The sequence below is a fragment of the Hyperolius riggenbachi genome, chromosome 6 (genome assembly GCF_040937935.1).
Source record: "Hyperolius riggenbachi isolate aHypRig1 chromosome 6, aHypRig1.pri, whole genome shotgun sequence".
NCBI lineage: Eukaryota > Metazoa > Chordata > Amphibia > Anura > Hyperoliidae > Hyperolius > Hyperolius riggenbachi.
Window position 1 is genome coordinate 3,486,988 of NC_090651.1, and position 72,089 is coordinate 3,559,076.

Sequence of the window (72,089 nt, forward strand, 5' to 3'; positions counted from 1 at the left end):
TGGTACAAAGCATGCTATCCGCACGCTTCTTGTCCTCATGCAAGGCCTGGGTTGTTGTGTCTCAAAGCGTGGCCTTCTCCTCCTGCGCCACCCTCCTCCTGTTCCATCACGTGTGCTGCTGCTGGGTTAGCATTACCGGTCCCTTTTCCTGGAACCTCTTATATGTATTACATTTATGACTGCATGCCGACAAAAAGCATGTTACCTGTGCAAAGAAAACAGACATTTCCCGCATTTAAAAGACAGTTTTCCCTTTGAAACTTTAAAATCGATTTTCTCAAAAACTATAAGCTCTTTTTGCTAAATTTTTTTTTCCTCTTGTACCCACTCCCAAGGTGCACATACCCTGTAAATTTGGGGTATGTAGCATGTAAGGAGGCTTTACAAACCACAAAAGTTCGGGTCCCCATTGACTTCCATTATGTTCGGAGTTCGGGTCGAACACCCGAACATCGCGGCCATGTTCGGCCTGTTCGGCCCGAACCCGAACATCTAGATGTTCGCCCAACACTAACTAGGGGACACTCACTCAGTCACCTCACCAACCAACCCACTCCATTAAAGTACCCCACTTTTCACCCGCCCTTTAAAAAAACTTTTGTCTATACGCCCAAAACATTGAAGATGTCTGGAAGTGGCAGCCAGCGCGGTTTGGGCAAGGGGAAGGGCAGCAAGGGAATCAGGAGGAGAGGGAGCAGCATTGTGGCAAGCCGCGGCCGCGGGCGCGCCACCATGCACAGTTCCGCAGCAGCAGCAGCAGCGTCAGTGGCTAACATTCCTCCCATAGCCACTGGCCGTGGACGCCTTGGGCGCCGCCCAGCAGGAGCATCTGCAACTCACGCTGCAGAGACACAGCAGCAGCAGCGTGTAGCACCTGCTCCCATTTTCCTCCAGCCGGGTCGGAAACGTCCCATTGAGGAAAAGCATGCAGACACTGTGGTGCAACTCATGACGGAGGATGAGCAGCCCGCCATCAGCTCTGCATCTGAGGCCTCCACCCTCACCACCACCACCACCACCCCTGTTCGCAGCAGCCGCCCAGCAGGGTCTGGGGAGGAGGCCAGTTCACCGTCACTCGCCGACCTGTCATTCAGCAGTCTTTTGACCCCAGGCATCATGAGTAAATTGTCTGCTGTTGTTGGCGATCTTGAGGAGGAGATGCTGATGGGCACTTTGGGGGATGAGGGATTGGACAGCAAGACTGTGGCGACAGTCAAGCAGCCCATCCATGCATCAGGAGAGGAGTTTGGGGGGTCCTCATCCCAGCAGGACATGTTTCAGGAGGGGGAGGATGTTGATGACCCGGTGACAGACAGAGACTGGGTGCCACCACCTCCAGGGGATGTCGTCCTCAGCAGCTCTGAGGAGGAGGAGGAGGATGCTCTTGTGGGCCTTGCAAGGAGGCGCATCATTGCAAGCATTGGCAGCAGCAGTAGGCAGGTCCCACAGCCTGCTGGTGTCTCAGGCTCAGCAGCAGCAGCAGCAGCATCTGCCAGTACCACCACCAGCCGCACCCAAGCCCCCCAAGCCCCACCCCCAACCACCACAGGGAGACAGGCAGCAGCGCTTCCATGCCGTAGGGGGATGTTTCTGTCTCCAATCTGGCGCTTTTTCACCATGCCCACAGTGTACAGCAAGTACGCCACTTGCAACCACTGTCAGCGGAAGTTGAGCAGAGGTGCAGACCCCTTAAAGTTCTGCACCAGCTCGCTCATCAACCACCTTGCTGCGAAACATTTCCACCAGCATCAGGAGTTCCAGAGGCTGAAGGCATCTGGTGCTGGCAGTGGCACCACACCCACCACTGCACAGCCTTCAGCAGCAGCAGCAACAGCAGCCACCCGCCCTCCTGCTCCTCCAGCAGCACCAGCAGGAGTGCGGAAACGCACTGCTCCTACCCCCTCTGCAACTCCTGCCGCCGACACTGAGGCCTGTTCTGGCAGCCAGTCCTCAGTGGCCTCCTCCGCTGTGTCTGCTGATTCCCGTGCCAGCAAAAGGCCACGCCAGAGCCTTTTGAGCGAGTCCTTCCAGGGGGTGGTTAGGGCTCTGCCTCCCAGCAGCCGTCGCGTGCGGCAGCTGAACGGCTTGCTGGCACGGGCCATGTGCTCCCAACTCCTGCCGTACACGCTCGTGCAGGAGGGGAGCGACATTCGTGCGCTGCTTGCTTGCGCAGCCCCAGACTGGCAGCTCCCCAGCAGACACTTTTTCTCACGCAAGGCCATTCCTGCACTGCACCGCTTTGTGATGGCCAATGTGGAGCGAGGGCTGGAGCACGCGGTTGGTGAAAGGGTCCACGTCACCATGGACTCCTGGAGCAGCCGCTTCGGGACAGGCCGCTACCTGTCCTTCACTGTCCACTGGGTCAGCTTGGTGGAAGGGGGTGAGGATGGGAGAGCAGCAGCGGGCACAGCAGCAGCAGCAACACAGTGGGTGGTGCCACCCCGCAGGGTCAGGGGAACTGCAGCAGGTTCCTCCGATCCTCTGCCATCCTCCGGCACACCTGGCCAAACCCCCCGCCTCAGCAGCAGCGTGAAGGCCCGCCACTGCCAAGCGCTGCTGCACTTGGTCAGCCTTGGGAAGACCAAGCTGACGGCAACCCATGTGTTGGCCAAACTCCAGGAGCAGGAGAGGATTTGGCTGACCCCCAGAGGCCTCAGAGTCGGAGAGGTGGTGGCCGACAATGGGGCCAATCTGGTTGCCGCAATAGACAGGGGAAACCTGACCCACATCCCCTGTCTTGCCCACGTGCTGAACCTAGTGGTGCAGAAGTTCCTGCGCACCTACCAGGGGATGGGCGAACTGCTGGAAACGGCAAGGAATGTTGTGCGTCACTTCCGGCGCTCGGCTGCAGCCTGTGCGAGCCTGGAAGACGTGCAAAAGGAGCTGGATCTGCCACGCCATCGGCTGATCCTTGACGTTCCGACTCGCTGGAACTCCACCCTGGCGATGTTGGAGCGTCTGGTTGAACAGAGGCACGCTGTCAAACAGTACCTTGCCCTGGCCACTGTTTCCGCAGCTCAGAGAAGGGACAAGACCAGCAACATCCCGTCCATCGTCCCCGATGATGACTGGAGGCACATGCAGCAGGTGTGCTTTGTGCTGGCTTACTTCCTGCAGGCCACAAACATGGTGAGCAGGGACCATGCTATGGTCTGCGAGTGGGTGCCCCTGGTTTCTCTGCTGAACAGGGCCCTCGATGCTTTGCTGGAACAGGGAGCGGCAGCCTTGGACCAGCAGGAGCGGCAACCAGCTGCGCAGTCCACCTCTGAGGGGGAGGAGGAGGAGGACTTGGTGGAGGTCCCTGACCTGGCTGCTGATGAGGGGGATCAGCACAGCGCAGCTGAGTTGGTGCGGGGGTGGAGAGAGGATGAGGCGGCAGAGGAGGAGGATGAGGACAGCACTGACGTCGATGTGCCAGCAGACGTGGCCCGCCTCTTCCCAATGGCAGCGCACATGCTGACGTGCCTGCGCAGGGACCCCAGGGTGATCCAGATGAAGCAGAGGGAGGACATCTGGATCAGCATGATGTTGGACCCACGCCTCAAGGGGAAGTTGAGCCAGTTCCTGCTGCCTGCAGGAGGAGACCCAGCGCAACAAATAAGGAGCTTGCAGCAGGCCCTTGTTGAGCGCTTGGAGGAAGCTTTCCCCCAGCCTTCCACCCCCACTGTCCAGCAGCCAGCACAGAGGCAGCAGCAGGTGCCTGCATCCAGCAGCAAGCGCCCCACAGACCTGCTGTCTCTCAGCCACGAGCTCTACAGGACTGTAGAGGCTCCGGCAGCAGTGACTAGAGAGGAGATGCATGCAGCAGCATCCTCCTCCGGTCACAGCCAGCGCCTGACCCGCATGGTGGCTGACTACATGGGGTCGTACAGCGGGCTTGACAGCGATGCCCCTGTTGATCCCATGGAGTATTGGGTCAAGCGCATGGAGATCTGGAGCGAGCTGGCGCAGTACGCCCTGGAAGTGCTGTCCTGCCCCCCTTCCAGCGTGCTGTCCGAGCGCTGCTTCAGTGCAGCTGGTGGCGTGGTCACCGAGAAACGCTCACGTCTGTCTCACAAGTCTGTGGACAGACTGACGTTTCTCAAGATGAACCAGGCGTGGGTGGAAGGCGAGTTCCTGGCCCCTGTTGTCGGCGAGAGGGGGACATGAACTGGCTGCCGGAACCATCGTTAATGTGCCTTACCACCCTTTACCACCTCCTGGCTCCTGCTCACTAAGCCAGCCTGGTTCACTTTGACTATTACGTCGCCTGCAGCCACACATTTTACACCTACAGTGGGCTGCTGTGTACTGCCCTTCTGCTGTCTGTCTGTGTTTCCCACTGCCAGGGTACACAGAATTACCTTCTTCTGCTGCCACTCTGCCACCAGCTATTACGTCAAACAATAGCTATATTGGTTGTAAAACCAAAAACCAAAAAACCATTAAAAAAAAAAAAAGGGTTTAATTTTTCTGAGGTGCCCGGGTTGAAAACTGTGTTGTCCCAGTTGTGTATTGGACACAATGTGGGCTGCACGACCGCTGTCTGGGACCTCCTGTTGTGTTTATTTACAGACCTGGTATCACCGCTAGGTACCAGGGCTATTATGTCACGCTGCCTACCTGCTGCCACACTCACACTGCTCCTCCATACCTCCTCCTGCTGCTGCTGCTGCTGTCTGTCTGTGTTTCCCACTGCCAGGGTACACAGATGATTTACCTTCTGCTGCCACTCTGCCACCAGCTATTACGTCAAACAATAGCTGCTCGCCTACTCCTCCATTCCTCCTCCTGCTGCTGCTGTCTGTCTGTGTTTCCCACTGCCAGGGTACACAGAATTACCTTCTTCTGCTGCCACTCTGCCACCAGCTATTACGTCAAACAATAGCTATATTGGTTGCAAAACCAAAACCAAACAAACCATTAAAAAAAAAAAAAGGTTTAATTTTTCTGAGGTGCCCGGGTTGAAAACTGTGTTGTCCCAGTTGTGTATTGGACACAATGTGGGCTGCACGACCGCTGTCTGGGACCTCCTGTTGTGTTTATTTACAGCCCTGGTATCACCGCTAGGTACCAGGGCTATTATGTCACGCTGCCTACCTGCTGCCACACTCACACTGCTCCTCCATACCTCCTCCTGCTGCTGCTGCTGTCTGTCTGTGTTTCCCACTGCCAGGGTACACAGATGATTTACCTTCTGCTGCCACTCTGCCACCAGCTATTACGTCAAACAATAGCTGCTCGCCTACTCCTCCATTCCTCCTCCTGCTGCTGCTGTCTGTCTGTGTTTCCCACTGCCAGGGTACACAGAATTACCTTCTTCTGCTGCCACTCTGCCACCAGCTATTACGTCAAACAATAGCTATATTGGTTGCAAAACCAAAACCAAACAAACCATTAAAAAAAAAAAAAGGTTTAATTTTTCTGAGGTGCCCGGGTTGAAAACTGTGTTGTCCCAGTTGTGTATTGGACACAATGTGGGCTGCACGACCCCTGTCTGGGACCTCCTGTTGTGTTTATTTACAGACCTGGTATCACCGCTAGGTACCAGGGCTATTATGTCACGCTGCCTACCTGCTGCCACACTCACACTGCTCCTCCACACCTCCTCCTGCTGCTGCTGCTGCTGTCTGTCTGTGTTTCCCACTGCCAGGGTACACTACACAGATGATTTACCTTCTGCTGCCACTCTGCCACCAGCTATTACGTCAAACAATAGCTGCTCGCCTACTCCTCCATTCCTCCTCCTGCTGCTGCTGTCTGTCTGTGTTTCCCACTGCCAGGGTACACAGAATTACCTTCTGCTGCCACTCTGCCACCAGCTATTACGTCAAACAATAGCTATATTGGTTGCAAAACCAAAACCAAACAAACCATTAAAAAAAAAAAAAAGGTTTAATTTTTCTGAGGTGCCCGGGTTGAAAACTGTGTTGTCCCAGTTGTGTATTGGACACAATGTGGGCTGCACGACCGCTGTCTGGGACCTCCTGTTGTGTTTATTTACAGCCCTGGTATCACCGCTAGGTACCAGGGCTATTATGTCACGGCGAGCTGCCTGCCTCATTGACTGCCTGCTGCCACACACTCATCCTCCTCCTCCTGCTGCTGAATTTACCTCCTGCTGTCTTTGTGTTTCCACTGCCAGGGAGCACATACAATGGCGCTTCCAACATGCGTGCGCCCACCAGCTATTTGTTACGCTCAAAAATAGCTGCATTTCTTTAAAAAAAAAATTGAAAAGAGAAATACGTGAAGAAGAAGAAGACGATATTGAAAAAGAAGGAGAAGGAGAAGATGAAGATGAAGAAGAAGATGAAGAAGAAGATGAAGAAGATGATGAAGAAGAAGATGAAAAAGAAGAAGAAGATGAAGAAGAAGAAGATGAAGAAGAAGAAGAAGAAGATGAAGAAGAAGAAGAAGAAGATGAAGAAGATGATGAAGAAGAAGAAGAAGAAGAAGAAGAAGAAGAAGAAGAAGAAGAAGAAGAAGAAGAAGAAGAAGAAGAAGAAGAAGAAGAAGAAGAAGAAGAAGAAGAAGAAGAAGAAGAAGAAGATGAAGAAGAAGAAGAAGAAGATGAAGAAGAAGAAGAAGAAGATGAAGAAGAAGAAGAAGATGAAGAAGAAGAAGATGAAGAAGATGAAGATGAAGAAGAAGAAGAAGATGAAGATGAAGAAGAAGAAGAAGATGAAGAAGATGAAGAAGAAGATGATGAAGAAGAAGAAGAAGAAGAAGAAGAAGATGATGAAGAAGAAGAAGAAGATGATGATGAAGAAGAAGAAGAAGATGATGAAGAAGAAGAAGAAGAAGATGAAGAAGAAGAAGAAGACAATATAGAAGAAGAAGAAGAAGATATAGAAGAAGAAGATCTAGAAGAAGAAGAAGAAAGATAAAGAAGAAGAAGAACAAGTATATACAGTAACACTACTGAACAAAATTAAGGACACAACTTCTCTTTCCACATTTTTTTTTAAAGGAACATCCCCACATAATCACTTGCTGTTGTTACTTGGAAAAAAAGATGTTTCTTGCATCATTCACCCTCAAAACAAGTGTTGGAAGCTATTTAAGGCCAATTCGAATAGTCAGCTCGAATAGTGAGCTCGAATACCGACTCGAATAGTGAGCTCGAAGTCCGAGGTCGAATCAAATAGTAAAAATTATTCGACTCGAATATTCGACTGACCTCGAATAATTTACTATTCGAATTCGACCAAACTCGAATTTTAAAAAGGGGTATTTGAGCATCACTAGTGCCAGGCAGGGACAGGTTGAGGGTCAGCTAGTGGTGTGCCAGGCAGGGACAGGTTGAGGGCCAGCTAGTGGCGTGCCAGGCAGGGACAGGTTGAGGGTCAGCTAGTGGCGTGCCAGGCAGGGACAGGTTGAGGGTCAGCTAGTGGTGTGCCAGGCAGGGACAGGTTGAGGGCCAGCTAGTGGTGTGCCAGGCAGGGACAGGTTGAGGGTCAGCTAGTGGTGTGCCAGGCAGGGACAGGTTGAGGGCCAGCTAGTGGCGTGCCAGGCAGGGACAGGTTGAGGGCCAGCTAGTGGCGTGCCAGGCAAGGACAGGTTGAGGGTCAGCTAGTGGTGTGCCAGGCAGGGACAGGTTGAGGGCCAGCTAGTGGTGTGCCAGGCAGGGACAGGTTGAGGGCCAGCTAGTGGTGTGCCAGGCAGGGACAGGTTGAGGGTCAGCTAGTGGTGTGCCAGGCAGGGAGAGGTTGAGGGTCAGCTAGTGGCGTGCCAGGCAGGGACAGGTTGAGGGTCAGCTAGTGGTGTGCCAGGCAGGGACAGGTTGAGGGTCAGCTAGTGGTGTGCCAGGCAGGGACAGGTTGAGGGTCAGCTAGTGGTGTGCCAGGCAGGGACAGGTTGAGGGCCAGCTAGTGGTGTGCCAGGCAGGGACAGGTTGAGGGTCAGCTAGTGGTGTGCCAGGCAAGGACAGGTTGAGGGTCAGCTAGTGGTGTGCCAGGCAGGGACAGGTTGAGGGCCAGCTAGTGGTGTGCCAGGCAGGGACAGGTTGAGGGCCAGCTAGGGTGTGCCAGGCAGGGACAGGTTGAGGGTCAGCTAGTGGTGTGCCAGGCAGGGACAGGTTGAGGGTCAGCTAGTGGTGTGCCAGGCAGGGACAGGTTGAGGGTCAGCTAGTGGTGTGCCAGGCAGGGACAGGTTGAGGGCCAGCTAGTGGTGTGCCAGGCAGGGACAGGTTGAGGGCCAGCTAGTGGTGTGCCAGGCAGGGACAGGTTGAGGGCCAGCTAGTGGTGTGCCAGGCAGGGACAGGTTGAGGGTCAGCTAGTGGCGTGCCAGGCAGGGACATGTTGAGGGTCAGCTAGTGGCATGCCAGGCAGGGACAGGTTGAGGGTCAGCTAGTAGCGTGCCAGGCAGGGACAGGTTGAGGGTCAGCTAGTGGCGTGCCAGGCAGGGACAGGTTGAGGGCCAGCTAGTGGTGTGCCAGGCAGGGACAGGTTGAGGGCCAGCTAGTGGTGTGCCAGGCAGGGACAGGTTGAGGGTCAGCTAGTGGCGTGCCAGGCAGGGACAGGTTGAGGGTCAGCTAGTGGTGTGCCAGGCAGGGACAGGTTGAGGGTCAGCTAGTGGTGTGCCAGGCAGGGACAGGTTGAGGGCCAGCTAGTGGTGTGCCAGGCAGGGACAGGTTGAGGGTCAGCTAGTGGTGTGCCAGGCAAGGACAGGTTGAGGGCCAGCTAGTGGTGTGCCAGGCAGGGACAGGTTGAGGGTCAGCTAGTGGTGTGCCAGGCAGGGACAGGTTGAGGGCCAGCTAGTGGCGTGCCAGGCAGGGACAGGTTGAGGGTCAGCTAGTGGTGTGCCAGGCAGGGACAGGTTGAGGGTCAGCTAGTGGTGTGCCAGGCAGGGACAGGTTGAGGGCCAGCTAGTGGTGTGCCAGGCAGGGACAGGTTGAGGGTCAGCTAGTGGCGTGCCAGGCAGGGACAGGTTGAGGGTCAGCTAGTGGCGTGCCAGGCAGGGACATGTTGAGGGTCAGCTAGTGGTGTGCCAGGCAGGGAGAGGTTGAGGGTCAGCTAGTGGCGTGCCAGGCAGGGACAGGTTGAGGGTCAGCTAGTGGTGTGCCAGGCAGGGACAGGTTGAGGGTCAGCTAGTGGCGTGCCAGGCAGGGACAGATTGAGGGTCAGCTAGTGGCGTGCCAGGCAGGGAGAGGTTGAGGGTCAGCTAGTGGTGTGCCAGGCAGGGACAGGTTGAGGGTCAGCTAGTGGCGTGCCAGGCAGGGACAGGTTGAGGGTCAGCTAGTGGCGTGCCAGGCAGGGACAGGTTGAGGGTCAGCTAGTGGTGTGCCAGGCAGGGACAGGTTGAGGGCCAGCTAGTGGCGTGCCAGGCAGGGACAGGTTAATGGTCAGCTAGTGGCGTGCCAGGCAGGGACAGGTTGAGGGTCAGCTAGTGGCGTGCCAGGCAGGGACATGTTGAGGGTCAGCTAGTGGTGTGCCAGGCAGGGAGAGGTTGAGGGTCAGCTAGTGGTGTGCCAGGCAGGGAGAGGTTGAGGGTCAGCTAGTGGCGTGCCAGGCAGGGACAGGTTGAGGGTCAGCTAGTGGCGTGCCAGGCAGGGTCAGCAGGTGAAGAGCGTGCCCTCCAGTCTTAAACATGCATGCTGACTCAAAGTATACCCCCCAAGCATTACAGCAGCCTTCTTTATCTTGATTGAAGAGATGCAACTACCAGTATCTTCTGAATTAAGCTTTGTATACATGCTTGACTAAATTCAGCTGAGGTGGACGATAACGAATGGCTCAGAGGATAATTATGTGTGTGTATAGAGGCGCCAGATCTCTGACCCGTGACACGCCAGCGATCCGCCCGACAATTTAACTCACCCCCAGCTACGGCCTATTCGTTTGTGCTCACCGTTCCCCCACCCACCGCACGACGTCAAGCACAAGTCACTCCACATAGCAACAGTACGCGTCGTCAACTACACAGCTGACTCACATCTGTGCAGCCCGGCCATGTCACCCAGGGGGACTGGTTCCTGATCGCCGGCGAGTGACTTCAACCAAAGGTGTGTATGCACCTTTACAGGCCCTCTTCAGTTAAGTGGCAAAGCCCAAAGTGAAGAAACGCCCAGGATCTGCTATTGCCAGCAAGATAAGAAGATCCTTCAAGCAAAATGGCAGAGGATGTTACATGTTATCCAAGTTCAAGAGACCAAAGACCAGTGTTCTGTAACTGAGAAGAGCCTTCAGTCAAGCACCTGGCAGATCAAGATGGGGCCTCAGAAGAAAAACCTTCAAGACGTCTATCAACATTAACCCTTTCATTACCCCTTAAGGACAATAGCCCTTTTTTTCCGGTTCTTGCTGTGATCAGCTCATAGGGATCGCAGGGTCAGGAGCCAATGAAATCGGAGCTTACGGAGCTCATCTATCATTAGACAAAGCAGGCCCGGATTTACATCACAGGAGATTATAGGCACAGGTGTCCTGGCACCCTAGACTCCACCCTCCATGCATGCAGGCCCGGATTTACACCACAGGAGCCTATAGGCACAGATGTCCTGGCACCCTAGACTCCACCCTCCATGCATGCAGGCCCGGATTTACACCACAGGAGCCTATAGGCACAGATGTCCTGACACCCTAGACTCCGCCCACCATGCATGCAGGCCCGGATTTACATCACAGGAGCCTATAGGCACAGATGTCCTGGCACCCTAGACTTCACCCTCCATGCATGCAGGCCTGGATTTACATCACAGGAGCCTATAGGCACAGATGTCCTGGCACCCTAGACTCCGCCCACCATGCATGCAGGCCCGGATTTACATCACAGGAGCCTATAGGCACAGATGTCCCGGCACCCTAGACTCCGCCCTCCATGCATGCAGACCTGGATTTACATCACAGGAGCCGCCTATAGGCACAGATGTCCTGGCACCCTAGACTCCACCCTCCATGCATGCAGGCCAGGATTTACATCACAGGAGCCTATAGGCACAGATGTCCTGGCACCCTAGACTTCACCCTCCATGCATGCAGGCCTGGATTTACATCACAGGAGCCTATAGGCACAGATGTCCTGGCACCCTAGACTCCGCCCACCATGCATGCAGGCCCGGATTTACATCACAGGAGCCTATAGGCACAGATGTCCCGACACCCTAGACTCCGCCCTCCATGCATGCAGGCCTAGATTTACATCACAGGAGCCGCCTATAGGCACAGATGTCCTGGCACCCTAGACTCCGCCCTCCATGCATGCAGACCTGGATTTACATCACAGGAGCCGCCTATAGGCACAGATGTCCTGGCACCCTAGACTCCGCCCTCCATGCATGCAGGCCCGGATTTACATCACAGGAGCCTATAGGCACAGATGTCCTGGCACCCTAGACTCCGCCCTCCATGCATGCAGGCCCGCATTTACATCACAGGAGCCTATAGGCACAGATGGCCTGGCACCCTAGACTCCGCCCTCCATGCATGCAGGCCTGGATTTACATCACAGGAGCCTATAGGCACAGATGTCCTGGCACCCTAGACTCCGCCCTCCATGCATGCAGGCCCGGACTTACATCACAGGAGCCTATAGGCACAGATGTCCTGGCACCCTAGACTCCACCCTCCATGCATGCAGGCCCGGATTTACATCACAGGAGCCTATAGGCACAGATGTCCTGGCACCCTAGACTCCGCCCTCCATACATGCAGGCCCGGATTTACATCACAGGAGCCTATAGGCCCAGATGTCCTGGCACCCTAGACTCCTTCCTCCATACATGCAGGCCCGGATTTACCTCACAGGAGCCTATAGGCACAGATGTCCTGACACCCCAGACTCCGCCCTCCATGCATGCAGGCCTGGTTTTACATCACAGGAGCCGCCTATAGGCACAGATGTCCTGGCACCCTAGACTCCGCCCTCCATGCATGCAGACCTGGATTTACATCACAGGAGCCGCCTATAGGCACAGATGTCCTGGCACCCTAGACTCCGCCCTCCATGCATGCAGGCCCGGATTTATATCACAGGAGCCTATAGGCACAGATGTCCTGGCACCCTAGACTCCGCCCTCCATGCATGCAGGCCAGGATTTACATCACAGGATCCCATAGGCACAGATATCCTGGCACCCTAGACTCCGCCCTCCATGCATGCAGGCCCGGATTTACATCACAGGAGCCTATAGGCACAGATGTCCTGGTACCCTAGACTCCGCCCTCCATGCATGCAGGCCCGGATTTACATCACAGGAGCCTATAGGCACAGGTGTCCTGGCACCCTAGACTCCGCCCTCCATGCATGCAGGCCAGGATTTACATCACAGGAGCCTATAGGCACAGGTGTCCTGGCACCCTAGACTCCGCCCTCCATGCATGCAGGCCCGGATTTATATCACAGGAGCCTATAGGCACAGATGTCCTGGCACCCTAGACTCCGCCCTCCATGCATGCAGGCCCGGATTTACATCACAGGAGCCTATAGGCACAGGTGTTCTGGAACCATAGACTCCGCCCTCCATGCATGCAGGCCCGGATTTACATCATTGGAGCCTATAGGCACAGATGTCCTGGCATCCTAGACTCCGCCCTCCATGCATGCAGGCCCGGCTTTACATCACAGGAGCCTATAGGCACAGGTGTCCTGGCACCCTAGACTCCGCCCTCCATGCATGCAGGCCCGGATTTACATCACAGGAGCCTATAGGCACAGATGTCCTGGCATCCTAGACTCCGCCCTCCATGCATGCAGGCCCGGATTTACATCATTAGAGCCTATAGGCACAGATGTCCTGGCACCCTAGACTCCGCCCTCCATGCATGCAGGCCCAGATTTACATCACAGGAGCCAATAGGCACAGGTGTCCTGGCACCCTAGACTCCGCCCTCCATGCATGCAGGCCCGGATTTACATCACAGGAGCCTATAGGCACAGATGTCCTGGTACCCTAGACTCCGCCCTCCATGCATGCAGGCCCGGATTTACATCACAGGAGCCTATAGGCACAGGTGTCCTGGCACCCTAGACTCCGCCCTCCATGCATGCAGGTCCAGATTTACATCACAGGAGCCTATAGGCACAGATGTCCTGGCACCCTAGACTCCGCCCTCAATGCATGCAGGCCTGAATTTACATCACAGGAGCCTATAGGCACAGATGTCCTGGCACCCTAGACTCCGCCCTCAATGCATGCAGGCCTGAATTTACATCACAGGAGCCTATAGGCACAGATGTCCTGGCACCCTAGACTCCGCCCTCCATGCATGCAGGCCCGGATTTACATCACAGGAGCCTATAGGCACAGATGTCCTGACACCCCAGACTCCGCCCTCCATGCATGCAGGCCTGGTTTTACATCACAGGAGCCGCCTATAGGCACAGATGTCCTGGCACCCTAGACTCCGCCCTCCATGCATGCAGACCTGGATTTACATCACAGGAGCCGCCTATAGGCACAGATGTCCTGGCACCCTAGACTCCGCCCTCCATGCATGCAGGCCCGGATTTATATCACAGGAGCCTATAGGCACAGATGTCCTGGCACCCTAGACTCCGCCCTCCATGCATGCAGGCCAGGATTTACATCACAGGATCCCATAGGCACAGATATCCTGGCACCCTAGACTCCGCCCTCCATGCATGCAGGCCCGGATTTACATCACAGGAGCCTATAGGCACAGATGTCCTGGTACCCTAGACTCCGCCCTCCATGCATGCAGGCCCGGATTTACATCACAGGAGCCTATAGGCACAGGTGTCCTGGCACCCTAGACTCCGCCCTCCATGCATGCAGGCCAGGATTTACATCACAGGAGCCTATAGGCACAGGTGTCCTGGCACCCTAGACTCCGCCCTCCATGCATGCAGGCCCGGATTTATATCACAGGAGCCTATAGGCACAGATGTCCTGGCACCCTAGACTCCGCCCTCCATGCATGCAGGCCCGGATTTACATCACAGGAGCCTATAGGCACAGGTGTTCTGGAACCATAGACTCCGCCCTCCATGCATGCAGGCCCGGATTTACATCATTGGAGCCTATAGGCACAGATGTCCTGGCATCCTAGACTCCGCCCTCCATGCATGCAGGCCCGGCTTTACATCACAGGAGCCTATAGGCACAGGTGTCCTGGCACCCTAGACTCCGCCCTCCATGCATGCAGGCCCGGATTTACATCACAGGAGCCTATAGGCACAGATGTCCTGGCATCCTAGACTCCGCCCTCCATGCATGCAGGCCCGGATTTACATCATTAGAGCCTATAGGCACAGATGTCCTGGCACCCTAGACTCCGCCCTCCATGCATGCAGGCCCAGATTTACATCACAGGAGCCAATAGGCACAGGTGTCCTGGCACCCTAGACTCCGCCCTCCATGCATGCAGGCCCGGATTTACATCACAGGAGCCTATAGGCACAGATGTCCTGGTACCCTAGACTCCGCCCTCCATGCATGCAGGCCCGGATTTACATCACAGGAGCCTATAGGCACAGGTGTCCTGGCACCCTAGACTCCGCCCTCCATGCATGCAGGTCCAGATTTACATCACAGGAGCCTATAGGCACAGATGTCCTGGTACCCTAGACTCCGCCCTCCATGCATGCAGGCCCGGATTTACATCACAGGAGCCTATAGGCACAGGTGTCCTGGCACCCTAGACTCCGCCCTCCATGCATGCAGGTCCAGATTTACATCACAGGAGCCTATAGGCACAGATGTCCTGGTACCCTAGACTCCGCCCTCCATGCATGCAGGCCCGGATTTACATCACAGGAGCCTATAGGCACAGGTGTCCTGGCACCCTAGACTCCACCCTCCATGCATGCAGGTCCAGATTTACATCACAGGAGCCTATAGGCACAGAGGTCCTGGCACCCTAGACTTCACCCTCCATGCATGCAGGCCTGGATTTACATCACAGGAGCCTATAGGCACAGATGTCCTGGCACCCTAGACTCTGCCCTCCATGCATGCAGGCCCGGATTTACATCACAGGAGCCTATAGGCACAGATGTCCTGGCACCCTAGACTCCGCCCTCCATGCATGCAGGCCCGGATTTACATCACAGGAGCCTATAGGCACAGATGTCCTGGCACCCTAGACTCCACCCTCCATGCATGCAGGTCCAGATTTACCGCACAGGATCCCATAGGCACAGATGCCCTGGCACCCCAGACTCCGCCCTCCATGCAGAGCCGGATTAAGGCTAAATGGGGCCCTAAGCAAAGTAACTGATTTGGGCCCCCCCATCATGTCGTAATAGAATCAGAAGATGCAGCTGCACAGCAATATGTCGCACACACCGGGCAGCCGAGCTACTGATTGCTATGGGCAACAGCACGCTTTCCTCTGTGGGTGCACAATGCAGGGAATAGCAGTGGCAAAATGCAGAGTGAGAGATGAATGGCTGGGACATTTGCACTCAGAGGCTGGGGCACCCCTGTGAAGAGGGCGCCAGATATCACAGCAGCAGCACTTTCCCCCTGCATCTCCAGCCTGGCAATAGCAGAAAGCTCTGGACACCGCCAAACCGGAAGCCGTTCCCCAGACAGAATTACATAACCACTCCCACCACCGAACAACCAATTTCCTCCCAAACTAGACAGCCACCAGCCTCCATCCCAGTGAATACGATAGTCCAGCAGAGAAGGCAGCCGCAGCGGGGGAGAATGACAGCACCAGATGACTCACAATCAGCAGCGCACGGCATCATTTGACAAGACAAGACAAATAACATTTATATCGCGCTTTTCTCCTGGCAGACTCAAAGCGCCAGAGCAGCAGCCACTAGGACGCGCCCCCTATAGGCAGTAGCAGTGTTAGAGAGACTTGCCTAAGGTCTCCTACTGAATAGGTGCTGGCTTACTGAACAGGCAGAGCTGAGATTCGAACCCTGGTCTCCTGTGTCAGAGGCAGAGCCCTTAAAGGGACTCCAAGCAGTGCCTGTGGATATGCCTTTAAGCATACCCACAACTAATTCATTACATCCTCACACCTACCAGCATGATGTTTGTAATTATATCCCCCTGGGTTCCTTATATTTCATTGCATTGTGCTGAATCGAGCTGCCAACTTTGGAGAAAAGTCGTCCTGTGGCCGTGATTTTGATCGTGAAAATATCAAAAACTATAAGGCATAGAGCAGCCGTTTATATATCATTGGAAACAGGAGAAAAGGAGCTTTAAAATGATATGCATCTTTCCATAGTTACTGCACTGCTCAGAGTCCCTTTAACCATTATACCATCCAGCCACTGCTGACTTTGGAGAAAAGTCGTCCTGTGGCCGCGATTTCAATCGCGAAAATATCGAAAACTAAAAGGCATAGAGCAGCCGTTTATATATCATTGGAAAGAGGAGAAAAGGAGCTTTAAAATGATATGCATCTTTCCATAGCTACTGCACTGCTCAGAGTCCCTTTAACCATTATACCATCCAGCCACCGCTGACTTTGGAGAAAAGTCGTCCTGTGGCCACGATTTCAATCGCAAAAATATCGAAAACTAAAAGGCATAGAGCAGCTGTTTATATATCATTGGAAAGAGGAGAAAGAGAGCTTTAAAATGATATGAATCTTTCCATAGCTACTGCACTGCTCAGAGTCCCTTTAACCATTATACCATCCAGCCACTGCTGACTTTGGAGAAAAGTCGTCCTGTGGCCGCGATTTCAATCGCGAAAATATCGAAAACTAAAAGGCATAGAGCAGCCGTTTATATATCATTGGAAAGAGGAGAAAAGGAGCTTTAAAATGATATGCATCTTTCCATAGTTACTGCACTGCTCAGAGTCCCTTTAACCATTATACCATCCAGCCACCGCTGACTTTGGAGAAAAGTCGTCCTGTGGCCACGATTTCAATCGCAAAAATATCGAAAACTAAAAGGCATAGAGCAGCTGTTTATATATCATTGGAAAGAGGAGAAAGAGAGCTTTAAAATGATATGAATCTTTCCATAGCTACTGCACTGCTCAGAGTCCCTTTAACCATTATACCATCCAGCCACTGCTGACTTTGGAGAAAAGTCGTCCTGTGGCCGCGATTTCAATCGCGAAAATATCGAAAACTAAAAGGCATAGAGCAGCCGTTTATATATCATTGGAAAGAGGAGAAAAGGAGCTTTAAAATGATATGCATCTTTCCATAGTTACTGCACTGCTCAGAGTCCCTTTAACCATTATACCATCCAGCCACCGCTGACTTTGGAGAAAAGTCGTCCTGTGGCCACGATTTCAATCGCAAAAATATCGAAAACTAAAAGGCATAGAGCAGCTGTTTATATATCATTGGAAAGAGGAGAAAGAGAGCTTTAAAATGATATGAATCTTTCCATAGCTACTGCACTGCTCAGAGTCCCTTTAACCATTATACCATCCAGCCACTGCTGACTTTGGAGAAAAGTCGTCCTGTGGCCGCGATTTCAATCGCGAAAATATCGAAAACTAAAAGGCATAGAGCAGCCGTTTATATATCATTGGAAAGAGGAGAAAAGGAGCTTTAAAATGATATGCATCTTTCCATAGTTACTGCACTGCTCAGAGTCCCTTTAACCATTATACCATCCAGCCACCGCTGACTTTGGAGAAAAGTCGTCCTGTGGCCACGATTTCAATCGCAAAAATATCGAAAACTAAAAGGCATAGAGCAGCTGTTTATATATCATTGGAAAGAGGAGAAAGAGAGCTTTAAAATGATATGAATCTTTCCATAGCTACTGCACTGCTCAGAGTCCCTTTAACCATTATACCATCCAGCCACTGCTGACTTTGGAGAAAAGTCGTCCTGTGGCCGCGATTTCAATCGCGAAAATATCGAAAACTAAAAGGCATAGAGCAGCCGTTTATATATCATTGGAAAGAGGAGAAAAGGAGCTTTAAAATGATATGCATCTTTCCATAGTTACTGCACTGCTCAGAGTCCCTTTAACCATTATACCATCCAGCCACCGCTGACTTTGGAGAAAAGTCGTCCTGTGGCCACGATTTCAATCGCAAAAATATAGAAAACTAAAAGGCATAGAGCAGCTGTTTATATATCATTGGAAAGAGGAGAAAGAGAGCTTTAAAATGATATGAATCTTTCCATAGCTACTGCACTGCTCAGAGTCCCTTTAACCATTATACCATCCAGCCACTGCTGACTTTGGAGAAAAGTCGTCCTGTGGCCGCGATTTCAATCGCGAAAATATCGAAAACTAAAAGGCATAGAGCAGCCGTTTAGATATCATTGGAAAGAGGAGAAAGAGAGCTTTAAAATGATATGCATCTTTCCATAGTTACTGCACTGCTCAGAGTCCCTTTAACCATTATACCATCCAGCCACCGCTGACAGGATGGCAAGGGCTGGTTTATGTGCTAATGGGGCCCCTTTGACTCTGAACGGGGCCCCAAGCGACTGCTTTTGTTGCCTGGTGAGTAATCCGGCCCTGCCTCCATGCATGCAGGCCCGGATTTACATCACAGGAGCCTATAGGCACAGATGTCCTGGCACCCCAGACTCCGCCCTCCATGCATGCAGGCCCGGATTTACATCACAGGAGCCTATAGGCACAGATGTCCTGGCACCCCAGACTCCGCCCTCCATGCATGCAGGTCCGGATTTACATCACAGGAGCCTATAGGCACAGATGTCCTGGCACCCTAGACTTCACCCTCCATGCATGCAGGCCTGGATTTACATCACAGGAGCCTATAGGCACAGATGTCCTGGCACCCCAGACTCCGCCCTCCATGCATGCAGGCCCGGATTTACATCACAAGAGTCTATAGGCACAGATGTCCTGGCACCCCAGACTCCGCCCTCCATGCATGCAGGCCCGGATTTACATCACAGGAGCCTATAGGCACAGATGTCCTGGCACCCTAGACTCCGCCCTCCATGCTTGCAGGCCCGGATTTACATCACAGGAGCCTATAGGCACAGATGTCCTGGCTCCCTAGACTCCGCCCTCCATGCATGCAGGCCCGGATTTACATCACAGGATCCCATAGGCACAGATATCCTGGCACCCTAGACTCCGCCCTCCATGCATGCAGGCCCGGATTTACATCACAGGAGCCTATAGGCACAGGTGTCCTGGCACCCTAGACTCCGCCCTCAATGCATACAGGCCCGGATTTACATCACAGGAGCCTATAGGCACAGATGTCCTGGCACCCCAGACTCCGCCCTCCATGCATGCAGGCCAGGATTTACATCACAGGAGTCTATAGGCACAGATGTCCTGGCACCTTAGACTCCGCTCTCCATGCATGCAGGCCCGGATTTACATCACAGGAGCCTATAGGCACAGATGTCCTGGCTCCCTAGACTCCCCCCTCCATGCATGCAGGCCCGGATTTACATCACAGGAGCCTATCGGCACAGATGTCCTGACACCCTAGACTCCGCCCTCCATGCATGCAGGCCCGGATTTACATCACAGGAGCCTATAGGCACAGATGTCCTGGCACCCTAGACTCCACCTTCCATGCATGCAGGCCCGGGTTTACATCACAGGAGCCTATAGGCACAGATGTCCTGGCACCCTAGACTCCGCCCTCCATGCATGCAGGCCCGGATTTACATCACAGGAGCCTATAGGCACAGATGTCCTGGCACCCTAGACTCCGCCTTCTATGCACGCAGGCGTGGATTTACATCACAGGAGCCTATAGGCACAGATGTCCTGACACCCTAGACTCCGCCTTCCATAAATGCAGGCCCGGGTTTACATCACAGGAGCCTGTAGGCACAGATGTCCTGGCACCCTAGACTCCGCCCTCCATGCATGCAGGCCCGGATTTACATCACAGGAGCCTATAGGCACAGATGTCCTGGCACCCTAGACTCCGCCCTCCATACATGCAGGCCTGGATTTACATCACAGGAGCCTATAGGCACAGATGTCCTGGCAGCCTAGACTCCGCCCTCCATGCATGCAGGCCTGGATTTACATCACAGGAGCCTATAGGCACAGGTGTCCTGGCACCCTAGACTCCGCCCTCATTGCATACAGGCCCAGATTTACATCACAGGAGCCTATAGGCACAGATGTCCCCGGCACCCTAGACTCCACCCTCCATGCATGCAGGCCTGGATTTACATCACAGGATCCCATAGGCACAGATATCCTGGCACCCTAGACTCCGCCCTCCATGCATGCAGGCCCGGGTTTACATCACAGGAGCCTATCGGCACAGATGTCCTGGCACCCTAGACTCCGCCCTCCATGCATGCAGGCCCGGATTTACATCACAGGAGCCCATGAGCACAGATGTCCTGGCACCCTAGACTCCGCCCTCCATGCATGCAAGCCTGGATTTACATCACAGGAGCCTATAGGCACAGATGTCCTGACACCCTAGACTCCGCCCCCCATGCATGCAGGCCTGGATTTACATCACAGGAGCCTATAGGCACAGATGTCCTGGCACCCTAGACTCCGCCCTCCATGCATGCAAGCCTGGATTTACATCACAGGAGCCTATAGGCACAGATGTCCTGACACCCTAGACTCCGCCCTCCATGCATGCAGGCCCAGATTTACATCACAGGAGCCTATAGGCACAGATGTCCTGGCACCCTAGACTCCGCCCTCCATGCATGCAGGCCTGGATTTACATCACAGGAGCCTATAGGCACAGATGTCCTGGCACCCTAGACTCCGCCCTCCATGCATGCAGGCCCGGATTTACATCATAGGAGCCTATAGGCACAGATGTCCTGGCACCCTAGACTCCGCCCTCCATGCATGCAAGCCTGGATTTACATCACAGGAGCCTATAGGCACAGATGTCCTGGCACCCTAGACTCCGCCCTCCATGCATGCAGGCCCAGATTTACATCACAGAAGCCTATAGGCACAGATGTCCTGGCACCCTAGACTCCGCCCTCCATGCATGCAGGCCCAGATTTACCTCACAGGAGCCTATAGGCACAGATGTCCTGGCACCCTAGACTCCGCCCTCCATGCATGCAGGCCCGGGTTTACATCACAGGAGCCTATAGGCACAGATGTCCTGGCACCCTAGACTCCGCCCTCCATGCATGCAGGCCCAGATTTACATCACAGGAGCCTATAGGCACAGATGTCCTGGCACCCTAGACTCCGCCCTCCATGCATGCAGGCCCAGATTTACCTCACAGGAGCCTATAGGCACAGATGTCCTGGCACCCTAGACTCCGCCCTCCATGCTTGCAGGCCCGGGTTTACATCACAGGAGCCTATAGGCACAGATGTCCTGACACCCTAGACTCCGCCCCCCATGCATGCAGGCCTGGATTTACATCACAGGAGCCTATAGGCACAGATGTCCTGGCACCCTAGACTCCGCCCTCCATGCATGCAGGCCCGGATTTACTTCACAGGAGCCTATAGGCACAGATGTCCTGGCCCCCTAGACTCCGCCCTCCATGCATGCAGGCCTGGATTTACATCACAGGAGCCTATAGGCACAGATGTCCTGGCACCCTAGACTCCGCCCTCCATGCATGCAGGCCCAGATTTACCTCACAGGAGCCTATAGGCACAGATGTCCTGGCACCCTAGACTCCGCCCTCCATGCATACAGGCCCGGGTTTACATCACAGGAGCCTATAGGCACAGATGTCCTGACACCCTAGACTCTGCCCCCCATGCATGCAGGCCTGGATTTACATCACAGGAGCCTATAGGCACAGATGTCCTGGCACCCTAGACTCCGCCCTCCATGCATGCAGGCCCGGGTTTACATCACAGGAGCCTATCGGCACAGATGTCCTGGCACCCTAGACTCCGCCCTCCATGCATGCAGGCCCGGATTTACATCACAGGAGCCCATGAGCACAGATGTCCTGGCACCCTAGACTCCGCCCTCCATGCATGCAAGCCTGGATTTACATCACAGGAGCCTATAGGCACAGATGTCCTGACACCCTAGACTCCGCCCCCCATGCATGCAGGCCTGGATTTACATCACAGGAGCCTATAGGCACAGATGTCCTGGCACCCTAGACTCCGCCCTCCATGCATGCAAGCCTGGATTTACATCACAGGAGCCTATAGGCACAGATGTCCTGACACCCTAGACTCCGCCCTCCATGCATGCAGGCCCAGATTTACATCACAGGAGCCTATAGGCACAGATGTCCTGGCACCCTAGACTCCGCCCTCCATGCATGCAGGCCCAGATTTACCTCACAGGAGCCTATAGGCACAGATGTCCTGGCACCCTAGACTCCGCCCTCCATGCATGCAGGCCCGGATTTACGTCACAGGAGCCAGTAGGCACAGATGTCCTGGCACCCTAGACTCCGCCCTCCATGCATGCAGGCCTGGATTTACATCACAGGAGCCTATAGGCACAGGTGTCCTGGCACCCTAGACTCCGCCCTCAATGCATACAGGCCCAGATTTACATCACAGGAGCCTATAGGCACAGATGTCCCCGGCACCCTAGACTCCACCCTCCATGCATGCAGGCCTGGATTTACATCACAGGATCCCATAGGCACAGATATCCTGGCACCCTAGACTCCGCCCTCCATGCATGCAGGCCCGGGTTTACATCACAGGAGCCTATCGGCACAGATGTCCTGGCACCCTAGACTCCGCCCTCCATGCATGCAGGCCCGGATTTACATCACAGGAGCCCATGAGCACAGATGTCCTGGCACCCTAGACTCCGCCCTCCATGCATGCAGGCCTGGATTTACATCATAGGAGCCTATAGGCACAGATGTCCTGGCACCCTAGACTCCGCCCTCCATGCATGCAAGCCCGGATTTACATCACAGGAGCCTATAGGCACAGATGTCCTGGCACCCTAGACTCCGCCCTCCATGCATGCAAGCCTGGATTTACATCACAGGAGCCTATAGGTACAGATGTCCTGGCACCCTAGACTCCGCCATCCATGCATGCAGGCCCAGATTTATATCACAGGAGCCTATAGGCACCGATGTCCTGGCACCCTAGACTCCGCCCTCCATGCATGCAGGCCCGGATTTACATCACAGGAGCCTATAGGCACAGATGTCCTGGCACCTTAGACTCCGCCCTCCATGCATGCAGGCCCGGATTTACATCACAGGAGCCTATAGGCACAGATGTCCTGGCACCCTAGACTCCGCCCTCCATGCATGCAGGCCCAGATTTACCTCACAGGAGCCTATAGGCACAGATGTCCTGGCACCCTAGACTCCGCCCTCCATGCATGCAGGCCCGGGTTTACATCACAGGAGCCTATAGGCACAGATATCCTGGCACCCTAGACTCCGCCCTCCATGAACCTAAAAAACACCTGCCGAACCCCACCGCAAGTGTGCTGGTTGCCCCAGCTGTCACTTCTCCCTTACTTCCCTTGCTTGTCATAATAGGTGGGTGCCTCTTAGCATTAGGTAGCCAGGGCTATCCTCACTATTTACTAGCTAGAGGTGGCCCTGACTGGAGGGAGATCTGGTCAGTGGAATGCCGAGGCTCGCTTAAGTAACTTCTCATTTACACTCCACTCGAGACTCTGCATAGGTAAGGCGGGAGCGAGGCACTTGGGGAAGGGAGTGAGCCATCTTTTCATCATCAGGCGCCTGTAGGCTCATGCCTACCTTGCCTTATGGTAAATCCAGCCCTGGAGCAAAGCCGGGACAAGGTCCTCCAGCACCCAAAGCTGAGGCATCAAAGTGCGCCCCTCCATCCCTCCCACACACTGATTGCTATTAGACTAATAGGTGCCCCAGGGCCCCCAACACCTTAATCTCTAGTTATCTGGCTTCCAGTCACTGCCATGTATCCCCTTTTCTTATTTCTCTCTGCTTCACTGCAATCACTCTGCCTCGTGCCCGCCCTGTGCCCCCTCCTACACTGCGCCCTGAGGCTGGAGCCTCTCTTGCCTCGGCCCCGCCCTGCGCCCCCTCCTACACTGTGCCCTGAGGCTGGAGCCTCTCTCGCCTCTGCCTCGGTCTTGCCCTGGCCCCATCCAACACTGCGCCCTGAGGCTGGAGCCTCTCTCACCTCTGCCTCGTGCCCGTCCTGCTCCCCCTCCTACACTTCGCCCTGAGGCTGGAGCCTCTCTTGCCTCTGCCCCACCTTGTGCCCCTCCTACACTGCGCCCTGAGGCTGGAGCCTCTCTCACCTCTGCCTCGTGCCCGCCCTGCATCCCCTCCTACACTGCGCCCTGAGGCTGGAGCCTCTCTTGCCTCTGCCCCACCTTGTGCCCCTCCTACACTGCGCCCTGAGGCTGGAGCCTCTCTCACCTCTGCCTCGTGCCCGTCCTGCTCCCCCTCCTACACTTCGCCCTGAGGCTGGAGCCTCTCTTGCCTCTGCCCCACCTTGTGCCCCTCCTACACTGCGCCCAGAGGCTGGAGCCTCTCTCGCCGCTGCCTCGGCCCCGCCCTGTGCCCCCTCCTACACTGCACCCTGAGGCTGAAGCCTCTCTCCCCTCTGCCTCGGCCCGGCCCTGTGCCCCCTCCTACACTGTGCCCTGAGGCTGAAGCCTCTCTCTCCTCTGCCCCACCTTGTGCCCCTCCTACACTGCGCCCCGAGGCTGGAGCCTCTCTCGCCTCTGCCTCGGCCCCGCCCTGTGCCCCCTCCTACACTGTGCCCTGAGGATGGAGCCTCTCTCGCCTCTGCCTCGGCCCAGCCCTACGGGGGGGCACCTAAACTTTGCTACCTATACTGGGGGCGAAATACCACATTGTAAATAACATTCTCGAGCACATGGGGGAGGCGCAAGTTTTACACCCTCGCCTTGGGAGCAATACAGCCTAGAAACTGCCCTGGTGGAAGGATAGCACTTTCAGCGACTGATGAGAGAGAAAGAGAGGAGGGGGAGAGCGAGAGACGCTGGATTTCTCGAATGCTCAGATAATTCCTCGCACTCTCGGTTTTAGTTGTGGTGGGGGAACTGTTAACAGAATGAACAGCATGCTGAGATCCCAGAGAAGGAACTGTATATATTTATTTATATATATTGGGCTGGCGTTGTAACATTTCTCCGCGTCGCTTTAACAAGCCCCCGGGGACCTCTCTCAGCATTACCGCTATTATTTTTTAAATGCTAGTGCTAATTAGATGCCATTATTCTGGCCCTCTGAGTGCCCATCCATCCCCATTAGGAAAACAAGTGACTGTTAGCGTGCAGAGCCAGGCGTCCCGTCAACAATGTCACCAAATAAACATTTCCCTGTACAAAACCAGCCCGACTTCTACTGCTTCTGAAGTTCATTCTTCACAGACGACTCTTCCCGCCTGACAGAAACCGTCCCATAAATCTGAAGAAACGTTCCACGCTGATCTATCTGCCAACAAGGAGCCTGCGTTGTCTGAAGTACAAAACTTGCTGCCACATTACAGGCCCGAGGCAGAGAGACCACCACAGGCAGAGGACAGAGGGTCTCCTATCCCTGTGAGACTGGTGGCCTGAGGGTATCACCACATGAGACGTCACTGCCACATTACAGGCCCGAGGCAGAGAGACCACCACAGGCAGAGGACAGAGGGTCTCCTATCCCTGTGAGACTGGTGGCCTGAGGGTATCACCACATGAGACGTCACTGCCACATTACAGGCCCGGGGCAGAGAGACCACCACAGGCAGAGGACAGAGGGTCTCCTATCCCTGTGAGACTGGTGGCCTGAGGGTATCACCACGAGACGTCACTGCCACATTACAGGCCCGGGGCAGAGAGACCACCAGAGGCAGAGGACAGAGGGTATCACCACATGAGACGTCACTGCCACACTACAGGCCCGGGGCAGAGACCACCACAGGCAGAGGACAGAGGGTCTCCTATCCCTGTGAGACTGGTGGTCTGAGGGTATCACCACATGAGACGTCACTGCCACATTACAGGCCGGGGGCAGAGACCACCACAGGCAGAGGACAGAGGGTCTCCTATCCCTGTGAGACTGGTGGTCTGAGGGTATCACCACATGAGACGTCACTGCCACATTACAGGCCCGGGGCAGAGAGACCACCACAGGCAGAGGACAGAGTGTCTCCTATCCCTGTGAGACTGGTGGTCTGAGGGTATCACCACATGGGACGTCACTGCCACACTATAGGCCCGGGGCAGAGACCACCACAGGCAGAGGACAGAGGGTCTCCTATCCCTGTGAGACTGGTGGCCTGAGAGTATCACCACATGAGACGTCACTGCCATATTACAGGCCCGGGGCAGAGAGACCACCATAGGCAGAGGACAGAGTGTCTCCTATCCCTGTGAGACTGGTGGTCTGAGGGTATCACCACATGAGACGTCACTGCCACACTACAGGCCCGGGGCAGAGTCAGAGACCACCACAGGCAGAGGACAGAAGGTCTCCTATCCCTGTGAGACTGGTGGCCTGAGGGTATCACCACGAGACGTCACTGCCACATTACAGGCCCGGGGCAGAGAGACCACCACAGGCAGAGGACAGAGGGTCTCCTATCCCTGTGAGGCTGGTGGCCTGAGGGTATCACCACATGAGACGTCACTGCCACACTACAGGCCCGGGGCAGAGTCAGAGACCACCACAGGCAGAGGACAGAAGGTCTCCTATCCCTGTGAGACTGGTGGCCTGAGGGTATCACCACGAGACGTCACTGCCACACTACAGGCCCGGGGCAGAGAGACCACCACAGGCAGAGGACAGAGGGTCTCCTATCCCTGTGAGGCTGGTGGCCTGAGGGTATCACCACATGAGACGTCACTGCCACACTACAGGCCCGGGGCAGAGACCACCACAGGCAGAGGACAGAAGGTCTCCTATCCCTGTGAGACTGGTGGCCTGAGGGTATCACCACATGAGACGTCACTGCCACATTACAGGCCCGGGGCAGAGACCACCATAGGCAGAGGACGGAGGGTCTCCTATCCCTGTGAGACTGGTGGCCTGAGGGTATCACCACATGAGACGTCACTGCCACATTACAGGCCCGGGGCAGAGACCACCACAGGCAGAGGACAGAGGGTCTCCTATCCCTGTGAGACTGGTGGCCTGAGGGTATCACCACATGAGACGTCACTGCCACATTACAGGCCCGGGGCAGAGACCACCACAGGCAGAGGACAGAGAATCTCCTATACCTGTGAGACTGGTGGTCTGAGGGTATCACCACATGAGACGTCACTGCCACATTACAGGTCCGGAGCAGAGAGACCACCACAGGCAGAGGACGGAGGGTCTCCTTTTCCTGTGAGACTGGTGGCCTGCGGGTATCATCACATGAAACGACACTGCCACATTACAGGCCCAGGGCAGAGAGAGATGAGGCGTCAGTCGGCTGGTCGGGGTGATGAGGCGTCAGTCGGCAGCAGGTCGTGGTGATGAGGCGTCATTTGGAAGGTCAGGGTGATGAGGCATCAGTCGGCAGGTCAGGATGATGAGGCGTCAGTCGGCAGGTCGTGGTGATGAGGCATCAGTCGGCAGGTCAGGGTGATGAGGCGTCAGTCGGCAGGTCAGGGTGATGAGGCGTCAGTCGGCAGGTCGTAGTGATGAGGCATCAGTCGGCAGGTCAGGGTGATGAGGCGTCAGTCGGCAGGTCAGGGTGATGAGGCGTCAGTCGGCAGGTCGTGGTGATGAGGCATCAGTCAGCAGGTCAGGGTGATGAGGCGTCAGTCGGCAGGTCGGGGTGATGAAGCGTCAGTTGGCAGGTCAGGGTGATGAGGCGTCAGTCGGCAGGTCGTAGTGATGAGGCGTCAGTCGGCAGGTCGGGGTGATGAGACGTCAGTCGGCAGGTCGTGGTGATGAGGCGTCAGTCGGCAGGTCAAGGTGATGAGGCGTCAGTCGGCAGGTCAGGGTGATGAGGCTTCAGTCGGCAGGTCAAGGTGATAAGGTGTCAGTCGCAGGTTGGGGTGATGAGGCGCCAGTCGGCAGGACGTGGTGATGAGGTGTCAGCCGGCAGGTCGGGGTGATGAGGCGTCAGTTGGCAGGTCGGGGCGATAAAGCGTCAGTCGGCAGGTCGGGGTGATGAGGCATCAGTCGGCAGGTCAGGGTGATGAGGCGTCAGTCGGCAGGTCAGGGTGATGAGGCGTCAGTCGGCAGGTCAGGGTGATAAGGCATCAGTCGGCAGGTTGGGGTGATGAGGCGTCAGTTGGCAGGTCGGGGTGATGAGGCGTCAGTCGGCAGGTCGTGGTGATGAGGCCTCAGTCAGCAGGCCAGGTCGTGGTGATGAAGAGTCAGCCGGCAGGTCAGGGTAATGAAGCATCAGTTGGCAGGTCGTGGTGATGAAGCGTCAGTCGGCAGGTCAGGGTGATCAGCTGTCATTCGGCAGGTTGGGGGGATGAGGCGTCAGTCGGCAGGTGGTGGTGATGAAGCATCAGTCGGCAGGTCGTGGTGATGAAGCCTCAGTCAGCAGGTTGTGGTGATGAGGTGTCAGGTCGTGTAGATCGTCGAGTTGGCAGGTCGTGGTGAACTTTCAGGTCAGCTTCGAGGTTACTCCACGGCTGGAGTGAGCAATTCTATCCTGGGAGTTGTGTAGAAGTTGTGTGGGAGTAGAAGCGTCAGTCGGCAGGTGGTGGTGATGAGGCATCAGTTGACAGGTCGTGGTGATGAAGCGTCAGTCGGCAGGTCGTGGTGATGAAGCGTCAGTCGGCAGGTCGTTGTGATGAAGCGTCAGTTGGCAGGTCGGGGTGATGAGGCGTCAGTCAGCAGGTCAGGGTGATGAGGCGTCAGTCGGCAGGTCAGGGTGATGAGGCGTCAGTCGGCAGGTCGGGGTGATGAGGTGTCAGTTGGCAGGTCGAGGTGATGAGGCGTCAGTCGGCAGGTCGTGGTGATGAGGCGTCAGTTGGCAGGTCAAGGTGATGAAGCGTCAGTCGGCAGGTCGGGGTGATGAGGCGTCAGTGGGCAGGTCGTGGTGATGAGGTGTCAGTTGACAGGTCATGGTGATGAAGCGTCAGTCGGCAGGTCGTTGTGATGAAGCGTCAGTCGGCAGGTCGTGGTGATGAAGCATCGGTCGGCAGGTCGTGGTGATGAAGCCTCAGTCAGCAGGTCGTGGTGATGAAGTGTCACTCGGCAGGTCATGGTGATGAGGTGTCAGTCGGCAGGTTGGGATGATGAAGCGTCAGTCGGCAGGTCATGGTGATGAAGCATCAGTCGGCAGGTCGTGGTGATGAAGCGTCAGTCGGCAGGTGGTGGTGATGAAGCCTCAGTCAGCAGGTCGTGGTGATGAAGCGTCAGTCGGCAGGTCGTGGTGATGAAGCGTCAGTTGGCAGGTCGTGGTGATGAAGCGTCAGTCGTTAGGTGATGGTGATGAAGCGTCAGTCGGCAGGTCGTGGTGATGAAGCGTCAGTCGTTAGGTGGTGGTGATGAGGCCTCAGTCAGCAGGTGGTGGTGATGAGGCATCAGTTGACAGGTCGTGGTGATGAAGCGTCAATCGGCAGGTCAGGGTGATGAAGCATCGGTCGGCAGGTCGTGGTGATGAAGCGTCAGTCGTTAGGTGGTGGTGATGAGGTGTCAGTTGGCAGGTCATGGTAAACTTTCAGGTCAGTTTCGAGGTTACTCCACGGCTGGAGTGAGCAATTCTATCCTGGGAGTTGTGTACCGTCAATGCAGCGGTGGGACTGAGTCTCTGAGTTCTCTTGTAACACCAGCATAAGACAAGCAGAGAGAAAAGAGATTGTTCTGAAGCCGCGTTGTCAAGGCAACCATGTAAAGCTGCGATCAATATCATCTAGGTCACGGTGACAAAAGTCTGAATAGGTTATTCTGCATGGAAAATATTCTCTTGACAAGCATGGACTGTGGCTGCTGCTTAGGGTCACCCAGTCACTGGCAGAAACCGTGGCAACCTGCTTATAAGATGTACCTGTACTACAGAGACCACCAGGACAACAGCCAATGGCAGAGCTCCTAATAAATGAACTCCTTAAGAAAGATAAGAAATTCCCCTTTTTATCTCTTTCTTGCTCTCAGAAGCCATTTTCTGCTAGGAAAGTGTTTTATAGTTGGAATTTCTTATCAGTGAGGGTCACGCTGTAGTCACTTCCTGTCTGAGTCAGGACTGAGTCAGCTACTTACATACCTGATATTTAACTCTTTCAGGCAGAGAAAGAAAAAAAGGAGTACAGCCTAGTTACTTGTGTGCTCAGCACTGTACATACACATGTCTATCTCATCCTGTCACATGTCATCTCGGGTATCCTTTAAAAAAAAGGTTAATAGTTCATAGATTGCAACTCTCTGAGACACGGAACAACTGTGTCTTTGAGCAAAGACAAAACAATAAATTTACATTTTTACGTTTTAAAACGTAACAGAAAGCTGTGGGATAGCTAAATAAAAGGACAATTTTAGGAGTAGGAGGATACAAACAATTATCTCAGCAGTTTATTTTCGCTGCAGGTTCACTTTAAAAACAATAGAGTAAAAATTCCAAATCTCTGGCTCACATCTACATCCACAAACAATAACCCGCCCCCCTCCCCTCCCCCGCAGGTGATTTGCTTGCTGTTAATGTGTTGGGTGGGACGCGGTATGGCGAGGCAGCGTCTGATGATTAATGGCGACTGTCAAGCGTTCACACTTCAGAGATGGCGGCACCTTTCTCAGCTCATTCATCATCTCCCGCCAGACAGCGATCCGTCAAACGCCAAACCTCGACCCGTACGGAAGGCGGGAACGTGAGACGGCGGCACCGTAACACGCACATCCATGCAGATGGCGGGGAGAGTCATTAGCGGCTGCCGTTTACTGCGAGTGGGACCTGACGACGGGCGATCGGCTTTTATGATGAACCTGAGATTCGCTCACTGGGAAATTCATTAGCAGCCGCGTTTTCGCGCAGGACCCCACGAAGGGCGATCAGCTTTTATGATGAACCTCAGATTCGCTCGCTAGGACATTCATTAGCGGATGCGTTTTCGCGCAGGACCCCACGAAGGGCGATCAGCTTTTATGATGAACCTCAGATTCGCTCGCTAGGACATTCATTAGCGGATGCGTTTTCGCGCAGGACCCCACGAAGGGCGATCAGCTTTTATGATGAACCTCAGATTCGCTCGCTAGGACATTCATTAGCGGATGCGTTTTCGCGCAGGACCCCACGACAGGCGATCGGCTTTTATGATGAACCTGAGATTCGCTCGCTGGGACATTCATTAGCGGATGCGTTTTCGCGCAGGACCCCACGAAGGGCGATCAGCTTTTATGATGAACCTCAGATTCGCTCGCTGGGAAATTCATTAGCAGCCGCGTTTTCGCGCAGGACCCCACGAAGGGCGATCAGCTTTTATGATGAACCTCAGATTCGCTCGCTAGGACATTCATTAGCGGATGCGTTTTCGCGCAGGACCCCACGACAGGCGATCGGCTTTTATGATGAACCTGAGATTCATAAGCAGCTGCATTTTCGCGCAGGACCCCACGAAGGGCGATCAGCTTTTATGATGAACCTCAGATTCGCTCGCTGGGAAATTCATTAGCAGCCGCGTTTTCGCGCAGGACCCCACGAAGGGCGATCAGCTTTTATGATGAACCTCAGATTCGCTCGCTAGGACATTCATTAGCGGATGCGTTTTCGCGCAGGACCCCACGACAGGCGATCGGCTTTTATGATGAACCTGAGATTCGCTCGCTGGGACATTCATTAGCGGATGCGTTTTCGCGCAGGACCCCACGAAGGGCGATCAGCTTTTATGATGAACCTCAGATTCGCTCGCTGGGAAATTCATTAGCAGCCGCGTTTTCGCGCAGGACCCCACGAAGGGCGATCAGCTTTTATGATGAACCTCAGATTCGCTCGCTAGGACATTCATTAGCGGATGCGTTTTCGCGCAGGACCCCACGACGGGCGATGGGCTTTTATGACGAACCTGAGATTCGCTCACTGGGAAATTCATTAGCAGCCGCGTTTTCGCGCAGGACCCCACGACAGGCGATTGGCTTTTATGGTGAACCTGAGATTCATAAGCAGCTGCATTTTCGCGCAGGACCCCACGATGGGCGATAGGCTTTTACGATGAACCTCAGATTCGCTTGCTAGGACATTCAGTAGCGGATGCGTTTTCGCGTGGGACCTCACCAAATTTATGATGAATCTGAGATTTCGCTCGCTGGGAAATTCATTAGTAGCCGCGTTTTTGCGCAGGACCCCACGTAGGGCTATTGGATTTTGTGATGAACCTGAGGTTCGCTCGCAGGGAAATTCATTAGCAACCACATTTTTGCGCAGGACCCCACGATGGGCGATCGGCTTTTACGATGAACCTCAGATTCGCTCGCTAGGACATTCATTAGCGGATGCGTTTTTGCGCAGGACCCCACGATGGGCGATCAGCTTTTACGATGAACCCCCGATTCGCTCGTTAGGACATTCATTAGCAGCCGCGTTTTTGCGCAGGACACCACGAAGGGCGATGGGCATTTGTGAAGTACCTGTTCTCAGAGAATCATCTATTCGCTCGCGGGGAACGCCAGGCGCGTCTCCCTGAATATATGTAATTCTGCTGTTTCATTTGACTCCGGCCTAACCGCCGAGCTCTTTCTATCTTTTTTATGCTTTATTTCCCAGCGGCCGGAATGATTCACTTTTTCAAGCAGAACAGGAATGGCGTGGCGGCCATCATTTATTCGCCATCCGCTCCGCTGTCTTCTAACAGCTCCCGTCAAGGCGGAGGGAAAAAACGCTTTCATTCCATTGTAATAGCCAGTCCTGCGCGTAAGATCGCTCGCCATCCTCTGGCCCTCCGCGTTGCTCTCAAGGTCGTTCTAGTTACGTGTGTCTTGCGTGGACGGAGGAATCTATCCGCATCACAGGATTTATGGATTTATGGTATAAACATGCAAAGCCAAAGCCAATGTCATTTACCACATCACTGATTCCACCTCCTATCTGCCTGTTATTACCCATCACCAGTAATCTCTACATCAGCTCTGAGTCTGCCTGCTAGTCTGACAACCTCCTCTGCCTCTCCCTGCACCCCCCCCCCCCCCCCCCCAATCCACCAGCTCTGAGCCTGCCTGCTAGTCTGACAACCTCCTCCGCCTCTACCTGCACCTCCATCCACCATGTCTGAGTCTGCCTGCTAGTCTGACAACCTCCTCTGCCTCTTCCTGCACCCCATCCATCATGTCTGAGTCTGCCTGCTAGTCTGACAACTCCCTCTGCCTCACCCTCCACTCCCATCCACCATGTCTGAGTCTGCCTGCTAGTCTGACAACCTCCTCTGCCTCTTCCTGCACCCCCCCCATCCACCATGCCTGAGTCTACATCCTAGTCTGACAACGTCCTCTGCCTCTTCCTCCACCCCCCCTTCACCAGGTATAAATCTTGGTCCTCGGGGCAGGCAGGCCCCAGTGCTGCCTGTTGGAAATAGGCGGTATTTTAGCCAGGGTCCTCAGAGCAGGCAGGCCCCAGTGCTGTCCATTGGGAATATACAGGATTTTAGCAGGGGTTCTCGGAGCAGACAGGCCACAGTGCTGCCTGTTGGGAATATACAGGATTTTAGCTGGGGTCCTCGGAGCAGACAGGCCACAGTGCTGCCCGCTGGGAATATACAGGATTTTAGCCGGGGTTCTCGGAGCAGACAGGCCACAGTGCTGCCTGTTGGGTATAGACAGGATTTTAGCAGGGGTTCTCGGAGCAGACAGGCCATAGTGCTGCCTGCTGGGAATTGACAGGATTTTAGCCGGGGTCCTCGGAGCAGACAGGCCACAGTGCTGCCCGCTGGGAATAGACAGGATTTTAGCCGGGGTCCTAAGAGCGGACAGGCCAAGGTGCTGCCCGCTAGGAATATACAGGATTTTAGCCGGGGTCCTCGAAGCAGACAGGCCCCTGTGCTGCCCGCTGGGAATATGCAGGATTTTAGCTGGGGTCCTCGGAATAGACAGGCCACAGTGCTGCCCGTTGGGAATATACAGGATTTTAGCCGGGGTCCTCGAAGCAGACAGACCACAGTGCTGCCCGCTGGGAATAGACAGGATTTTACCCGGGGTCCTAAGATAGAGTGACCAGACATCCCGGATTGCCTGGGACGCGTCCCGGATTCGGGGTCCGCTGTCCCAGGCAGCATGAGGTCCCGGGAAACATCCCGCTTTCAGCTGCGGGACGTCCCGGCCTCGGGACTCTGGCCACTCTCCTCATGAACTGGCAGCTGCGTCTATAGACGCCGTGCTAGTTCATTGCCCGCAGCCCCGCTCCAGCCTCCTTCTTCCGGTGTCTGTTCCGACACCGGCAGGTGAGCAGGGCTACGGCAAGATGGCTGCCAAAGCCCTGTACTGGAGACTATTTGTGTCTCCAGTACAGGGCTTTGGGCGCCATCTTGCCGTAGCCCTGCTCTGCCTGTCAGCGCGGGAGACTTCAGGAGGAAGGTGGTCTCTGGAGCAGCGCGCCAGAGGCCGGAGACTTCTGCCAGGTGAGTAAATGCTTTCTTTTTCAGGTGAAATGTTTGCCCGCATTGCGTTTCTTTTTCAGGTGAAATGTTTGCCCGCGTTGCGTTTCTTTTTCAGGTGAAATGTTTGCCCGCAGTGCGTTTCTTTTCTGGGGAAATGTTTGCCCGCATTGCGTTTCTTTTTCAGGTGAAATGTTTGCCCGCATTGCGTTTCTTTTTCAGGTGAAATGTTTGCCCGCATTGCGTTTCTTTTGTGGTGAAATGTTTGCCTGCATTGCGTTTCTTTTCTGGTGAAATGTTTGCCCGCATTGCGTTTCTTTTTCAGGTGAAATGTTTGCCCGCATTGCGTTTCTTTTTCAGGTGAAATGTTTGCTCGCATTGCGTTTCTTTTCTGGTGAAATGTTTGCCTGCATTGCGTTTCTTTTCTGGTGAAATGTTAGCCCGCATTGCGTTAATTTTCTGGTGAAATGTTTGCCCGCATTGCGTTTCTTTTTCAGGTGAAATGTTTGCCCGCATTGTGTTTCTTTTCTGGTGAAATGTTTGCCCGCATTGCGTTAATTTTCGGGTGAAATGCTTGCCCGCATTGCATTTATTTTGTACTGACATGTTTGCCCGCATTGCATTTATTTTGTACTGACATGTTGCCCGCATTGCATTTATTTTATACTGACATGTTGCCCGTATTGCGTTTATTTTGTGCTGACATGTTGCCCATTGTGTTTATTTTCTGGTGTCCGGGGTAACTGTTATTTAATGGTCATAGATGACTATGTTTGCTGCTTTGTGGTTACGGTATACTATTAGCATCACACAGTTTCTGCACACCTATGATGCAAAGTCTCATTTGTCCACATCATGGCGTAAAAACACTGCTTTCTTATGCCTCATTGTTACATCATTATGTTAGCTCCGCCCATACAATGGCATGGCCACGCCCATTTTTCGCCGCCGCAGCCCACTCCCCAGTCTTCGTCGCTACACGCTCCTCAGTCCTCCCCACTTTTCGCTGCCCCGCCCCCCCCCCCTACGCCCCCCCTCCCCGTCCCAGGTTGGACCCACAAAAATCTGGTCACTCTACCTAAGAGCGGACAGGCCAAGGTGCTGCCCGCTAGGAATATACAGGATTTTAGCCGGGGTCCTCGGAGCAGACAGGCCCCTGTACTGCCCGCTGGGAATAGACTGGATTTTAGCCGGGGTCTTCGGAGCAGACAGGCCCCAGTGCTGCCCGCTGGGAATAGACAGGTTTTTAGCCGGGGTCCTCGGAGCCGACAGGCCCCAGTGCTGCACGCTGGGAATAGACAGGATTTTAGCCGGGGTCCTCGGAGCAGACAGGCCACAGTGCTGCCTGTTGGGTATAGACAGGATTTTAGCTGGGGTCCTCGGAGCAGACAGGCCAGAGTGCTGCCTGCTGGGAATAGACAGGATTTTAGCCGGGGTTCTCGGAGCAGACAGGCCACAGTGCTGCCCGCTGGGGATAGACAGGATTTTAGCGGGGGTCCTCGGAGCAGACCGGCCACAGTGCTGCCCGCTGAGAATAGACAGGATTTTAGCCGGGGTCCTAAGAGCGGACAGGCCAAGGTGCTGCCCGCTAGGAATATACAGGATTTTAGCCGGGGTCCTCGAAGCAGACAGGCCCCTGTACTGCCCGCTGGGAATAGACAGGATTTTAGCCGGGGTCCTCGGAGCAGACAGGCCACAGTGCTGCCTGTTGGGTATAGACAGGATTTTAGCCAGGGTTCTCGGAGCAGACAGGCCACAGTGCTGCCCGCTGGGAATATACAGGATTTTAGCCGGGGTCCTCGGAGCAGACAGGCCCCAGTGCTGCCTGCTGGGAATAGACAGGATTTTAGCCGGGGTCCTCGGAGCAGACCGGCCCCTGTGCTGCCCGCTGGGAATATGCAGGATTTTAGCCGGGGTCCTAAGAGCGGACAGGCCAAGGTGCTGCCCGCTAGGAATATACAGGATTTTAGCCGGGGTCCTCGGAGCAGACCGGCCACAGTGCTGCCCACTGAGAATAGACAGGATTTTAGCCGGGGTCCTAAGAGCGGACAGGCCAAGGTGCTGCCTGCTAGGAATATACAGGATTTTAGCCGGGGTCCTCGGAGCAGACAGGCCACAGCGCTGCCCGCTGGGAATATATAGGATTTTAGCCGGGGTCCTCGGAGCAGACAGGCCACAGTGCTGCCCGCTGGGAATAGACAGGATTTTAGCTGGGGTCCTAAGAGCGGACAGGCCAAGGTGCTGCCCGCTAGGTATATGCAGGATTTTAGCTGGGGTCCTCGGAGTAGACAGGCCCCAGTGCTGCCTGCTGGGAATAGACAGGATTTTAACCTGGGTCCTCGGCGCAGACAGGCCCCTGTGCTGCACGCTGGGAATATGCAGGATTTTAGCTGGGGTTCTCGGAGCAGAAAGGCCACAGTGCTGCCTGTTGGGTATAGACAGGATTTTAGCCGGGGACCTTGGAGCAGACAGGCCACAGTGCTGCCCGCTGAGAATAGACAGGATTTTAGCCGGGGTCCTCGGAGCAGACAGGCCACAGTGCTGCCTGTTGGGTATAGACAGGATTTTAGACAGGTTTCTCGGAGCAGACAGGCCACAGTGCTGCCCGCTGGGAATATACAGGATTTTAGCCGGGGTCCTCGGAGCAGACAGGCCACAGTGCTGCCCGCTGGGAATAGACAGGATTTTAGCCGGGGTCCTCGGAGCAGACCGGCCCCTGTGCTGCCCGCTGGGAATATGCAGGATTTTAGCTGGGGTCCTCAGAGTAGACAGGCCACAGTACTGCCCGCTGGGAATATGCAGGATTTTAGCCGGGGTCCTCGGAGTAGACAGGCCACAGTGCTGCCTGCTGGGAATAGACAGGATTTTAGCCGGGATCCTAAGAGCGGACAGGCCAAGGTGCTGCCCGCTAGGAATATACAGGATTTTAGCCGGGGTCCTCGGAGCAGACAGGCCCCTGTACTGCCCGCTGGGAATAGACAGGATTTTAGCCGGAGTCCTCGGAGCAGATCGGCCCCTGTGCTGCCTGCTGGGAATATACAGGATTTTAGCCGGGGTCCTCGGCGCAGACAGGCCCCAGTGCTGCCCGCTGGGAATAGACAGGATTTTAGCTGGGGTCCTCGGAGCAGACAGGCCACAGTGCTGCCCGCTGGGAATAGACAGGATTTTAGCTGGGGTCCTCGGAGCAGACAGGCCACAGTGCTGCCTGCTGGGAATATACAGGATTTTAGCAGGGGTTCTCGGAGCAGACAGGCCCCAGTGCTTCCTGCTGGGAATAGACAGGATTTTAGCTGGGATCCTCGGAGCAAACAGGCCACAGTGCTGCCTGCTAGGAATATACAGGATTTTAGCTGGGGTTCTCGGAGCAGACCCGCCCCCGTGCTGCCCGCTGGGAATAGACAGGATTTTAGCCGGGGTCCTAAGAGCGGACAGGCCAAGGTGCTGCCCGCTAGGAATATACAGGATTTTAGCCAGGGTCCTCAGAGTAGACAGGCCACAGTACTGCCCGCTGGGAATATGCAGGATTTTAGCCGGGGTCCTCGGAGTAGACAGGCCACAGTGCTGCCTGCTGGGAATAGACAGGATTTTAGCCGGGATCCTAAGAGCGGACAGGCCAAGGTGCTGCCCGCTAGGAATATACAGGATTTTAGCCGGGGTCCTCGGAGCAGACAGGCCCCTGTACTGCCCGCTGGGAATAGACAGGATTTTAGCCGGAGTCCTCGGAGCAGATCGGCCCCTGTGCTGCCTGCTGGGAATATACAGGATTTTAGCCGGGGTCCTCGGCGCAGACAGGCCCCAGTGCTGCCCGCTGGGAATAGACAGGATTTTAGCTGGGGTCCTCGGAGCAGACAGGCCACAGTGCTGCCCGCTGGGAATAGACAGGATTTTAGCTGGGGTCCTCGGAGCAGACAGGCCACAGTGCTGCCTGCTGGGAATATACAGGATTTTAGCAGGGGTTCTCGGAGCAGACAGGCCCCAGTGCTGCCTGCTGGGAATAGACAGGATTTTTCTCCATTTGTTTTCCAGATGTATAGCCAGTTTCCCTATTATTTATTTGAATTAATTAGATATTGTGTAATTCGCGGTGTTTCGGATCTTGGCTGCAGTTGGTCTCATTATTTCCACAAGTCGAAGCGTTATGAAGAATTATTGCCGATGCCAGAAGAAAAACCTGCAGCTCGCTTGTAACATTATAAATTTATAAAATATTAATTTATCTCAATGGATAACAGAAAATGATAAAATTCTCGCGGCAAATCATTATGCTGAATGATTTCTCATATAATCATTTTTTAATAAACTTATCATCTGTGGTGTCTGGCAGCTGCTTGAGCCGCAGGGGATTGTGGGGGATTGTGGTGGTTTGTGGGGGATTGTGGGGGATTGCTGCAGTTTCCAGTGCTTTGTGGAGGGTTGAAGTGGGTTGCAGAGGATTGTGGTGAGTTGTGAGGGATTGTAGCAGTTTGTCGGAGATGGTGGCAGGTTATGGTGGATTGTGGAATTTTGTGGTAGTGTCTAGTGCTCTGTGGGGGGAGGTTGGTTGTGGGGATTTTCGTTATTTGTGGGGGATCGTGTCAATCAGGGGCGTAGCAATAGCCATAGCAGCCATAGCATCTGCTATGGGGGCCCTGGAGCAGAGGGGGCCAATGTGGTACTTGATGTATTTACTAATTACTTTCTTGTTTTCCTCCACCCACTGATTTTGTCTCAGTGTCCATGGACTATGGACAGTGTAGAATTTACAAGAATGTAAATTGCCCACTCAACTCATAACGGCGTAGGGTAGGGGCAGGTGGCACTGCACGAGTGCCTACATCTGAGGGCACCATGAAAGTTTTGCTAAGGGGCCCCATAATCTCCAGCTACGCCACTGGTGGCAATATTTGGAAGTTTTGGGCTTTTTCTAGTACTCTGTGGGGGTTGAGATGGGTTGTGGCAGTTTGTGGGGGATTGTAGTGGATTGCGAAGGATTTTAGCAGGTTGTGGGGGTTTGAGGTGTGTTGTGGGAGATTGTGGCAGTTTCTAGTGCTCTGCAGGGGGTTGAGGTGGATTGTGGGGGATTGTGGCAGTTTGTGGGGGATTGTGGCAGTTTCTAGTGCTCTGTGGGGGGTTGAGGTGTGTTGTGGGGGATTGTGGCAGTTTGTGGGGGATTGTGGCAGTTTCTAGTGCTCTGTGGGGGGTTGAGGTGTGTTGTGGGGGATTGTGGCAGTTTGTGGGGGATTGTGGCAGTTTCTAGTGCTCTGTGGGGGGTTGAGGTGTGTTGTGGGGGATTGTGGCAGTTTGTGGGGGATTGTGGGGGATTGTGGCAGTTTCTAGTGCTCTGTGGGGGGTTGAGGTGTGTTGTGGGGGATTGTGGCAGTTTGTGGGGGATTGTGGGGGATTGTGGCAGTTTGTGGGAGATTGTGCGGGATTGTGGCAGTATGTGGAAGATTGTGGCAGTTTCTAGTGCTCTGTGGGGGGTTGAGGTGGGTTTTGGCACATTCCTGCATGTAGGGAAAATGACTTTTAACTCACCTCGGGCTTGATTCACAAAGCGGTGCTAACAGTTAGCACCCTGGTGAAAAGCCCTTTATCATGCCTAAACTCAGTTTAGGCATGATAAGTTTAGGGGCTCGATTCACCAAGCGGTGATAACCCAGTTATCACGCCTAAAAGACTTTAGGCGTGATGACCTTTTCACCACTGAGTTATCACCGCTTTTTCCTGCTCTTCGCGCGAAGTTACCGCGCGAACGCGCGTTCGCGCGTTCGCGCGTGAGAGCGCGCGCAAAGTCCCATAGGGCTTAATGGGAGCTTCGCGCGAAGCGGGGACGCTGCGCGCGCACGCGCGCGGTTGCGCGCGGCAACTTCGCGCGAGTTTCTTCTTATCATGCCTAAAGTGACTTTAGGCGTGATAAGGGCCTTTTCACCACGGTGCTAACACTTTGCACCGCTTGGTGAATCGAGCCCCAGGTGTGATAAGTTTAGGCATGATAAGTTTAGGTGTGATAAGTTTAGGCATGCTAAGTTTAGATAAGTTTAGATCACTTGCAAAGTCCCGCACGCAAAGCAGCGCCATTAAACTTTATACAAAGTGCACCAGTCTTTGCTAGCGTAAAACTTTTGATCAGCTGTGCACTGCGGTGCTAACGCAGTTGGCGCTTAAACTTATCACACCTGGGGCTCGATTCACAAAGCGGTGATAACTCAGTTATCACGCCTAAAAGACTTTAGGCGTGATAACCTTTGCACCATGCTGGTGAAAAGCCAGTTTAGGGGCTCGATTCACAAAGCGGTGCTAACCCAGTTAGAGACTTTAGGCATGATAACCATTGCACCACGCTGGTGGAAAGCCAGTTTAGGCGTGATAAGTTTAGGCGTGATAAGTTTAGGTGTGATAAGTTTAGGCATGATAAGTTTAGATAAGTTTAGATCGCTTGCAAAGTCCTGCACGCAAAGCAGCGCCATTAAACTTTATGCGAAGTGCACCAGACTTTGCTAGCGTAAAACTTTTGATCAGCTGTGCACTGCGGTGCTAACGCAGTTGGCGCTTAAACTTATCATGCCTAAACTTATCACACCTAAACTTATCATGCCTAAACTTATCACACCTAAACTTATCACACCTAGGGCCTGATTTACAAAGCGGTGCTAACAGTTAGCACGCTGGTGAAAAGCCCTTTATCATGCCTAAACTCAGTTTAGGGGCTCGATTCACCAAGCGGTGCAAAGTGTTAGCACCGTGGTGAAAAGGCCCTCTTCACGCCTAAAGTCACTTTAGGCATGATAAGAAGGGCTTCGCGCGAAGTTTCCGCGCGTAAAGTTTTGCGCGCGCTCCCGCGTGCGTGCGCGCGAAGCGCCCCGCACTTCGCGCGATGCGCCCATTAAACCCTATGGGACTTTGCGCGCGCGCCTGTGCGGGTGCGCGCGCAAAACTTTGCGCGCGATAACTTCGCGCGAAGTGCAGGCAAAAACGGTGCTAACTCAGTGGTGAAGAGGTCATCACGCCTAAAGTCCTTTAGGCGTGATAACTGGGTTAGCACCGCTTGGTGAATCGAGCCCTAGGTGTGATAAGTTTAGGTGTGATAAGTTTAGGCATGATAAGTTTAGGTGTGATAAGTTTAAGCGCCAACTGCGTTAGCACCGCAGTGCACAGCTGATCAAACGTTTTACGCTAGCAAAGACTGGTGCAATTCGTATAAAGTTTAATGGCGCTGCTTTGCGTGCGGGACTTTGCAAGCGATCTAAACATATTTAAACTTAGCATGCCTAAACTTATCACACCTAAACTTATCATGCCTAAACTTATCACACCTAGGGCTCGATTCACCAAGCGGTGCTAACCCAGTTATCACGCCTAAAGGACTTTAGGCGTGATGACCTCTTCACCACTGAGTTAGCACCGTTTTTGCCTGCACTTCGCGCGAAGTTATCGCGCGCAAAGTTTTGCGCGCGCACCCCGCACAGGCGCGCGCGCAAAGTCCCATAGGGTTTAATGGGCGCATCGCGCGAAGTGCGGGGCGCTTCGCGCGCACGCACGCGGGAGCGCGCGCAAAACTTTACGCGCGGAAACTTCGCGCGAAGCCCTTCTTATCATGCCTAAAGTGACTTTAGGCGTGAAGAGGGCCTTTTCACCACGGTGCTAACACTTTGCACCGCTTGGTGAATCGAGCCCCTAAAGTCTCTAACTGGGTTAGCACCGCTTTGTGAATCGAGCCCCTTGAAATAATAATAATAAGAATGGTCATTTTACTAAATTAATCCGTTTCCTTAGGTGCCAGGCATCTCAAAATCATCTGAGATGCATTAGATATGATTTGAGTGTGGCTGAACGACCCAACGTGTGTGCTGCATCTTCCTGCACCGAGATCCAGGGTGCTCGGAAATGAAATATCGCAATATACCTGTTTTTAGAGTCTAATTAAAGCAGAGAATGCCAGGAATACGCCTGTATCATTCTCTGCAGGTTCCGATCAGCTGTCGCTGAGATATGACCATTTCAGGTATTTCATATTCTTTTCTGCCTCTCATGACAAGGGGGTGGAGAAGAGTCCTGAAGCAGACACAGCCCATCTCCTTTTACAATCTCCACCCTCCAGCAGAGAAAGGGTTAAAGTCTGCTGGACACACAGGCTGACAGGGAGTCTCCAGCCATCCATATACCATCTAGGAGGGGCTGTTATCCATGGACTTCTATCCACAGAACTTTCCATAATTACACTTTATACCTTCCGTTTTGGACAGACTGCTCGTGACATTATATTCAGCTATTTTCATGCTTATTCCTTTTTATTTTTGTATCGATTTGTTTCAATTGCTATATTTTGTTTATGCATTATTTTTAAAAATAAAATATTAGTGCTTGTTCTGAAAAGCTCCACAAGGGGCCTGATTCACAAAGCGGTGCTAACAGTTAGCACCCTGGTGAAAAGCCCTTTATCATGCCTAAACTCAGTTTAGGCATGATAAGTTTAGGTGTGATAAGTTTAGGTGTGATAACTTTAGGCATGATAAGTTTAGGTGTGATAAGTTTAGGTGTGATAAGTTTAAGCGCCAACTGCGTTAGCACCGCAGTGCACAGCTGATCAAAAGTTTTACGCTAGCAAAGTCTGGTGTACTTTGTATAAAGTTTAATGGCGCTGCTTTGCGTGCGGGACTTTGCAAGCGATCTAAACTTATCTAAACTTAGCATGCCTAAACTTATCACACCTAAACTTATCATGCCTAAACTTATCACACCTAAACTGGCTTTTCACCAGAGTGGTGCAATGGTTATCATGCCTAAAGTCTCTAACTGGGTTAGCACCGCTTTGTGAATCGAGCCCAAAGAGTTTCCGTGTTTCCTGAGAGACGTTACCATAACCGTCTTGTTATTAATATTGGTATTTTTGCTATCACTAGAAAGTTTGTGAATTAACACTTTTTCCTACAGGATTTACCTAGAGTTAGACTTAGGGCTCGATTCACAAAGCGGTGCTAACCCAGTTAGCATGCCTAAAAGACTTTAGGCATGATAACCATTGCACCATGCTGGTGAAAAGCCAGTTTAGGCATGATGGGCTCGATTCACAAAGCGGTGCTAACAGTTAGCACCGTGGTGAAAAGCCCTTTATCATGCCTAAACTCAGTTTAGGCATGATAAGTTTAGGTGTGATAAGTTTAGGTGTGATAAGTTTAGGCATGCTAAGTTTAGATAAGTTTAGATCGCTTGCAAAGTCCCGCACGCAAAGCAGCGCCATTAAACTTTATACAAAGTGCACCAGTCTTTGCTAGCGTAAAACTTTTGATCAGCTGTGCACTGCGGTGCTAACGCAGTTGGCGCTTAAACTTAGCATGCCTAAACTTATCACACCTAAACTTATCATGCCTAAACTTATCACACCTAAACTTATCACACCTAAACTTATCATGCCTAAACTGAGTTTAGGGGCTCGATTCACAAAGCGGTGCTAAGCCAGTTAGAGACTTTAGGCGTGATAACCATTGCACCATGCTGGTGAAAAGCCAGTTTAGGCGTGATAAGTTTAGGTGTGATAAGTTTAGGTGTGATAAGTTTAGGCATGCTAAGTTTAGATAAGTGTAGATAGCATGCAAAGTCACGCACGCAAAGCAGCGCCATTAAACTCTATGCGAAGTGTACCAGACTTTGCTAGCGCAAAACTTTTGATCAGCTGTGCACTGCGGTGCTAACGCAGTTGGTGCTTAAACTTATCATGCCTAAACTTATCACACCTAAACTTATCGGCCTCGATTCACAAAGCGGTGATAACCCAGTTATCACGCCTAAAAGACTTTAGGCGTGATGACCTTTTCACCACTGAGTTATCACCGATTTTTCCTGCTCTTCGCGCGAAGTTACCGCGCGTAAGCGCGTTCGCGCGTACGCGCGTAACAGCGCGCGCAAAGTCCCATAGGGCTTAATGGGAGCTTCGCGCGAAGCGTCGGGTGTTGCGCGCGCACTTACGCGCGTACGCGCGTACGCGCGTACGCGCGGCAACTTCGCGCGAGTTTCTTCTTATCATGCCTAAAGTGACTTTAGGCGTGATAAGGGCCTTTTCACCATGGTGCTAACACTTTGCACCGCTTTGTGAATCGAGCCCATCATGCCTAAACGTATCACACCTAAACTTATCACACCTAAACTTATCATGCCTAAACTGAGTTTAGGCATGATAAAGGGCTTTTCACCAGCGTGCTAACTGTTAGCACCGCTTTGTGAATCAGGCCCTAGGCATGATAAAGGGCTTTTCACCAGCGTGCTAACTGTTAGCACCGCTTTGTGAATCAAGCCCCTAGCGTATTCGCACGCTTAATTTCGGATTGGTGGCAGCAACTTGGTCTCTATATTAGATTACACATGGGGCCTGATTCACAAAGTGGTGCTAACAGTTAGCACCCTGGTGAAAAGCCCTTTATCATGCCTAAACTCAGTTTAGGCATGATAAGTTTAGGTGTGATAAGTTTAGGTGTGATAAGTTTAGGCATGATAAGTTTAGGTGTGATAAGTTTAGGCATGATGGGCTCGATTTACTAAGCGGTGCAAAGTGTTAGCACCGTGGTGAAAAGGCCCTCTTCACGCCTAAAGTCACTTTAGGCATGATAAGAAGGGCTTCGCGCGAAGTTTCCGCGCGTAAAGTTTTGCGCGCGCTCCCGCGTGCGTGCGCGCGAAGCGCCCCGCACTTCGCGCGATGCGCCCATTAAACCCTATGGGACTTTGCGCGCGCGCCTGTGCGGGTGCGCGCGCAAAACTTTACGCGCGATAACTTCGCGCGAAGTGCAGGCAAAAACGGTGCTAACTCAGTGGTGAAGAGGTCATCACGCCTAAAGTCCTTTAGGCGTGATAACTGGGTTAGCACCGCTTGGTGAATCGAGCCCGATAAGTTTAAGCACCAACTGAGTTAGCACCGCAGTGCACAGCTGATCAAAAGTTTTGCGCTAGCAAAGTCTGGTGCACTTCGCATAGGGCCTGATTCACAAAGCGGTGCTAACAGTTAGCACCCTGGTGAAAAGCCCTTTATCATGCCTAAACTCAGTTTAGGCATGATAAGTTTAGGTGTGATAAGTTTAGGTGTGATAAGTTTAGGCATGATAAGTTTAGGTGTGATAAGTTTAGGTGTGATAAGTTTAAGCGCCAACTGCGTTAGCACCACAGTGCACAGCTGATCAAAAGTTTTACGCTAGCAAAGACTGGTGCACTTCGTATAAAGTTTAATGGCGCTGCTTTGCGTGCGGGACTTTGCAAGTGATCTAAACTTATCTAAACTTAGCATGCCTAAACTTATCACACCTAAACTTATCATGCCTAAACTTATCACACCTAGGGCTCGATTCACAAAGCGGTGCAAAGTGTTAGCACCGTGGTGAAAAGGCCCTTATCACGCCTAAAGTCACTTTAGGCATGATAAGAAGAAACTCGCGCGAAGTTGCCGCGCGCAAAGTTTTGCGCGCGCAACCGCGCGCTGTGCGCGCGCAGCGTCCCCGCTTCGCGCGAAGCTCCCATTAAGCCCTATGGGACTTTGCGCGCGCTCTCACGCGCGAGCGGTAACTTCGCGCGAAGAGCAGGAAAAAGCGGTGAAAACTCAGTGGTGAAAAGGTCATCACGCCTAAAGTCTTTTAGGCGTGATAACTGGGTTATCACCGCTTGGTGAATCGAGCCCCTAAACTGGCTTTTCACCAGAGTGGTGCAATGGTTATCATGCCTAGGGCTCGATTCACAAAGCGGTGCTAACCCAGTTAGCACGCCTAAAAGACTTTAGGCATGATAACCATTGCACCATGCTGGTGAAAAGCCAGTTTAGGCGTGATAAGTTTAGGCATGATAAGTTTAGGTGTGATAAGTTTAGGCATGATAAGTTTAGATAAGTTTAGATCGCTTGCAAAGTCCCGCACGCAAAGCAGCGCCATTAAACTTTATACAAAGTGCACCAGTCTTTGCTAGCGTAAAGCTTTTGATCAGCTGTGCACTGCGGTGCTAACGCAGTTGCCGCTTAAACTTATCATGCCTAAACTTATCACACCTAAACTTATCATGCCTAAACTTATCACACCTAAACTTATCACACCTAAACTTATCATGCCTAAACTGAGTTTAGGCATGATAAAGGGCTTTTCACCAGCGTGCTAACTGTTAGCACCGCTTTGTGAATCAAGCCCCTAAAGTCTCTAACTGGGTTAGCACCGCTTTGTGAATCGAGCCCATGGGGCTCGATTCACAAAGCGGTGCTAACCGTTAGCACGCTGGTGAAAAGCCCTTTATCATGCCTAAACTCAGTTTAGGCATGATAAGTTTAGGTGTGATAAGTTTAGGTGTGATAAGTTTAGGCATGATAAGTTTAGGTGTGATAAGTTTAGGCGTGATAAGTTTAAGCACCAACTGGGTTAGCACTGCAGTGCACAGCTGATCAAAAGTTTTGCGCTAGCAAAGTCTGGTGCACTTCGCATAGAGTTTAATGGCGCTGCTTTGCGTGCAGGATTTTGCACGCGATCTAAACTTATCTAAACTTAGCATGCCTAAACTTAGCATGCCTAAACTTATCATGCCTAAACTTATCACGCCTAAACTGGCTTTTCACCAGTGTGGTGCAAAGGTTATCACACCTAAACTTATCACACCTGGGCCTCGATTCACAAAGCGGTGATAACCCAGTTATCACGCCTAAAAGACTTTAGGCGTGATGACCTTTTCACCACTGAGTTATCACCGATTTTTCCTGCTCTTCGCGCGAAGTCCCATAGGGTTTAATGGGAGCTTCGCGCGAAGCGTCGGGTGTTGCGCGCGCACTTACGCGCGTACGCGCGTACGCGCGGCAACTTCGCCCGAGTTTCTTCTTATCATGCCTAAAGTGACTTTAGGCGTGATAAGGGCCTTTTCACCACGGTGCTAACACTTTGCACCGCTTGGTGAATCGAGCCCCTAAACTTATCACGCCTAAACTGACTTTTCACCAGTGTGGTGCAAAGGTTATCATGCCTAAAGTCTTTAAGGCGTGATAACTGAGTTATCACCGCTTTGTGAATCAGGCCCATTGTATCGATTGTACATACAATCCAAATTGGACTGTGTGTGTGGACTCACCAACCAATCCAGAAGGTTACTTTGCCTGCAGTGCGGACTGCCTTCGGGATTCCGTCGGAGTCTGAGGCTGAATGGTATGCTGCAGCAAAGGGAACAGGAAGTGGAGCAGGAACAGGAAGTGGAGCAGGAACAGGAAGTGGAGCAGGAAGTGGAGCAGGAACAGGAAGTGGAGGGTAACAGCATTCTGTCACATTTGTCTGCAGAGCTTCCCACGTCCTCCTGGCCTCACTATTGCCGTGCGCTGACGCCTGAAACATAAAGAGCTTGTGGGATGTGTTATCGATGCCGTGTGCTACAGCCGCGTTCCTCCACGGGTGTCTCCGTGTTACTGTGCAGGTGTGGCCATACTAGCGTGGCTAGTACTGCACGGACTCACGGAAGGACTCATTCACAAAGATGAGACGTGAGCTTCTGGGTCCCAGGCAGCGGCGGTGGTCCGAAAGACCCAGAAGCTTCCCGTTCCTTAAGTATTTCATGTCTCCATTGTGCCACCACCCATCCCTTGGCTTCCCTCTAAGCCGTATCAGAGCAGTTCACACAAAACCTGACTGCATTGATTTGGGCAAACACGCATGATTGGTGGTCCGCAAGCACATTTGGTTTCACCTAAGGAACATACTGTATGTCAGCGATCACACTAATACTTTCAAATGTGTTGCTTTAAAAAAACAACACACTATTAAAAAATGCAAAAACTTAAAAACACAATGCATTTTTTGGGAAGTGATTGTGACCATTGTCTGTAGTCAGCCCCCCACAAGCCCTGTCTGAAGAGGGGGAGATACAGAAATGCAGGTAGAGATGCCGCCTTCTGACATTGTGATACTGAGAGCCGCAGGTTGTGCTCCAGGCCTCTAGAGGGCGGTGGTAAATTTTCTGAGCCGGCTACCATTCCCCATACCAGCCTAACCAAAAGCTGCCTTGTCATCCTCCCCCTCCTTTTGCCTCTACTCTGAGGCCTGGCTGATGAAAGTTCTTTGAGGCCTACACATAAGACAAGACAAATAACATTTATATCGCGCTTTCCTCCTGGCAGACTCAAAGTGCCAGAGCTGCAGCCACTAGGGGGCACTCTATAGGCAGTAGCAGTGTTAGGCCAGAGCTGCAGCCACTAGGGGGCGCTCTATAGGCATCAGCAGTGTTAGGCCAGAGCTGCAGCTACTAGGGGGTGCTCTATAGGCACTAGCAGTGTTAGGCCGGAGCTGCAGCCACTAGGGGGCGCTCTATAGGCAGTAGCAGTGTTAGGCCAGAGCTGCAGCCACTAGGGTGCGCTCTATAGGCAGTAGCAGTGTTAGGCCAGAGCTGCAGCCACTAGGGGGCGCTCTATAGGCAGTAGTAGTGTTAGGCCACAGCTGCAGCCACTAGGGGAGCTCTATAGGCAGTAGCAGTGTTAGCCCGGAGCTGCAGCCACTAGGGGGCGCTCTATAGGCAGTAGCAGTGTTAGGCCACAGCTGCAGTTACTAGGAAAGCGCTCTATAGGCAGTAGCAGTGTTAGGCCAGAGCTGCAGCCACTAGGGTGCGCTCTAGAGGCAGTAGCAGTGTTAGGCCAGAGCTGCAGCCACTAGGGAGAGCTCTATAGGCAGTAGCAGTATTAAGCCAGAGCTGCAGCCACTAGGGAGTGCTCTATAGGCAGTAGCAGTGTTAGGCCAGAGCTGCAGCCACTAGGGGGTGCTCTATAGGCAGTAGCAGTGTTAGGCCAGAGCTGCAGCCACTAGGGGGTGCTCTATAGACAGTAGCAGTGTTAGGCCAGAGCTGCAGCCACTAGGGAGCGCTCTATAGGCAGTAGCAGTGTTAGGCCAGAGCTGCAGCCACTAGGGTGCGCTCTATAGGCAGTAGCGGTGTTAGGCCAGAGCTGCAGCCACTAGGGGGCGCTCTATAGGCAGTAGTAGTGTTAGGCCACAGCTGCGGCCACTAGGGGAGCTCTATAGGCAGTAGCAGTGTTAGCCCGGAGCTGCAGCCACTAGGGGGCGCTCTATAGGCAGTAGCAGTGTTAGGCCACAGCTGCAGCCACTAGGAGAGCGCTCTATAGGCAGTAGCAGTGTTAGGCCAGAGCTGCAGCCACTAGGGGGTGCTCTATAGGCAGTAGCAGTGTTAGGCCAGAGCTGCAGCCACTAGGGGGTGCTCTATAGGCAGTAGCAGTGTTAGGCCAGAGCTGCAGCCACTAGGGAACACTCTATAGGCAGTAGCAGTATTAAGCCAGAGCTGCAGCCACTAGGGGACGCTCTATAGGCAGTAGCAGTGTTAGGCCAGAGCTGCAGCCACTAGGAGGTGCTCTATAGGCAGTAGCAGTGTTAGGCCAGAGCTGCAGCCACTAGGGGGTGCTCTATAGGCAGTAGCAGTGTTAGGCCAGAGCTGCAGCCACTAGAGGGTGCTCTATAGGCAGTAGCAGTGTTAGGTCGGAGCTGCAGCCACTAGGGGGGGGCTCTATAGACAGTAGCAGTGTTAGGCCAGAGCTGCAGCCACTAGGGGGTGCTCTATAGGCAGTAGCAGTGTTAGGCCAGAGCTGCAGCCACTAGAGGGTGCTCTATAGACAGTAGCAGTGTTAGGCCAGAGCTGCAGCCACTAGGGGGGGGGGGGGGCTCTATAGACAGTAGCAGTGTTAGGCCAGAGCTGCAGCCACTAGGGGGGGCTCTATAGGCAGTAGCAGTGTTAGGCCAGAGCTGCGGCCACTAGGGGGTGCTCTGTAGGCAATAGCAGTGTTAGGACAGAGCTGCTGCCACTAGGGGGTGCTCTATAGGCAGTAGCAGTGTTAGGCCAGAGCTGCAGCCACTAGGGGGGGCTCTATAGACAGTAGCAGTGTTAGGCCAGAGCTGCAGCCACTAGGGGCGCAGTGGCTCAAGGGATCCTTATTGAATAGGTGCTGGCTTACTAAACTGGAAGAGATTTGAACCCTGGTCTCCTGTGTCAGAGACAGAGTCCTACACTATCCAGCCACCAACATAAGCAAAAGAAACAAAAAGAAACAAACATTAAGTAACACTTAAGGGAACCAGAGATGAACGTTTCACACAAAATAAACATATCAGTCGATAGCTTGTAAAGAATAAATGCTCTACCCGATAATTTTGCCGCTCTGGTGTGCCTTTTTTAGTGTTTTTTATCCATTATTGCTCCAGGAAAAATCAAATATGGCCGCCGGCTCATATCCTTTCTGCTTCTGGGTTATGAGTTGTTCTGGATGTGCTGTCTAGGCTATATGAGACTAGGCTGCTATCTAGGCTATATGAGAAAGGCTGCTACAGCCTTTCATCTGTGTGCTTTCATTTTGGTATGATGTGCAGCTGCCTGTAGGAAGCGTCTCTCATAGGAATGAAACTGCAGTCATCATCAGTATCTATGCAGAGTGCACACAGAGCACACAGATCATGTTGCAGCAACACTTGTTTCAGAGATTCTCTCTCAGCAGCAGCAGCCCCTCCCATATCATCACAGCTCTCAGTATGCAAAGCAGGAAATCTGAGCCAGGAGGTGGCAGGCTTGGGCTTGAAAAGACTCCAAGGAAGAGTGACTCAGTTATGATGATTACAGGTCAATCCTAGACTGAGCCAGTCGGGGATTCCTATCACAGCTGCTAATAGACTAATTAAGCAGATAATAATGAAACTAAAAGCAGGGTAGGTGTTTACTGTCATGTTCCCACTGATAAATGTAATAAAATACATGAGGGTGCTTCCTCTCTGGTTCTCCTTAGCAGCACAAGGAACTAGAGAGTGGCAGTTTTTGTATAGCAGCAGTTACTGTCACTTTGCTATCAGAATTAGCTTGGAAACTGCAGCTGTTTTCCTAGCTCTACAATCTGATATCTCGGTTGTGTCTGACATCTCAGCTCGGAGACATTTCATTTTATCATAGTAACCTAAATTTAGGTAAATGAACAGAAGCCTATTTCTATATATCTTGGGATCTTTAATTTCACAATCGTTTCTGCGTTTGATTTGTCATGCGGTCTCGGTTTGTCAGCACAAAGGCTCTTTATACGTATCTGGACAGATAGACTTTAGATTTGATGTGCTTTGAGGCTAGAACTGTCGAAAGCGTTCAATGAAAACATTTTTGCGGAGCGGTTTTGATTGACTGCTCATCTGTCTGATATGTCAGCGTCTCACTCAATCCTCTTTATGCATTAAAGTGACAAGAACGATCCCCAGGACGTTTCACAAGCTCAGCGAGACAGGCGAGGGGAGAAAAGCCAAACTTACCGTAAAAGGAAAAGAGAAAAGAAGAAAAAAATTGTTTCCTGACAAAGTGAGCCGCTCTGACATCCTCTGGTTGTACCTTGTGTGTTTCCTCCATCAGTGCGCAGCGAGAACATTGGAGAGAGACTTCCTTTATCTGGGGAAACAGAGGGGGAGAGAAATGCTTTGTGAGGAACAGAAAACGGTTAGTTCATAATGAGCGCTTACATTTCATGGAGGCAAAATCCAGCTGAGACATCGAGAAAACGTTTCCTCCCGGCAGACGAAAACATGCCGGCAGATTAATTCGCTTCCGCCGCCCCGAGAGTGAGCCGGGCCAACCCAACCGCACTGCTCAGGGTTGGTTCAAGGTCCGATGGGCCCCCGGGTCAAAGATAAGCTGGGCACTCCCAGCACCCCACTGCTCAGGGTTGGTTCAAGGTCCGATGGGCCCCGGGGCAAAGATAACCTGGGCACTCCCTGGACCCCACTGCTCAGGGTTGATTCAAGGTCCGATGGGCCCCGGGGCAAAGATAACCTGGGCACTCCCTGCACCCCCCGATCTCCCTCCTTAACTCCTATGTGCTCCTCGGGGCCCTGCACAATACCAGCATCATAACTGCCCCGGTGTACCAACAAACCAGCATACAGTGTCAAAATAGCATACATTTAACGTACAAAGTTAGATAACACCGCGCACACCCCAAGATCAGTCAATCACACCCCTTCAGCCGTAGGCAGTGCGCTATGTGTGCAATAAAGTCCACAATTTTCTACTATAAACACACCACAGCGCAGCACAGGCCTTTCCTTGGGAAAATGTTCCTCTAATATGCTTCAAAATGTCTCTTTCCACAAAACACCTCCACCACACCCAATAAGAAAGGGACTCGGCCTCTGGAGAGACCAATAAGTTGGTCTAGTGCGCTTTGAGGATATTCCCTGGTCACCCCCGACCACCTCGATCTTCATGCCTTTTTGCAAGGAATCACCTTCAACTTTATCCTCTTCTGTTTAGTATATGCAGATACCTCCAAAGAAATGCTTAAAGGGGAACTGAAGAGAGAGGTGTGTGGAGGCTGCCATGTTTATTTCCCTTTAAGCAATACCAGTTACCTGGCAGCCCTGCTTAACCTCTGCCTCTAATACTATTAGCCATAGCCCCTGAACAAGCATGCAGCAGATCAGGTGTTTCTGACTTTAAAGTCAGATCTGACAAGACTAGCTGCATGCTTGTTTCTGGTGTTATTCAGATACTACTGCAGAGATATAGACCTGCAGGGCTGCCAGGCAACTGGTATTGATTAAAAGGAAATAAATATGGCAGCCTCCGTATACCTCTTACTTCAGTTCACCTTTAACATAGCGTAATACTATTTATTTCTAAAATACATTGCACTTACAGTCTCTGATGTTTTAAAACAGCGTGAGTTTTGGGATGGGTTCTCCCCCATTTTGTTGGCCACTGAAGGGCCCTCCCTGTAGTGTCATTCGTGAGGCTGGTACCGGCTGCCGCACGCACAGCTTTCCCACTCCTCTATGGCGTCCGCTCAGATCCCCTGCACTCTGTTGCCACCTTACGGGTACCGCCCGACTAGTTTCGTCTATTGACTCATCCAGCTCCATATGTCAGGACCCAATCAGTGGTCAAGGTAGGCGGAATATTTGTAATCTATAATTCATTCCAGTGTATATCCGTCTGGCCCAAGCCTTCCTTACAAGCCTTCCTCTCCTGTACAGTAAATACATCTATATTCTGATTGTGGTATCTCACAGCAGTATATTACATCCCCCACACAAGTATTAGTTGGCTTTAAATCCTGAATCTTCACACCAGGCCAATCGATGCACGACATGAGCGTATTGCCGGATCTGTCTGACATACGGACGCTTTTTCACCCATATCTGTGAAAAGTCATCATTTCCTCTGAATCCTCTGCACACATTGCTCAGTGTCATTGAGGCAGATTATACGTTATATGTGTAGCGTTGTCCTCGGTGATGGGATGGCGGCCGGTGGATGGGTTGCCATGGCAGCAGGACTCTTGTACAGTAAAACTTTCCCTTCTTGTTGGGAACAGTCCGTGAATCCACTGTCGGGTCACCATATGTTATGTGCACGACCAGTGACACACTGAGGAACGTATCCGCACCCCCCAATCCCCAGGGCTGGATTTAGGACAAGGCCTTCTAGGCTATGGCCTAGGGCACCACAAGAGCGAAGGCACCAAAGCAGCAGGCTAAACTGGTGCAAGCTTGCAAATCTATACAATTTTGCTACTGGGATGCAATTCAAGTAAACTATAATGACAACATGGGCTTCTGCAATAAAATATAACTTTTATTACAACATGCTAAAACATGATCATATTAAAATCCCTATAAGGGATAATGAGCAATGTCCCCACAGTGCACACTGTATATCTATTTTTTCTATGTCTGTAGACCACAGAAAGGGTTATTAAAGAGACACTGAAGCGAAAAAAAAATGATGATATTATGATTTGTATGTGTAGTACAGCTAAGAAATAAAACATTAAGATCAGATACATCAGTCTAATTGTTTCCAGTACAGGAAGAGTTAAGAAACTCCAGTTGTTATCTCTATGCAAAAAAACAATTAAGCTCTGCGACTTTCAAAGTCCTGGAGAGGACTGTTATCTGACTTTTATTATCTCAAGTGTTATTGGACTATTTACTTTTCCTCTGGCAGAGGAGAGGTCATTAGTTCACAGACTGCTCTGAAAGAATCATTTTGAATGCTGAGTGTTGTGTAATCTGCACATATTATAGAATGATGCAATGTTAGAAAAAACACTATATACCTGAAAATAAAAATATGAGAATATTTTCTTTGCTGCTAAACTTCTAGTAATTATTCATAGTACACAACCAATTCATTATATCATATTTTTTTTTCCGCTTCAGTGTCTCTTTAAGGTGTATTATACAACTTACATATATCATGTTTTAGCATGTTGTAATACAATGTATATTTTATTGCAGAAGGCAGAAGCCCCTGTTGTCATTATAGTTTACTTGAATTGTATCCCAGTAGCAAAATTGTATACACTTGATTAGTGGGTTGTTGAAGTTGTTGGTCAGTTTACCTTTAGAAGCAAGCTGCAATGCAGGGAGATCAGGCCTGACCGCGGTACTCTGCTGCTAGCTGCCTGTGCTGCAGCCACCTTGCTCTCTGTTTGCATTGTGGGCGGCGGCTATGGACTTGGGCAGCATTGGAGATGGAGGGGAGGAGGAGCTTCTGCACTGGAGACGAGCGGAGAAATGAGTGACACTGGTGGCTGCTGCAGTGTGAAGGGGAGCTGGCTACCTATACTGAAAGGTGGGGGGGGGGGAGAGGGGGAGGCAAAGGAGGGAATAAGGGAGTCATCTGGCTACCTATACTGGGAGATCCTCAGGCTACCTATACTAGAGGGGAAGGGGGAGGGGTCATCTCGCTACCTATACTGGAGAGAAAGGGGGAGGAGTCATCTGGCTACCTATACTAGAGGGAAAGGGGGAGGGGTCATCTGGCTACCTATACTGGAGGGAAAGAGGGGAGGAGTCATCTGGCTACCTATACTGGAGGGAAAGGGGGAGGGGTCATCTGGCTACCTATACTGGAGGGAAAGAGGGGAGGGGTCATCTCGCTACCTATACTGGAGAGAAAGAGGGGAGGAGTCATCTGGCTACCTATACTGGAGGGAAAGAGGGGAGGGGTCATCTCGCTACCTATACTGGAGAGAAAGAGGGGAGGAGTCATCTCGCTACCTATACTGGAGAGAAAGAGGGGAGGGGTCATCTGGCTACCTATACTGGAGGGAAAGAGGGGAGGGGTCATCTCGCTACCTATACTGGAGGGAAAGAGGGGAGGGGTCATCTCGCTACCTATACTGGAGGGAAAGAGGGGAGGAGTCATCTGGCTACCTATACTACAGGGAAAGGGGGAGGGGTCATCTGGCTACCTATACTGGAGGGAAAGAGGGGAGGAGTCATCTGGCTACCTATACTAGAGGGAAGAGGGGGAGGAGTCATCTGGCTACCTATACTGGAGGGAAGGTGGGAGGAGGGGACATTTCGGCAACCTATACTAGAGGGAAGGGGGGAGGGGTCATCTAGCTACCTATACTGGAGGGAAAGAGGGGAGGGGTCATCTCGCTACCTATACTGGAGGGAAAGAGGGGAGGGGTCATCTCGCTACCTATACTGGAGGGAAAGAGGGGAGGAGTCATCTGGCTACCTATACTACAGGGAAAGGGGGAGGGGTCATCTGGCTACCTATACTGGAGGGAAAGAGGGGAGGAGTCATCTGGCTACCTATACTAGAGGGAAGGGGGGAGGAGTCATCTGGCTACCTATACTGGAGGGAAGGTGGGAGGAGGGGACATTTCGGCAACCTATACTAGAGGGAAGGGGTCATCTAGCTACCTATACTGAAGGGGGGCGGCTGGTGACAGTGGCCTTGGGCGGTAAAGCGTACAAATCCGGTTCTGCCAATCCCGATCTGTTTGTTATCTTCTGACCGCAGAGCGACTGCAGAAGCTTTCATGACATTGGCAAACATTACAACCTGAAAGTGTAGACATTTCTGTGCAGTGCCAGGCAAAACGTATTCTGAGGACGCAATCACTGCGCAGACGAGAATAAAGCAAATCCTGAGAATCCCCCATGAGGAGATAAACTAGTTCAAAGTCTGGCTGTCACATATTTACTGCTGTGAATTTATACTGCCTTTTTCTCTGGGAGAAATGTGCACACAGGGATTTGACATTTTACATTTTTTCACAATAATGGTCCTTTAATAAAAGAACCTGTCTGTGCAATGTTGAATGACGGACTTTACTCCACCTTTATTTAAAAATTAAAAAAAAAAATCCCTTCTTCTGACTCAAAAAGAAAGGCTATTATAATGCAGTGCACCAGGGGGAGGGGTGATATGGTGACATCATCACACTCTGCTGGACAGTCCTATAAGGGGCGTGTCCTAGACCTGGCCTCAGCCACATAACAGCGTTACCATAATGCAGTGCACCAGGGGGAGGGGTGATATGGTGACATCATCACACTCTGCTGGACAATCCTATAAGGGGCGTGTCCTAGACCTGGCCTCAGCCACATAATAGCGTTACCATAATGCAGTGCACCAGGGGGAGGGGTGATATGGTGACATCATCACACTCTGCTGGACAGTCCTATAAGGGGCGTGTCCTAGACCTGGCCTCAGCCACATAACAGCGTTACCATAATGCAGTGCACCAGGGGGAGGGGTGATATGGTGACATCATCATACTCTGCTGGACAATCCTATAAGGGGCGTGTGCTAGACCTGGCCTCAGCCACATAACAGCGTTACCATAATGCAGTGCACCAGGGGGAGGGGTGATATGGTGACATCATCACACTCTGCTGGACAATCCTATAAGGGGCGTGTCCTAGACCTGGCCTCAGCCACATAATAGCGTTACCATAATGCAGTGCACCAGGGGGAGGGGTGATATGGTGACATCATCACACTCTGCTGGACAGTCCTATAAGGGGCGTGTCCTAGACCTGGCCTCAGCCACATAACAGCGTTACCATAATGCAGTGCACCAGGGGGAGGGGTGATATGGTGACATCATCACACTCTCCTGGACAGTCCGATAAGGAGCGTGTCCTAGACCTGGCCTCAGCCACATAACAGCGTTACCATAATGCAGTGCACCAGGGGGAGGAGTGATATGGTGACATCATCACACTCTGCTGGACAGTCCTATAAGGAGCGTGTCCTAGACCTGGCCTCAGCCACATAACAGCGTTACCATAATGCAGTGCACCATGGGGCGGAGTGATATGGTGACATCATCACATTCTGCTGGACAATCCTATAAGGGGCGTGTCCTAGACCTGGCTTCAGCCACATAACAGCGTTACCATAATGCAGTGCACCAGGGGGAGGGGTGATATGGTGACATCATCATACTCTGCTGGACAATCCTATAAGGGGCGTGTGCTAGACCTGGCCTCAGCCACATAACAGCGTTACCATAATGCAGTGCACCAGGGGGAGGGGTGATATGGTGACATCGTCACACTCTGCTGGACAGTCCTATAAGGGGCGTGTGCTAGACCTGGCTTCAGACACATAACAGCGTTACCATAATGCAGTGCACCAGGGGGAGGGGTGATATGGTGACATTGTCACACTCTGCTGGACAGTCCTATAAGGGGCGTGTGCTAGACCTGGCTTCAGCCACATAACAGCGTTACCATAATGCAGTGCACCAGGGGGAGGGGTGATATGGTGACATCATCACACTCTGCTGGACAGTCCTATAAGGGGCGTGTGCTAGACCTGGCTTCAGCCACATAACAGCGTTATTATAATGCAGTGCACCAGGGGGAGGGGTGATATGGTGACATCATCATACTCTCCTGGACAGTCCTATAAGGGGCGTGTCCTAGACCTTGCTTCAGCCACATAACAGCGTTGCCATAATGCAGTGCACCAGGGGGAGGGGTGATATGGTGACATCATCACACTCTGCTGGACAGTCCTATAAGGGGCGTGTCCTAGACCTGGCCTCAGCCACATAACAGCGTTGCCATAATGCAGTGCACCAGGGGGAGGGGTGATATGGTGACATCATCACACTCTGCTGGACAGTCCTATAAGGGGCGTGTGCTAGACCTGGCTTCAGCCACATAACAGCGTTGCCATAAGAGAGGTCTCCAGACTCTGCCTGTAAAGCTGCCGCATTATCCTTTGCATAGAACAGCGGCTTCTGAAAGGCAGTATAACTGTCACCGTGTTCACATTCCCCGATCAGGTGAAGATGTGACGTTTGCCGCAGACCGCGCCGTGCGCCAGCGAAGCTAACCTGCCTGTCCTCAGCAAAACGGAATATTTCCTCTGAGAAGCAGTTAAAGTATTTTGAGAAATGAACTTTCTGGCGTGATGTGGCGGCGCGGGGATTTTCGTCTTCTGTCGCCGCGTGTTTTGTCAGCGGCGCGCTCCCTCGTCGTTTAATAACACAGCTCATTAGACCCTTGACAATGGGAGAATCTGCAGGCCTCGTCCTCCCAAGTCTCCAGCTAATGCAGCTATTCGTCTTCAAAGTGCTGACTGCGGTCTCCGCGCCGCTCTCCGCGCCTGAAACACGAAAAGGGGGAGGGGGGGGAGATTTCTAGATTACCGCCGCAATGTGCTCTCCGAAAATCCAATCGCCTTTCAGCTTCATTCCACAAATAACTAATAGCGCCCTTCAGATTATGGGAGATATACGCCAAGCTTCCAGAAATACGAAGGATATTTCCATCTCCAGAAAACAGCCATTAAAGCATCTGTGAAAGTCCAGGAACCTCACATTACAGCGGACAGGGAACTCAGAACTTCCTCTCTGGTCTAAAAGATAAGCAACAGCATAATAACATTTACAGAAAAACATTTCTTTGCTACAGCTGATACAAATCCTGCCACAAATCTGCAATGTCTCTACTTCCTGCTTTCATGCACGCAGACGTAGGGTTAACATCCTGTGTTTACATATTAGCTGTGTCTGCTGAGGACTGCTGAATGTCTGTGCTTACACAGCTGATTAAATTACACTTGTGATTAGTCCCAGATGAGGGGGATTAGACAGGCTAAACTCTCTAAAAACACACAGGTTGCATTTCTTTCTGTTTTCCTTCTGTCCAAGAGTTCAGGTCAATTTTCAAGGGGCAGTATGATGGAGCATTAAACTTTACATGTGTATACATACGTATAGGAAGTACTTTTTTCTCACAGTAAATGCACTGTAAATGGCTTTGTTTCTATGTTCAGTCACTCAGGCAACATTTACACTGAAAATCGATTTTGCTGCGATTTGTCAGCGATTTTGCCACAATTTAATTTGCAATGCTTGATGAAGTGAATGAGAATCATTGTAGAAATGTCACCTGCAGCACTTTTAAAACACAAGACACAGCCAGTGTGGACCAGGATTACAGTGAGGCCTGGACCGATTACGGGAATCACCGCGGTTACTGCAATGGTGAAGAACTCGATTTCAGAGCGATTCCCAGAACAATCGCGATTCTGCCCATAATTACCTTGAATGCGACAGCTCTAAAAATGCTGCCGGAATCGCCACTTCAACTCGGGGAAATCACTCCAAAGCACGTCTGAAAGCACTCGGGGGGTCCCTGGGCAAAGGTAACCTGACAGCCCCCTACTCCCCTCCCCCCAGGAAAGTCATCCCCCCTGGGTGGTCTGCCCTGGCTGCTCCCCAGAACCCCTGCATGATGTGGCTGCATTGTAATAGCTCACCTGTCCCGGCAGGTGCTCCATCCATGCTCCGCCTTCATCTCCGCCACCTTACCTCTATATATAATTTGCAAGTGTCCCTGCGTCCGTCCGTGTGTCAGTGCTTTTTAGCACTGCGCATGTGCAAGGACAAGACGCAGAGACGCTGCTGAGAGCCGGAGGAGGGCGGGGCCAGAAGGGGCGGGCGTGTTCGCGTGCGTGTGGAGGGAGTAGTGACAGGCCTAGCACGTTTTTAAACAGGCTAAAGTGACTAGTGTGTAAATAACCTGCGGCGGATACTGGAGGAGAGACAGGGATGGAGGCGGAGCAGCTGCTGGGACAGGTGAGTCACATCCTGCAGGGCCCCAGGGAGCAGTCTGTGTCTTTAATTTCATGGTTCTGACCTCTTAAAGCGGAATATAACCCAGCATTTCAACTTTTCTCTAAAATATTATTTACAGCATATTATATGCAACCAGCATTTTTTTTAATAGACCAGCATTGGAAGGGTTACACACAGAGGTTTAAAGTTCAGATAGATACATTCTATTTAGTTGAATGTATCTATTGATAAATGTTACACACTCTTTGGCTGTCCTCCAAGCTCCTTCTCAGTCAGAGGCCCCGTTTCCACTATCGCGAATCCGCATGCGTCTTGCGTATGCGGATTCGCATAGACAATATAAGTGAATGGGCCTGTTTCCACTTATGCGTCTACGGGAGCGTTTTATTGTGCAGAGAAAATCTGCACGGAACACCCTGCAGAATTCGCCTGCGTGTGGAATGCAGGCGAATCGCACACAATGTATTTAATAGGGAAATCGCATGCGTTTTTTGCCGCGAATTCGCATGCGAATTCACATAGGTACCAATGTAAATTCACACAGGCAGTGACATGGTTAAAATCCCATATACCCTCACCTATGCGAATTCGCATGTGAATTCGCGGCAAAAAACGCATGCGGAATCGCATCCGCATGCGATTTCATCAGCGGTGGAATCCAGGCGATCGGGCACCGCAATAGTGGAAACGAGCCCAGAGAGATGAGTCACATTCAACACTTAGATACATTTATGTAAACAAAATGTATCTACTTCAGCTTCGGATGCGTCTGCAGAAATCTCCAGGAACTTTAAAGCTCTCTGTCTGTAACCCTTCCAATGCTGGTCTAGTAAAAAAAAAATGCTGGTTGCATATAATATGCTGTAAATAATGTTTTAGAGCAAAGTTGAAATGCAGGGTTATATTCCGCTTTAACATTGCTCCCAACTGCCCCTCTTTCAGGACTCATGTACAGATCTATGTATATGTATTTTCCCACTGAAAAAAATGTGTTTAATTGACTCCAAACTCTATTTCCATGCTCGAAATTGACATATTTATTATTTTCAAATGTTATTATGAAGGATAATCAGGATAGAAAGAACCAGTGTGGCTTGTATTATACAGTAAAACAGCATATTTTTCCTATGAAACCTTTATGGTATCTGTAACTAGGGGTGTGTCTGTTATGTAGTTAGGGGAGTGGCCTAAGTGCCCCTCTTTCTTATCTCTAAAAGTTGGGAGGTATGTGTTACAGACAGATTTTGGACAAGTCCGTCTCCTCATGGGGGATTCCCAGGGTTTATTTTATTTTTAAAAGCACTTGCTGAATGGCAGTTGCTCAGCCAACTACCAGAATAGTGCGAGAGAGGTGGCTGGCTGTCCGCCATCTTAGCAGAGATCCCTGCCAGGATTCTGTTCCCCCATACACAGGACGGGAGCTGCTGGGGTCAGAGCACTTGCGCCTTCTCTCCCTGGGTGAGTATACAGCTGTCTTCTGTCTTGCAGGTTTCTCCCAAGGCACATGGCATGCTTTTATTTAAGCAAATGGGGCAGTGATGAGCAAAAATGCCAGTATTCTTTTTTATATTATTTTATCATGAAAATATTCAGCTTTTGAGCGATAATGCCATAAAAAATCATTCTGTAATAAGTTTGTGGTTTTCTTCTTTTTTTCACATATTTTTGCTTTAAAAAAACATTTCCACACTTTTCGCAAATTTTTGCAGTAAAAATAACGTTATTTCACGTTTTGCGTGAATGTTTGCATCCAATAGAAACATTTCTTTTCTTTGACCATATTGTAACAATACAAGGTATTTTTGCAAATATTGTCTCAAAAACGAAAATCTTTTTCATATAACACTGAAATGGGGTAACGCTGGAGAGTGATTTTCCCCATCACCCACCCTGCCCCACCCCCTTTAGGGAGTCATTTGCCCTCAACAGTCACTACAGCCTCCCCCTTAGGGAGTCATTTGCCCCATCAGCCACCTCGCCTCCCTCGCTCCCCCCCCCCCCTTTAAGGAGCGATTTGCTCCCATCAGCCACCTCTCCTCCCTCCCCCCCTCTAGGAAGTGATTTGCCCCCTCTGTGGCTTCCTGTGCAGCCTCTGGTCTCTGAGAACAGCAGTGAGGAAATCTATTCCAGCAATAAAAGGGCAGTGTATTTATAAGCGCTCGCATATCTTTATTACTTCTTCCTCTGTCCTCGGAGATCCGGGAGGGAACATTTATTAACATGCCGGAGAAAATGCCATCCCAGCCTCGCAATGCACTTTAAATATCAGCGTGGAGCAGCGTGAATAACAGGAAGGAGAAGGAGGAGGGGTCACAGGTCTGAGGCGGGAGTAACACCCGGATCCGGGCACTGCGGCCCCCCAGTATTCTGGAAGAATAACCCCCAGGCTGTGGCCAAGCCGTCAGAATCCTTCTCTGGAGACCCCTCAGCAACAGAGCTGACGTTATCTGTTGTGGGATGAGAAGAATCGCTGTGAGAGTAATCAGCCAGGCAGCATCTGAAAACTACCAGAAAGCAGAGGGGGAAAAATCCTGCCAAAATTACTTCCCTGCTGGTGGCTTAAAGGACTCACGAGCCCAAAAAAAGAAATGAAGTGCTACTTACCTGGGGCTTCTTCCAGCCCATAGAAGTCATTCGGGTCCCTCTCTGCAGCTCCGGTCCACTCCAGGGGTCCCGCTGCCAGCCTGTAAGGATCGCCAACCCCCAAAGGGCCAGCACCTTCTGCGCCTGTCAACCAACTTCTGGCACCTGTGACCAGGTATTCCAGCCCAGGATGATTGGACTGCATTTCACAGTTCTTCTCTAATTCTTGGTCTTGCCTCAGAAACTGCATTTTTGATGTCACCTCACAGGTTTTCTGTTGGATTGAGGTCTGGGGATTGGGCTGGCTGCTCCATAACGTCAATCTTGTTGGTCTGGAGTCAAGATAATGCATGTTTACTGGTGTGTTTGGGGACGTAGTCTTGTTGGAACACCCATTTCAAGGGCATTTCCTCTTCAGTATAAGGCAGCATGACCTCTTCAAGTATTCTGATAAATTCAAGCTGATCCATGCTATCCGCTATGCAATAAATAGGCCTAACGCTGTAGTATGGGGAACATTCCCATATCATGATGCTTGCACCACCATGCTTCACAGTCATCAAAGTGTACTGTGGTTTGAGTTCAGAGTTTGGGGGTCGTCTGACAAACTGCCTCCGGCCACTAGACCCGAAAAGAAGAATCTTACCTTCATTAGTCCACAAGATGTTGCACCATTTCTCTTTAGGCCAGTCAATGTGCTCTTTGCCAAATTGTAACCTCTTCATCACATCTTTTTTACAACAGTGAATGCAAGTGAAGATAAGGTTAGCACACCTAACAACAGTGGGACTTTGTGGGGTCTTCTTGCAGATAGCTTGGCTTCACATAGGCGTCTTCTCGTTGTAACAGTACTCACAGGTAGCGTTAGACCTTCTTTGATCTTCCTGGAGCTGATTGTTGGCCGAGTCCTTGCCATTTTGGCTATTCTTCCGTTCATTCGAATGGTAGTGTTTTGCTTTCTTCCACGTCTTTTGGTTTCCATTTTAAAGCATTTGCTGTGATTTTAGCTGAGCAGCCTATCGTTTTCAACAGTTCTTTATATTTTTTCCACTCTCCAATCAACTTTTTACTCAAGGTACGCGGTTCTTCTGAACAATGTCTGAATGACGCATTTTCCTGAGAATGTCAGAGAGAAATGCAGTCTATAACCAGCATATACAACATTTGCTGCCTTCCTTACTTCAATAAGTGCATTTCTATTGCTCTTCTACACCTGCTAGTGAATTATTTGCCATTAGAGATGGCCCGAACAGTTCGCATGTGAACTTATTCGCACGAACATTGGTGGTTCACGCTCGCGATCGAACGCTAAGTTTATGTAAGTTTGACCCGCCCCCTATACTGCATAATTGGGCTAAACTTTGACCCTCTACATCACAGTCAGTAGACACATGTTAGCCAATCAGGCGGCACTCCCTCCTGGAGCCCCCCCCCCCTTATAAAAGGCAGCAGTGTCGGCCATGTCCTCACTCTGTGTGCTGCAGTATTAGTGAGAGAAGGGAGAGACATTGGAGAGATAGGGAAAGCGATAGTTAGGAGGTCTGTTAGCTTGCTCCTTGCTGATATTTGTTGATGAAAAGCACCCCAAAATAGCTCTTTTGAGAGCTAATGTTCTTGTGATGTGTTTTTTTGTGTGTGTGTGTGTGTGTCCCACTGACACAGCATATACAGCCCTGTCTGTCACAGCTGGCTCTTGCTAATTGTTAAACTGTGTTATACTGTGCACATTTAGTGCATACCTTTTCACTGCACCTGTGTGACAGCTGCACATTGTATTGTAATACCAGTCACTGTATACCTTTCCCTGCACCTGTGTGACCGCACGCAATTTTATATACCAGTCACTGCATACCTTTTCACTGCACCTGTGTGACTGCACGCTGTTTTATATACCAGTCACTCCATACCTGTCCACTGCACCTGTGTGACTGCACATTGTTATACCATACCAGCAGTCACTGCATACCTTTCACTGCACCTGTGTGACTGCACATTGTTATACCATACCAGCAGTCACTGCATACCTTTTCACTGCACCTGTATGACTGCACATTGTTATGCCAGCAGTCACTACATACCTTTCACTGCACCTGTGTGACTGCACATTGTTATACCAGCAGTCAGTGTATACCTTTCACTGCACCTGCGTGACTGCACACTGTATTAGTCAAGTCAGTGCATACCTTTCACTTCATCCCCCCCAATATGGACAAAACAGGTAGAGGCAGAGGCAGGCCGCCCGGCTGGTCTGTTCGAGGTCCTGCTGTTGTGATTTTGTGCAGCCCTGGACCAAAGTACAGTGTTCAGAAGGCACGGGCCATCAACCCCGAAGATTGTCAGGACGTAGTTGACTATTTAACACAGAACACCTCATCTTCCTCAGCTTCCGCACGGAACCATGACATATCTTCCTCCTCCTGCTCCGATTCTGCCACCTCACTTAACACTCAGTCGGCAGCCACCACCAAAGTACCATAATCCCAGGGCTCAGCGGTGTGGAAATGTTTTTGTGTGTCTGCCTCAGATGAGAGCAATGCCATCTGTACTCTCTGCCACCGAAAATTGAACTGTGGAAAGACCAAGACCCGCGTAGGGACAACTTCCTTACCATGGCACATGATGACAAAGCACAAACTGCAATGGGATGACCACCTGAGGAAAAGCAGCACACAAAAGCAAAGCTACACACCACAGTGGAAGATACCAGGCTGCAATTATTTCTCAAAAAAGGCGTTACCCAAACTGTATGGTGATGTTGAAAGGCAAGTGGTGTCATCTCTGGCACACAGCGTTGGGTCAAGGGTCCATCTGACCACGGATGCCTGGTCTGCAAAGCACGCTCAGGCCTGCCCGAAGACTAAGTCAGTCCCCACACACAGCATCTCTGTCTGCACGCCGTGTGACTGGCTCCCTGCCCCAAGACTAAGTCGGTCCCCACACAGCATCTCTGCCTTCAGGCCGCTTGACTGCCTTCTCCCCCACCACCAACAGGGTCCAGACCAGGACTCCAGGTGGATTCCAGAATTTTTAAGGCCGCTGCTAGCAGTGGCCATTAACAAAAACGATAATATTTTTTTCTGGTCCGTGCACATGCCTGCCTAATTTTTCTGGCTGCACTGCAGCTGCAACAACAAAACAAAAAGGCATGTACATGTTTCAATTCCCCTTCATGATCATTACCTTGCCGCGGTGAAGGGGCTTGCGTATCACAATGAAGCAATGACCACCAGCTATATGAATGATTCGGGGGGGGGGGGGCACACCCAAGATAATAAGGTTGTTGCTTCATTGTGGACAGACCAAATTCGATCAGCTGGACACTCAGTAACTGTTCTGTCATTGAGCTACCTCAGCCTGGCGACCATATGGGCTTGAAAACCGCCATCACCTGCACTCTCGCCATGGTGCGCACCAGTCCAGCACGGCCGTCACTACATAAACAGCTGTTTGCGGTGCGTTACACAGTTAGTTTGGTGTGTCAGCGTGAAGCAGTACTCTAATTACACTCCCTGATTGATGTATACAAATGCAATATGTTTTAAAGCACTTTATGCCTCCAATTTAGCATTCAATGTGATTTCTGCCCTTAAAACGCTGCTCTGCATCAAATCCGTAATTCTCTTCGGGACTTTCGGCATCTATCCCACTCATTCATGCCCCCCTCCAGGTGTTAGACCCCTTGAAACATCTTTTCCATCACTTTTGTGGCCAGAATTAATGTTTGAAGTTTTGAAAGTTTGCCTGCCCATTGAAATCTATTGCGGTTTGCAAAGTTTGCAGGTTTGCAAACTTTTGCGGAAGTTCGCATTTGAGGTTCGCGAACCTAATATCGGAGGTTCGAGCCATCACTATTTGCCATGTAGAAATATAATTTCTACCAAATACAGTGACTAACTGATCAGGTTAGTGATGCCTGACTGCTATTAATTTGAACACAACTGTATATTTGTTAGGAAAAACTCCACAAGCACCTTCTTACAACTACTAAGTGGGGGCTTCCCATGTCATTGTTGCATTTACGCTGTAGTTGGTATTGAGGTACCAGAGCGCTCGACCACCATTTGTCCTTCATTTACATCAACAAACTTCAGGTAGGGCCTACTACCAATCCAATGAACTTTCAGTCCAATTCTGCTAAACTGTACAATACAAAATCCCCAACACTGAGTCTCTTTTTACTACCTCCATGTCTTGTGATCTGTGATCTGTCTATACGCCTGGTCGGTGCTCTCTGTGATCTGCCTATATGCCTGGTCGGTGCTCTCTGTGATCTGCCTATACGCCTGGTCGGTGCTCTCTGTGATCTGTCTATACGCCTGGTCGGTGCTCTCTGTGATCTGTCTATACGCCTGGTCGGTGCTCTCTGTGATGTGTCTATACGCCTGGTCGGTGCTCTCTGTGATCTGTCTATACGCCTGGTCGGTGCTCTCTGTGATGTGTCTATACGCCTGGTCGGTGCTCTCTGTGATCTGCCTATATGCCTGGTTGGTGCTCTCTGTGATCTGCCTATATGCCTGGTCGGTGCTCTCTGTGATCTGCCTATACGCCTGGTCGGTGCTCTCTGTGATCTGCCTATACGCCTGGTCGGTGCTCTCTGTGATGTGTCTATACGCCTGGTCGGTGCTCTCTGTGATCTGTCTATACGCCTGGTCGGTGCTCTCTGTGATGTGTCTATACGCCTGGTCAGTGCTCTCTGTGATCTGTCTATAGGCCTGGTCAGTGCTCTCTGTGATCTGTCTATACCCCTGGTCGGTGCTCTCTGTGATCTGTCTATACGCCTGGTCGGTGCTCTCTGTGATCTGCCTATACCCCTGGTCGGTGCTCTCTGTGATCTGTCTATACGCCTGATCAGTGCTCTCTGTGATCTGTCTATACGCCTGGTCAGTACTCTCTGTGTTCTGTCTATACGCCTGGTCAGTGCTCTCTGTGATCTGTCTATACGCCTGGTCGGTGCTCTCTGTGTTCTGTCTATACGCCTGGTCAGTGCTCTCTGTGATCTGTCTATACGCCTGGTCAGTGCTCTCTGTGATCTGTCTATACGCCTGGTCGGTGCTCTCTGTGATCTGTCTATACGCCTGGTCAGTGCTCTCTGTGATCTGTCTATACGCCTGGTCAGTGTTCTCTGTGTTCTATTCTCCGCCTGTCTGTGCATGTCTTGTGATCTGTGATCTGTCTATACGCCTGGTCGGTGCTCTCTGTGATCTGTCTATACGCCTGGTCAGTGTTCTCTGTGATCTATTCTCCGCCTGTCTGTGCATGTCTTGTGATCTGTGATCTGTCTATACGCCTGGTCAGTGGTCTCTGTGATCTGTCTATATGCCTGGTCACTTGGTCAGTGCTCTCTGGGATCTATTCTCCGCCTGTCTGTGCATGTCTTGTGATCTGTGATCTGCCTATATGCCTGGTCATTTAACATAGATAACATACATGAATGGAGGGAGAGAGGCTAGAGGAATGTATACAGCAGATATAATCTCTATATCTCGCAGCGGACTCAGAGCGATGATACATGACTGTGTGTATTTTCTATCCCACGGTGTTATCAGTGGTCACATTATAGCGTTGCAGCTTATGGGACTTCCTGATACGATTCCATGAACAATGGCTGCACGATTGTGTCCCGTCTTGTGATCTGTCTTATCTTAATACAATCTGTATTTTGTGCTGATCCCTGCAGCACCTGCAGCGTCTCTCTTGCTTTCTCTGCGCTTTAATAAAGTCTTTTCATTACTGTGATTGGATGCTGTGATTACTGCTTCGCTCGCTGCTTTTTATCATTTTTTTTTCTTCTTCTTCGTAAAGGAAAATTAATATTTTTTCCTTAATCACTTTCCATGTAATGTAATACAAATCCGCTTCACTCAGACAGGATTCAATTATCGTCCCACAACTGCGCAGGTTTTATGAAAGGGAAAGCCGACGCAATTACAACGGAAATCAAAAGCTTAAATAAACATATCAGTGCCGCTACAGCTCATTGTCTGACGCCTCTGTATGAGGACAGAGCGCACTACAGATCCCAGCATGTCCTGACCAGAGGGTGGGGGACAGAGCGCACTACAGATCCCAGCATGTCCTGACCAGAGGCTGGGGACAGAGCGCACTACAGATCCCAGCATGCCCTGACCAGAGGCTGGGGACAGAGCGCACTACAGATCCCAGCATGTCCTGACCAGAGGCTGGAGGACAGAGCGCACTACAGATCCCAGCATGTACTGACCAGAGGCTGGAGGACAGAGCACACTACAGATCCCAGCATGTCCTGACCAGAGGCTGTGGGGCAGAGCGTACTACAGATCCCAGCATGTCCTGACCAGAGGCTGGGGGACAGAGCGCACTACAGATCCCAGAATGTCCTGACCAGAGGCTGGGGACAGAGTGCACTACAGATCCCAGCATGTCCTGACCAGAGGCTGGGGACAGAGCGCATTACAGATCCCAGCATGTCCTGACCGGAGGCTGGGGGACAGAGCACACTACAGATCCCAGCATGCCCTGACCAGAGGCTGGAGGACAGAGCACACTACAGATCCCAGCATGTCCTGACCAGAGGGTGGGGGACAGAGCGCACTACAGATCCCAGCATGTCCTGACCAGAGGCTGGGGGACAGAGCGCACTACAGATCCCAGCATGTCCTGACCAGAGGCTGGAGGACAGAGCGCACTACAGATCCCAGCATGTCCTGACCAGAGGCTGGGGACAGAGCGCACTACAGATCCCAGCATGTCCTGACCAGAGGCTGGAGGACAGAGCGCACTACAGATCCCAGCATGTCCTGACCAGAGGCTGGGGACAGAGTGCACTACAGATCCCAGCATGACCTGATCAGAGGCTGGGGGACAGAGCGTACTACAGATCCCAGCATGCCCTAACCGGAGGCTGGAGGACAGAGTGCACTACAGATCCCAGCATGTCCTGACCAGAGGCTGGGGGACAGAGCGCACTACAGATCCCAGCATGTCCTGACCAGAGGCTGGAGGACAGAGCGTACTACAGATCCCAGCATGTCCTGACCAGAGGGTGGGGGACAGAGCGCACTACAGATCCCAGCATGTCCTGACCAGAGGCTGGAGGACAGAGCGCACTACAGATCTCAGCATGCCCTGACCAGAGGCTGGGGGACAGAGCGTACTACAGATCCCAGCATGTGCTGACCAGAGACCGGGGGACAGAGCGTACTACAGATCCCAGCATGCCCTAACCGGAGGCTGGAGGACAGAGCGCACTACAGATCCCAGCATGTGCTGACCAGAGGCTGGGGGACAGAGCGTACTACAGATCCCAGCATGCCCTAACCGGAGGCTGGAGGACAGAGCGCACTACAGATCCCAGCATGTGCTGACCAGAGGCCGGGGGACAGAGCGTACTACAGATCCCAGCATGCCCTAACCGGAGGCTGGAGGACAGAGCGCACTACAGATCCCAGAATGTCCTGACCAGAGGCCGGGGGACAGAGCGTACTACAGATCCCAGCATGCCCTGACCAGAGGCTGGGGACAGAGCGCACTACAGATCCCAGCATGTCCTGACCAGAGGCTGGAGGACAGAGCGTACTACAGATCCCAGCATGTCCTGACCAGAGGCTGGAGGACAGAGCACACTACAGATCCCAGCATGTCCTGACCAGAGGCTGGAGGACAGAGCACACTACAGATCCCAGCATGCCCTGACCAGAGACTGGGGACAGAGCGCACTACAGATCCCAGCATGTCCTGACCAGAGGCTGGAGGACAGAGCGCACTACAGATCCCAGCATGTCCTGACCAGAGGCCGGGGGACAGAGTGCACTACAGATCCCAGCATGCCCTGACCAGAGGCTGGAGGACAGAGCGCACTACAGATCCCAGCATGTCCTGAGCAGAGGCTGGGGGACAGAGTGCACTACAGATCCCAGCATGACCTGACCAGAGGCTGGGGGACAGAGCGTACTACAGATCCCAGCATGTCCTGACCGGAGGCTGGGGGACGGAGCGTACTACAGATCCCAGCATGCCCTGACCAGAGGCTGGAGGACAGAGCGTACTACAGATCCCAGCATGTCCTGACCAGAGGCCGGGGGACAGAGCGTACTACAGATCCCAGCATGTCCTGACCAGAGGCTGGGGGACAGAGCACACTACAGATCCCAGCATGTCCTGACCAGAGGCTGGGGGACAGAGTGCACTACAGATCCCAGCATGTCCTGACCAGAGGCTGGAGGACAGAGCACACTACAGATCCCAGCATGTCCTGACCAGAGGCTGGGGGACAGAGTGCACTACAGATCCCAGCATGTCCTGACCAGAGGCTGGAGGACAGAGTGTACTACAGATCCCAGCATGCCCTGACCAGAGGCTGGAGGACAGAGTGTACTACAGATCCCAGCATGTCCTGACCAGAAGCTGGGGGACAGAGCGCACTACAGATCCCAGCATGCCCTGACCAGAGGCTGGGGGACAGAGCGCACTACAGATCCCAGCATGTCCTGACCAGAGGCTGGAGGACAGAGTGTACTACAGATCCCAGCATGTCCTGACCAGAGGCTGGGGGACAGAGCACACTACAGATCCCAGCATGTCCTGACCAGAGGCTGGGGACAGAGCGCACTACAGATCCCAGCATGTCCTGGCCAGAGGCTGGAGGACAGAGCGCACTACAGATCCCAGCATGCCCTGACCAGAGGCTGGAGGAGAGAGTGCACTACAGATCCCAGCATGTCCTGACCAGAGGCTGGGGGACAGAGCGCACTACAGATCCCAGCATGTCCTGGCCAGAGGCTGGAGGACAGAGCGCACTACAGATCCCAGCATGCCCTAACCGGAGGCTGGAGGACAGAGCGCACTACAGATCCCAGCATGTCCTGACAGGAGGCTGGGGGACAGAGCGCACTACAGCTCCCAGCATGCCCTGACCAGAGGCTGGGGGACAGAGCGCACTACAGATCCCAGCATGACCTGATCAGAGGCTGGAGGACAGAGCACACTACAGATCCCAGCATGCCCTGACCAGAGGCTGGAGGACAGAGCGCACTACAGATCCCAGCATGTCCTGACCAGAGGCTGGGGGACAGAGTGCACTACAGATCCCAGCATGTCCTGACCAGAGGCTGGAGGACAGAGCGCACTACAGATCCCAGCATGTGCTGACCAGAGGCTGGAGGACAGAGCGCACTACAGATCCCAGCATGCCCTGACCAGAGGCTGGGGGACAGAGCGCACTACAGATCCCAGCATGTCCTGACCAGAGGCTGGGGACAGAGCGCACTACAGATCCCAGCATGTCCTGACCAGAGGCTGGGGGACAAAGCACTACAGATCCCAGCATGTCCTGACCAGAGGCTGGGGGACAGAGCGCACTACAGATCCCAGCATGTCCTGAGCAGAGGCTGGGGGACAGAGTGCACTACAGATCCCAGCATGACCTGACCAGAGGCTGGGGGACAGAGCGTACTACAGATCCCAGCATGTCCTGACCGGAGGCTGGGGGACGGAGCG